The sequence below is a fragment of the Trachypithecus francoisi genome, unplaced genomic scaffold, assembly GCF_009764315.1.
Source record: "Trachypithecus francoisi isolate TF-2019V2 unplaced genomic scaffold, Tfra_2.0 Lachesis_group20, whole genome shotgun sequence".
In the NCBI taxonomy this organism is placed as follows: domain Eukaryota; kingdom Metazoa; phylum Chordata; class Mammalia; order Primates; family Cercopithecidae; genus Trachypithecus; species Trachypithecus francoisi.
Genome location: NW_022681466.1, coordinates 5,155,709 through 5,227,797, shown reverse-complemented (window position 1 = coordinate 5,227,797; position 72,089 = coordinate 5,155,709).

The following is a 72,089-nucleotide window of genomic DNA, read 5'->3' as shown; positions in this document are numbered from 1 at the left end:
CTCCTTGACCGCCACCCTCAGCTTCTCAGAGACAGGAGCCTCTCACTTCTGTCTCTCCCAGACACCAGCCCACCAACTCTTCCAGCCTCCACTTGGGGCTTGTGAGCCTGCAGGATAAAGGGAGCCGCTTCCCAACAAGCACAATGAGACCCCGGGTGGGTCAGTGGTGATGCAGGCAGCATGGGCGCCCTATAAGCACATCGATAATCATAAAAGGAGGTAAAGTTTATTGTCTTGGCTATTTTGGGTACCAGAGGAAAAAAAACAACGTATGAATTGCAATGATGAAAGATTTACTGCATCTGTCAGCGCAGATAGAGGGGTTGGCTGGAATTATTGCAGCCAGGAAGAATTGTGTTTTAGGATCTGCCCCAGGTATTAATTTGTGGCAGGCTTATCCTGTCAGGAACATACACTGCTCATGGTGTCGAGAAGTAATACTTTAAAGGGCCTTAATGCCAGTTGGATGGGAGCTGGGAGTTGGAGCCTGGGAGGCAGCTGATCCCCTTAGCGAGCTTTTCCAATAAGTTCCAGATGAAAAGCGTGAGGCTGCTGAGTAATATCATCTTTGGAGACTCTCAAACTAGATCTGTCTCCATTTATTGTGCCGGCTCGTGCATCATTCTCCTCCCTGATGCCCAAGGTGACGTCGTCTCGCCTTCCAACCAGGGGTTGGACAGACCATAGGGCGCCGGGGATCCTGGTCGATGGCCTGGACTCCAGAGTCCCTCGTGCAGGGCAGGTGTGGTAGGCTCCGCCGGGCACCTTGAGACTCAGAGTCTTGCAGCCCCCAAAGACTGGCTGAAGGCCATGGCAGACTTTCAGGAAAGGGCATTCTGTGACCCTCAGTTCCCACCCTCTGTCATGGGGCCTGGGTGCCTCCTCTCTGTGACCTGGAGACAGGCTATTCTGGCCCTATGATTTTGCCAAAAAACCAGTGAACCCAAACCCAATCCTCCTCCTCTGTTTCTCCATCTCGAGGATGTCTGGTCCGACCTGATTTTTGCCAAATGCCACAGGTAAAGATGGAGAATGGTTCAGAGAACATTCGGCTTGCATTTCCTCCTTGGAGACCTTTCCGGGTTTGAATATCATCAGGATCCCGAAGGTTTTCACACCTCAGCGGCTTATGTGCCTTGCTTCCTTTGTATTTACCCACCTCCTTTGGTCCGGACCTTTCTGATGCTGGAGTAGATGGTGGGGATTGGAGCCAGGTGGGAAGAGAGATGAGAAGACTAGAGTCCTGGAGCTCTCTGGGAGTGCCAGCCCCACAACCACCTACCAGCCCCAGCCACAACAGCGAGGGGAGGCAGCCAGAGGCAGAAGAACACAGCTTCGGGAGGAACCATGTGGAAAAGGAGCTCCCGTCTATGCCAGCTCCTGTGGGTCTTACAAAGGGAAGTTGTAAAGGGGCTGCCTCCAGTTTTCTCCATTTGCAAAATGGGACTGTGACACTGGCCCTACCTGTTCCACAGAGCTATGGGAGGACAGGATGCTGTCAGTGATTAAAAAAAAAAAAGAAAAAAGAAAAATTCAGGGCTGGTCCAGGTGCTCAGAACACTTCCAGGGTAGTCTGAGTGGTCTGGTGTCTACACACCCCCTGAGGACCCAGGCGGCTGTAGGCTGTGGGCCTCCCCGGCTGAGAGAGAAGAGGTGCCTGGAGCAGCCCCCTCGTGGTGCTGAGCCAGGAGAGGGCCTGCTGGGCATGGGGGCGGCTCCAGCTCCCGGGATGGACGAATTGTTCCTGTGGACTCAGGAGTTGCTCTGGAGGTCAGTCTGTCCCTCTGCCCTTCACCCCTGGCCGGCCCTCTCCTCCCCTGGGGCACAGGGTCGGAGGACCTACTGAGAGCAAGGCATTGGGAGGAATTAGGGCAATACTGCCCATGTGCCCAGCATTTGGAAATGGGGCAGGGTAAGTTGTCACAGTGCAGAGGGGGTACTGCTGGCATTTAGAGCATGGAGACAAAGCATGACCAGGGAGAGAAGTCTGCTCTTCCACCTGGAGCCCTGGGAGCGGCTTGTGGGGGCAATTGGCTCCTGGTCAGTGCCCCAAGGGTTTCCCCAACATACCCTGGGCAGCTCAGCCTGGGATCTGAACCTGAACTCACCTGGCACCTTGAGGGGCTTCCTTCCTGTCTGGGGATAGCATCCACCTGGGGAGAATGGGCCGGGCTGGAGTGAGGTACACAGGGAGAGGGAGAGTCAGTGGGGGTGTAGTGGCTAGAAGATGGTACAGATCCTGCCTGGGATGCGTGGTGGACAGTCGTGTATTGGAAGCTACAGTTGGAGCAAGGCTGGGTCAGCTTCCAGAGCCTCCAGCTCCGACTCCAGCTTTGGAAGTTGACCCAGCCTTGCTCCAACTGTAGCCAGGGTTCCTCTGTGGATGGGAGGTTCGAGGAAGGGGTCGCTTGCCTTCTTTATGAAGTAAGGCCCTCTTTCAAACAGCCATGAAGGGGGCCAGGGATGTCTCACTCCAATCTCAGGCAAGCTCACCAGGGCCGAGCAGTTGAAAGTGGCTGGTTTCTCGCTCTCTCTGGAGTAGTGAGGCCTCGCTCTCCACCAACAGCTCCATGGCAGGTGTCACCTCTTCCCAGGTGAGTTCCCAAACACTACAGCCCCTTGCTGTTGCCCGGAAAGAAGCAGAAAGAACTGCAAGGGAGAGGAAGGCAGGCTAGTTCTTCCCTTGACCTTGACTAAGGTCAGAAGAGGCAGTTCTGGCCTGGACATCTGGGAACTGCCAACAAATCTGTCCTCCAATGGTTTGGAGCCAAACACAGAACAACTGAAAAAGGTGCATGGGGTGCAGATGTCCTCATGGCCAAGAGCAATTTTAAAATGAAAGAACAATTTTCTCACATCGATCAGGTGTATCAAAGGCCTGTTTTTAGCCTTCCCTTCCCCCATCGTCCTTAGACCAAAGGAAAAGGAATCTTTTTCCAGTTCAGGTGCTGGGGCTTCACGGCTGCACCCAAGATGCCCTGGGTCTCTACAGAAACCTGACCTCCAATGCACAAGGGAAGCAGCAGGGCAGAGAAGGTTGTAATGAAGATACACAAAAGTGTTTCCAGTGCTCATGTTGGAGACAGGGGTGGGAATGCCCATTTCCTGGAAATGCCCTGGATGGGTTTTGCTGGTTGGCTTTGCAGGCTCTGGGCCCAGACCCTCCTACCCTCCCCAGCAGGATCTGTTAGGCTTTGAGCACTGGTGATCAGTCACAATGGTGATCCTTTCTCTGAGTTTGGAGCCAGATGAGAGATGGACTCAGGTGTCAAACTCCTTTGGACCCAGGAGTTCAAAGATTACAGCCTTATTACCATAAAAGCTGGATTGGCACAGCTGTGGGGCCACAGGGGGCTGCTGCGTCCTCCCTGCCGTATTGAAAATATTCCCCAGAATGGCAGCCAGCACCTGGCAGGGCAAGACATCTACAAGGATGGAAATCTTTCCATAGCTCACAAAGAGTGCAAGAGGCCAGAAGGGCTGAGCCAGGTATGTGTGATTAGGTCATGCTCCCTGATAGCCTGGAGTGAGTGGGGGTAGGAGGGGGCTAGGAGGCCTTCCACTTCATATTTATCAGCAGGGCACCTTGGGGGTTGGGGGGTGGCGAATGGCCACCCTGTGGGTCTGTGCAGGGCACTGCACAGGGCTGGTCATGTTGGTGTCCATGCTTCAAATGCCAGCAGCACCCCCTGGCCATTGTGACAACTGCCCCTGCCCCATTTCCAAATGCCTGGTAGATGGGCAGTATTGCCCCAGTTGATAGCCACTGAGTCATGGAGTTCTAAGAGGAGGGGGATGGTGACTCCCCACCTACACCACCATTTGTGGGCAAGGCACAGGTTGGAAAGTCCTTGGAGTAACTTCCTTGAATGGATAGAGAGGCAGGTCTAGCCCGGGGTTTGGGGTTTAGGAGGGTGGGTCAAGAGAGGCTCCGATGACAGAGGGGACAGAAGACCAATGAGATGACCATCACATGAAGGAAGGCATGCACAGAGGACTTGGAAACCCAGAGTGAGGAGGAGCACAGGATGCGGATGGCACTGGGGAGCCACAGGAGAGGGAAGCAGGGATGCAGCTTTCCTAAGTTGCAGGTGAGACAGAAAGGGTCCTGCCCCCTATAAGAGCCACCTGTCCTCCTCAGGTCCCAAGCACCTCAAAATGAGACCCTTCCTCTGTGGCATTCTTGGGGCCTGCCTGGACCCTTTAGTCCACTCTGCTGAGGATGACCTTTGATTGTGCAGAAGGTCACTTCCTCAGTGGACTCTGGGGATTCCCTCTGCTAGGGAGTTGTGTAATTCAGTGCTTTGCACGCAGTAGAAACCAAGTAAGTGACAGTTGAAAAAACAAATGAATGAATGAATGAATGAATGAACTAACGTTACAGCTTTTGTTGCTGCTCCACCCTGACTTCCTACCCTCCAGTCCAACTCAGAGTTGTACCTGTTTGCCCCCAAGGCTACTGGAGAAGCAGGTCCTCTTCTGCTTTGAGCCCAGATCTCTCCAGTTTGGCATCTGCCTGAAGCATCTGCCCAGCAGCCACCTTTCCCATTAACCGTCTGGAGCCCTCTGGCCTTCATCCGCCCCTAGGAATGCTAATGGCTTCATCTTTACTTTCTCTTGCCCTTCCTTCTGGCCTTTCTCCTCATCAGATCTGCTCTGCCACAAATTATCCAGCTTCCCCTGACCTCCTTCCTCTCTGAAATCATCATTTCCTAAATAGCTCTTCCTGGATCAGACCACCCTTCCTCCCTGCCCCTTGTCAAACCCCTCAGCTAGACTCAACCCTTGCACTGCACACATTCATTTCATTAAAGCAATCCTGGTCTCTCTCTGGGAAGTCACCACCATAATCCACCACCACAATGAACTTTTCAGAAGGTTCCCTATTTGTATATAAGCACAAATGCCAGTCCTGCCTAGGGAGATTCCTTTAATCCACAATTATTTCAGTGGGGTGGGAGAGGCACAGTGGGATCTAGAGATGAGTTTAGTGTTGTTTGAATGAGATTGCAGAACCTCCTAAGGGGTTCAGCTGTCTGCAAACAACATGAGTTGGAGTGAGCTGCCCATGCCTGGGTGTATGCAAGAATCAGGTGGCCTCTGAGAACCCTTATGAGTTAATGGGGGTGCGTTGAAAATAAAAATGGCAATGCAGATTGAAAATCTTTGGGACAGAGGGGAAAAGCAAACCCACATGCTTCTGTGAGACTCAGTTGGTTGAAAGGAGGCTGGGGAGGCTGGGGCCAGAGAGGACCTTGAGAAGGCTTCTGTGCCTGGGAGGCAGGAGCCCAGGTGGGGATATGGAAAAGGAAGATGATGGAAGGCTTTGGGTCATGCTCAGCAGGAGGGGCAAATGGGGAACCACGGCTCTGCTCCGTGGCAGGCTATAAACACAGAATTTCTCTCCTGCCCTCCTGTGGACTTAGGGGCAGGGGATGCTGCACACATGATACAGCAAGACCCCAGAGTCAGCCAGACCCCAGGTTGTCACACTCACACTGATGTGATCCTTGCACTGACCTTGCTGGGGTCAGGGTGGAGATGGACACCTGTGTTTGTACAGAGGTGGCTGCTTCTGAGGGAAAGGCCTGCAGGCAGGGACTCCCCAGCCACGCATCAACCCATCAACTTGTTTTTGTCTGCTTCTCCCTAGGGTGACTCAGCAGCTGCTGTGTACTTTTCTTCAAACTCCCCAAGAGAGGACACAGGAGATCCCCTAGTGCAGTGTCTGGTACATAACAGGCACTCAAAAATATTTTTCTTAAAATAAATGAATTTGAGTAGATTGCCGAGGCCCTGCTTAGGCACAGATTACTGGGGCAAAGATGGCCCCAGTAATATCTCCTGTTCCATATCTGTATTAGGCCATTCTCACGCTGCTGATAAAAACATACCTGAGACTGGGTAATTTATAAAGAAAAGGAGGTTTAATGGACTCACAGTTCCACATGGCTGGGGAGGCCTCACAATCACAGTGGAAGGTGAAGGAGGAGCAAAGGCACATGTTACATGGCACAGGCAAGAGAGCATGTGCAGGGGAACTGCCCTTCATAAAACCATCAGCTTCTGTGAGACTTACTCACTGTCACAAGAGCAGCACGGGAAAAACCTGCCCCCACGATTCAATGACCACATGTCATGGGGTCCCTCTCACAACACGTGGGGATTAGGGGAGCTACAATTCAAGACAAGATTTGGGTGGGGACACAGCCAAACCATATCAATGTACATCTGACCTTGACATTATTCTCCCTCAGTCCTGGAAGGAGCTCTATGATTACCTTGACCAATAGAATATATGGAAGTGACATGAAGTGACTTCTAAGGCTAGATTATAAAAATGCCACGCAATCCCACCTAGCTCTCCTGGAGACTCTCATTCTTGGAACCCAGCGGCCATGACAGTGGGAAGCCCAAACTAGCCCACTTAGAGAGACACTGTGGAGGTGTTCTGGTTGAAAGTCCAGCTGAGGTCCCAGATAATAATGGGCATCAACCACCTGACTTGTGAGTGAAGATGCCTCAAGATGATTTCAGCCTCAAACTGTTGAGTTGTTCCCAGCTTCTCAACTTCCCAGCCAAGGTCCCAGACGTCAGAGAACAGAGATAAGTTTCCACTGTAGCCTGTTCAAATTCCTGACCCACAGAAATCATGAGAGATAATAAAGTGATTATTGTTTTAATCTGCTAAGTTTTGGGATGACTTGTTACCCAGTAATAGATAACCGATACAGTCAGCATCCACATGGAACACCCTGGCTGGCGTCCCTTGTGTCTGGCTTACCCAAAACTACCTTTGGCTGGATTGCAGTCTCCCCTGCCCAGCATGGTTGCCAGGGTAACCAGGTCCCCTGGCACAAGAGGTGGGAGCAGATTTTTCAAGGAAGCTCCTGGGGCTGCTTTCCTTAGAAAAGAATACTTGCATTTTCAAGGCCTGGCCAGTGCAGAAGAATCTAAAGCTCTTCCTTCTAGTTCTTACTCTGACACCAATTCTCTCGGGACTTTAGACACAGCCTCATCTGTCTGCAGCTTTCAATTTCCCCCCTCTACATAAGGAGCAGGTTGGACAAGGTGAACTTAGGCCCCTCTCAGCTCCAGGCTTCTATCAGTTGGTTTCTCTTCTTTTCTTATTTGTTTTTCTTTTTTTCTTTCTTTCTTTTCTTTTCTTTTTTTTTTTTTTGTTGTTGTTGTTGAGACAGAGCCTCACTCTGTCACTTACGTTGGAGTGCATTGGTGCAACTACAGCTCACTGATGCCTTGATCTCCTGGGCTCAAGTCATTCTCTCACGTCTCAGCCTCCCGAGTAGCTGGAACTACAGGCATGTGCCGCCACACCCGGCTAATTTTTATATTTTTGTAGAAATGAGATCTCACTATGTTGTTCTAGTTGGTCTTGAACTTCTGGGCTCAAGTGATCCATCCGCCTTAGCCTGGGATTACAGGCATGAGCCACTGAGCTCGACCCCTATCAATTGACATCTTGACCCGGCTTTGCATGGGGCTCTGCATCTGATCTTGGGGGTTTCACTACCTGGTGCAAAGAGGAGGGAGAGGCCTGAGACTCCACGGAGGAAGTTGGTGGGGGGGTCTCTCCTTCCTTCAGCAATTTATTGAACATTAACAATGTGCTAGGCCTTGGATGTAAGTAATTAATAACACTCTGAACACATTGGCTTTCTTTGTTATTTTCTTGTCCCCACTGAGGGTCATTTGCAGATGATTAATCTAAATCATTATTTAGATTCTGTCTAATCACTTTTTTAGACCAGCATTGATAACCACAGCTGTCTCTAATCTATCTGAGAAGTGATCATTTTCCATGAAAGGGGCTGGTTTATTGGTGTTTATCCTCCTAAGGGGAGGGGTGATCCCTAAAGTCAGGAGACTTGGATTGACCATTGCCTCAGTTTCCTCACCTGTGAAGTTTCCCACCAGGGGCCCCAAAGGTATAGAAACTGGTCTCCCACTCATTTGCTAGTCACGTGACTTAGAATATCTCATCTTTTCTGAGCTTCAGTTCCTTGGAAAATATTGTCCCCTCTGCCGGAAAACACTCTGCCTTTGTACCTCACTCCTCCCTCAATTTCAGCCTGTCAGCTTCTACGCATCCCTCAGGCCTTGGCTTCCATAACTCCAGGAAGGCCACCCTCAACACTTCCTTGCTGCTGCAGGCTCAGGTGCAGCAGGCATGCGGCCCATCATAGCTCCAATGGATGTGTCTCCATTCCCTGCCAGAATAGAGCTGCTTTCAAGAGAAGCCACCAAATCTGTTGTGTCCCCCGATCTGTTCCCAGGTCCTCACACAGCCTCAGGCTCGTAGTAGGTGCTCAATAAATAGTTGCTGAAGAAATGATTGATAGAGAGAATGCCAACGCCTCTGCTTCCTAGGATCTGGTGGCATGATGGATGTGCGAGCCATCCTGCAGAGGGGGACCCAGGTGAGGCATTATTAGTATCAATAATGATGACAAGCAGCCGATGCTGCTCCTCGGCTGAAGGACACACCCACATCCAAAGGAAATCCACTTCCTATCCAGGTCTGCACACCGAGAATGCCTTGGATGAAAATGCCGTTCCCTCACAAGCACAGCCAGGCTTCTAGAGATGGAAGGGGCTCTATCAAGACTCCTAGGTGCAGTGGAAAATCTTCCCAAAGCAGATAGGAGGGAGAAGCAATGGGCCATTCCATCTAGCCTTGGCAGCTCATCCGTCTCTTCCTCCCTCGGCTCTTTCTTTTCACCTCCTCAAGGAAGAGGATGCAAAACGCTGCAGGGAACACGTGGCATTGGGTCTGGGGGTGGGAGGGAGTTCTGTTCCCCCATCTGGGGCCGCCAGTCAAAGGATAGTTATAAGTAGTTTTTCAGCAGATAAGGGAGAAACAAGTGGTCACGTTTTGTGGTCTCAAGGAGGCACACTTCTCCAGGTGCACTGGACTTCCCAGGGCTTCTAGATACCTGGGAGGCTGGGCAGAGCCCTTGGTCTTATCCTGGGAAGAACCCGAAGCCATCTTCTCCAAGAGGCAAGCAGCCCCTCCCCCCAGCCCATATTAGGCTCCAACTCCAGAAACTCTGCAAGTAAGACCCCAGGGCATAATCGGGTATGAAAGGGAGAATAGAGTGTGGGTATTACACTGTGAAAACCCCTAACTGCCTGGCCTGGCAAATGAATTAACTTATTAAACAAAATACATACATCTGCATACATTTGAATACATGAATAGGATCAACTCAGACCCTGCCCAGGTCCAACTTATCCTCTAGGGAGGAAGAGGAGGAGAGGAGAGGAGAGGAGAGCAGGATCTGGGCAAAAGAGGGTTGGACCGTTTTCGAGGCTGCACCTTAAAGAACCCATAGCTTGGCATGCTATATTTATAAATTAAATGCAAAAGCATCTCCCTGCTGCATTAAAAACTACCCATCAAGGCTGAGGACTCCAAGGAGCAGTAAAATCAATCTCATTGCATAAAGACAACAGCAAGCAATTGGCATGACATTTTAAGTAAATGCTACAGCCATTTGTAAATGTTCATTTTCTGGGAGACCCCATCTATTATATGACAGCTATTTTCTTAGCATCCCAGTGTGAATTCAGTCGGTTTACAGATAAGCCCGTTGAGGAGAATGGATATCAAGATGTAAAGTGCTATAATACGGACAATTTGTTACCGCCGCACCAAGTCGCTCTGTCATTATCTATCTGCCTCTTGCAGGGCTTGGAAATCATTTGGCTATTTTTGCAGGTTGGAGTTAATAAGTGACGGGGTATGAAGAGGGTGGAGAAGAAGTAGGTGGGGACGAAGGAGACAGCAATGGTTTAGAGGTAGATGGAAGACAGCAGACTCAGAGGCAAAGGGAACCTCCTCCATAAAGTCTTCAGGGTTGAGATTTGCCCTTTTCCCTTGCTCCTTCCCCAAAGAGACCCAGGTGGGAGAAACAGTTTCCTCCCAGAGCAGCAGAGAAGGGTAGGCCCAGGACCTCTCTGGTTACCAGCAAGGCCCCAGTTCCAAGAGGAGAGGGTTTGTCAGAGGCCAGAAACATTCATTACAAGGCTGACCACTTCATTTATCAGGTGCCTGTGCAAAGACAGGCTCGTTGGACTTGACTCAAGGAAGAACTCTCTTTCTTAAGGTTTCATTCCCAGCACCCTGTACCTCCTGGAGGAGCAGAGGAGGCAAATTGGGACTGAGAAATGCCAGAGGAGCTGCAGGGAAACCTGTTCAGGAGCTGCCCAGGTTGAAATATGTCCCAAGAGAAACCGAGGGCTCTCCAGCCTCATAACTCACCACTAACGCTGATGACTGAGATGTTTCCAGGGAAGAAATAGATGACTCCCGGTATGAACCCAGAGTTGTGCAGAGGAGTTGCAGGGTAAGGTGGGTGACAGATCCAACCAGGTTCCCTGGGGGGATGAGTTCACGAGAAGGGACTTGGCTCTCAGGTGTCAAGAGGCCCAAATGCTTGGAAATTAAAGTTCATTTTTGAAAAGGGTTGACATCTAAAGAGATTGACCACACTGCGGGTCACTTAGAGCACAAACCTCAGGGCACCTATTTACCCATCAAGCAAACCCCCTTCCAGAATTTACAGGTCTCTATGCCTGCAGTGGCTTCTCTTTTGCCATGCATTCATTCAGCAAACATTCGGGGACCGATCAGGTCTTTCCCCAGGCAATCCTGACTTCCTTGGGCTTTGCTTGCAGTCAGGCTGAGCATAGGGCAGCCATTTCACCTGTTAGCCCTTCTAGCGTGCAAACTATATCTCCCATGCCTAGTGGTGTTCGGCACATGGCAGGACACAAATAGCTGTTGAATAAATGAATGAGCGAGCAAACGAGTGGACGAATAAACAAATCAGTGAGTGCACAAAGGCATGCTTGCATCTCCCCATCAAGTGCTAGTTCTCCAGGTGGCTGGTGCCTCAGCAGGGCCTCCCTGGGGGCATGTGACTCCTTCCTTTCCCTGTGGTTGGTTTGTACACAATCCCTCAACAGCAAGTCCCACGGCCTGAGTTTTAATCCCAGGTGTGGCATGAGCCAGCTCTGAGTACCAGCAAGTGGAGCTGCTCCTTTGTGAAATGAGACCACGTGGTCTGTAAGAGGCCTTCCATCCATTAGATCCTGCCACTCCAGCAGAGATCAGGATAGGTAAGGAGAGGCTTCAGGGAGGTGTGCACACTCAGTACTGAGTGGGGTGAGGGATGCCTCTAAAGAGCTGTGCAGGTTCTGGCCCGAGGCTCGTCCCCAGGAACAGCAGCTGCTGTTTTCCTTCCTCAGGGTGGAGGGTACAGAAGCGGCTGCCACTCACTGGGGAGTTGTGGGCCTTTCCAAGAAATGTCCATCTGTCCTCAGAACAGGCTTCTAGAAGTCGTTTGCTCAGATCGGCTCTTTCCTGGTCCCCTTTGACTCCAGCTCACAGAGAGAAGGAGGATCCACTCAGCCTCCTCCCAGGAAGCTGCTCAAGGGGTCCCAAAGTCCGGAGTCTTCCCCAAACTGCTCAGGGGTGGCCTCCCCTGAGCATGGCCCTCGTGGTTTCAGGCCGACCACACTCCAAGGTGGACATGGTTCTGTGGAAGGGGCAGGTGAACACGCCACGCGTGGGTGGCCGCCAGCAGAGGGGAGTGAGCTGGGCGGAAGGTAGAGGGCTGTCCTGAGTGATGAAAGATCACATCTGTAGGGGGCTGAGTCCAGGCTGGCCTGAACTGCGAAGTGTTTGGAGTTTATGAGCAAGGGTATAGGTGCAAAGATCAGCTCTTCTTTTAAGATAAACAAATGAGGCCGGACGCACTGGCTCACACCTGTCATCACAGCACTTTGGGAGGCTGAGGCGGGCGGATCGCCTGAAGTCAAGAGTTCAAGACCAGCCTGGCCAACATGCTGAAATCCCGCCTCTACTAAAAATACAAAAATTAGCTGAGTGTGGTGGCGCACACCTGTAATCCCAGCTACTCAAGAGACTGAGGCAGGAGAATCGCTTGAACCTGGGAGGCAGAGGTTGCAGTGAGCTATCACACCACTGTTCTCCAGGCTGGGTGATAGAGCAAGACTCCGCCTAAAAAAAATAAATAAAATAAAAAACAAACTATAGATCACATGGGAAGAAAAACCAAGGGGGACATTATTCTTTCTGGGCAAACTGAGGCAGAACAGAGTAATGATTAAGCGATGCATTGTTAATGACGATGCGATGCACTGTCAGAGATAATAGTGAGTTATAAAACGTCCCAGGCCTCGTCGTAGAGGTGGAGAGTAGCATGGTGATTGCCAGGGGCCGGGGGAGCTCAAAATTTTCATTCGGATGAATGAGTTCTGGGGACCTAGCATGCAGTGTGGTGGCTAGAGTTAGTAATAGCATGTACCATACTTGAAAGTTGTTGAAAATTGCTAAGAGAGTAGATCTTCAATATTCTTGCCACTAAAAAAGAATGTGCCTGGGACAGAACAGACATTTAAAAAGTGTCTACGGAACATTAAAACAGCTACGGAAATGTGGGGTGACTTGGCTCGAGCCACACTGTGGGTCAGCGTGGGGACTGAGGTCTGAAACTTCAGTCTCTCCATGCTCAGTCCAATGGTTTCCATAGCAACAAATTCCAACTTGGCAGTGAGTACGCTTGGTTTTGTGACACCCCACAGTATATAAAAGTATCTGAAGGCCGTCACACAGTCGTTGCCTCGCGTGCTCAACTGTGCTCCCTCTTGGTGAGCATGTCATAAAGATTTGACAACAGTGACAGGATGTCAGTTTGGCTCCTAAGGACTCAGACATCTCCGGTTCAGCCCGTGGAGATGATTTTTGCCTTTAACTCTGACATGTGAAAAGTTGGAGTTGGATTCAATTGTTTGGGCCCTTCTCGTTAGCCTCCGGGTACTCAGCTCCAATGGCCCCAGCTCCTTTATCCCTAAATGTCCCACTCATTTCTCTATCAGCCCAGAGCTCCAGGCCATAGCTCCCACCCTCAAAAGCTCTTTCCTAACCCCTGCCCTGCCGGACCTGAACCCAGCGGCCAAAACACCAAAGCCATGCTCCTTAAACATTAATGGGTGAGGGAAGCCTCTGGGACACTTGTGAAAATGCTGAATCGGATTCAGCAGGTCTTGAGAAAGCGGAAGATCCTGCGTTTCTAAGAAGCTCCCAGGTGATGCTACCTGCTCTCCCTTTGAGTTGCAAGGCAGTTAAGCAGCAATTCTCCAACGCTGGCATCAGAATCACCTCTCGAGCTTGTTAAAACAAATTGCTGGGTTGTACCTCTAGAGTTTCTAATTCAGTAGGCCTGAAGTGGAGCCTCAGAATCTGAATTTCTAACAGCTTCCCGGGTGCTGCTGCTGCTGCTGCTCCAGGGAACCATTGCACTAAAGGCGGGGGCGTTGCCAGGTGATGCAGAGAGCCTCCCCGCCCTTGCCCCTGATCCTCCCACCTGTGCGCTGACCAGGTGTCTCTCCTCTGGGCCTCCTGTTCCTTCCCTCCTTCCGTCTCTCCCTGGATGTTTTTCTATGTGAGATTCTCTCTCATCCCAGGGCAGAACCAGCCCTCCGCCCCTGGATGGAGTGTATATATACACAGAGCTAGATGGAAAGAGACTAATTTTGCAAAATCTGCACAAAAATCGGCTGAATTTATGTTTCCCCTGCAAGAGAAATGCTGCTGAATGGAAATAAAATGCAGGATTCCTGGGCATTTCTATTACCTCTTCATGTCACTGGCAGTGACTGATGGCAAAAAGTAAGATTGCAAACGGAATCGTTTTCGCTTTGCCCAGAACAAACTCCGTCCGGCGACGGAGCCTCCTTCAAATCAGCAGTTCTCCCTAGTGTCACCAACAGCAGCCGAGAAAGAAGCTGGGAGAGCAGCCAGCCTGGAGGAGAGAGCGTTCACTCAGCCCAGGCCCCAGGGGCCCGTCCTTCACCTCAAAGCAGGGGCCCCTGCAGGCAAAAGGAAATCCAGTTTGATTTAATATGGTTCATTTTTCTTCCTTGTTTTAATCACGGAGTAAAAATAATAATAAACTCGCCTTTATATAGTGTCTTTCATTGCCAGTGTATCACCAAACACTTTACAGATTTAATAATAGAGTTTCAGAAATAAATAATGGGGAATAATAATAGGAAGGATAAATAACGTATTTATGGAATTGTATTGTGGTTTATGGTGGTAAACAATTCCTCATACAGCCAGCGGCAGGAAATTAAGATGTTTGGAAGGGAAGAGGGAGAAGAAGAGAGGGATGCCTTCAGGTAAGATTTGAGCTGAGGGGTGTCAGGAGTAGAAACAGTGACGATGAAGGGGTCCTGCATGGGGCGTTCCTGCAGAGGGTGGGGCTGGGAGGGCAGCAGAGTGGGCACCTGTGCTGGACGGAGGTGGCTGTCCTAGGTTGGGTTCTGCAGATAGCAACAGGCTGGGCGCGGTGGCTGATACCTGTAATCCCAGCACTTTGAGAGGCCAGGGCAGGCGGATCACCTGAGGTCAGGAGATCGACACCATCCTAGCTAACATGGTGAAACCCTGTCTCTACTAAAAATACAAAAATTAGCTGGGTGTGATGGTGGGCACCTGTAATCCCAGCTACCCGGGAGGCTGAGGCAGGAAAATTGCTTGACCCTGAGAGACGGTGGTTGCTGTGAGCAGAGATCTTGCCCCTGCACTCCAGCCTGGGTGACACAGCAAGACTCTGTCTCAAAAAAAGAAAGAAAGAAACACCCAAGGGACAGGTGTATGATATTTATGGGGACTCAACCTCGTGTAGGAAGGGGAAGGATACAGGATTAGACAGAGGTAGAAGTTGGGCCCAAACAGCCAAGCCTTTAGCCCCCCCGCCGTGACCTGGTTCAGTCATGAAATGCAGGGCTGCCCAAGAGGGCTGTGACCTCAGGTCAGGCCACTCTCTACATAGGCAGGGGGAGATGTCCTGGATCCAATCCACTCTGGAACGATGCCCTTGAAAAGAAAGGCAAGTAGTGGTGCAGAAATTTCTCTGAGCATATTGAATATTTCTCATTGAGCCTTTAGCTGGTGCCAGGCTGGAGGGATCAGTGGGGTCAGAGGTGCAAAGAAAGGAGACAGGAAGAAAGAACAAGGACCTGGCCCCTCTGCCAGGCTGAACAGAAACAAGGCTTTCTTCTTGCTTTATAATACCCGTCCCTCTTCCCTGGCCGATGGTGCTGAGACTGGAGAATTCATCCCTGAGAATATCAGCAGACTGGCTTCCTTGCTTGATTGTTATTGGCCTGGCAGTTTTCTTAGAGCTTTACATATATTGTCTCTTTTGTAGAGGAGTACACTGTGACTTGGAGGCTGAATAACTTGCCCAGGGACAGCAGGGAAGGCGTGGTTAAGTCAAGACTTGACCCCAGACTCATGCAAAGTTTGTTTCCCTCTGCAGACTTGAGGTTTTAGTGGAAGACAAGATGATGCCAACATCAAATGCTGAGGATCAGTCAGTCCCCCGAGCCTGTTTCCAGAGGCTAAAGACCTCTGAGAGATGCCAGCTTCCATCTGTAAATGAAGTGCCAGGTGCAGCAGCTGACTCTACGGGACCTGGAGACTGGAGGCAGGAGCCGCTGGGGGCAGCTTGTCACCCAGGCCTTGGCCTGCTGCTGGCCGGCTCTGCAGCTCTGTGCTCTGGCAGATAACCCCATACGGGGAGACCTGCTCTAGCCATGTGCCCTGTTTTGGCATTAGCCACTGCCCGGCAGGGAGCTACCTGGAGTTGTTCTGGCCCATCAGAAGCTCCCACTGGGTGGCTCATGTTTTCGTCGGAAAATGCTAGACCCATGCAGGCTTGTACACAAGTAATGTTCACCTCGCTGCTGCCTTATGTGGGCTTTAAATTCATTAGCCCTTTTTATTGTCTTGTAGGAGGCAGATCGCTCACTCACAAAGCACCCGTCCATCTCCCCAGAGCATCTCCGGTGTCTGGATGCGGAGCAGATGTAACTCTGTACCTGGCTGGGGGTGCAGGAGGGAAGAGGGGACGAGTGCTGGGCTGTGGGATTCAACCAACTCTCCCTTCTCAGCCCCCAGTTACCACCTGTTCCTGAGATGCATGTTTTTTGAGCACCTACTATGTGTCAGCGCTGGGCAATGCCCTCTGGATAGAACCATGAATAAGTCAGACAAAACCATGGCTCGCGCCTGTAAGCCCAGAACTTTGGGAGGCTAAGGTGGAATGATTGTTTGAGACCCGGAGTTCAATACCAGCCTGGGCAACAAGGTGAGACCCCATGTCTATAAAAATTAAAATATGAAATATAATAAAATAAAACAGAACCCCAGCCCCTCAAGTGATTCTAGAACTAACTCTAGGTTTGCAATCCTGTTAAGGAGATCCAAGCGCTGGGTAGATGCTTGTACTAATGACATTGACAGAGCATCAGTTTCCACATCTGTAAAGTGGCAGGGATCCCTAGTGGTCAGTGACTTGGAAACTTGCAGGGAAACACAGTAGCCAGTGTGTGGCCCAGGCCCCCACTCTTGCCTGCGAACGCTGTGATGTGATTGTCGTGGAGATGGCATTTGTTACTGCTTCCTCCTTGTCAGCACTGGCAGGTTGCGCAGGGATCTCCTGCTGGGCACGGTGTTTGGCATTGGAGTCAGACAACCAATTTGCACTTTCTTCTTTTGAAAAACACAAAGCCTCCCTCACTGCTTCCATTCCTGGAGGTAGGTGCTCTCTACCAGGCATGATGGGCAGAGACCAAGGTCACCTTGGGTCTCTTGGGTTGTCCGCTCCCAAGGTTTGGTGAACTCTGGGTGACAGCGCTCCTGTACTCACCTTCCATCACTGGTCAGCCAGGTCCAGGCCGTGTGGGGCAGGTTGTGGTCACTGCCAAGGTGTCCCTAACCTCAAGGAGTATAGAACAGTGCTCAGAAGAGAGCACAAATAGAAGAAAGCCTGTTCACACAGCAGCAGACCATCAAGTCCTGGTGAAAGCAGAGAGCTAGAGGGAGCCTAGGAGGGAATCAGGTCCCCATGCCCAGCCAGGCAGCCCTCACCCAAATGCTGCCAGCAAGGGGACACCCTCTTTGGCTGCAGCCCCTCTGAATGACTCATGTCGTTGAGACTGACTTTCTCATTACAAATCCCACTGGCAGCATGAATGGGGGGTCTGGAGTCCCCTATAGGTGGCTGTCAGAGGTGTTTGAACAAGAGCAACTCCATCTTGAATAGGGGTTGGGTATCTAAGTCTTACTAGGCTGCATTCCCCCAGTTATGGTGAAGGCATTCTAAGTCACAGGATGAGACAGGAGGTCAGCACAAGATACAGGTCATAAAGACCTTGTGGATAAAACAGGTTGCAGTAAAGAAGCCAGCTGAAACCCAGCAAAACCAAGATGGCAATGAAAGTGACCTCTGGTCGTCCTCACTGCTCATTATATGCTAATTATAATGCATTAGTATGCTAAAAGACACTCCCACCAGCACCAAGACAGTTTACAGATGCCGTGGCAACATCATGAAGTTACCATATGTGGTCTACACGGTGAAACCCCGTCTCTACTAAAAATACAAAAACTAGCTGGGCGAGGTGGTGGGCGCCTGTAGTCCCAGCTACTAGGGAGGCTGAGGCAGGAGAATGGCATAAACCCAGGAGGCGGAGCTTGCAGTGAGCTGAGATCCGGCCACTGCACTCCAGTCCAGGCGACAGAGCGAGACTCTGCCTCAAAAAAAAAAAAAAAAGAAAAAAGAAAGGGGAGGAATCCTCACGTCAGGGGATTGCCCACCCCTTTCCTGGAAAACTGATGAATAATCCACCCCTTGTTTAGCATATAATCAAGAAATAACCGTAAACATGGGCAGCCAGTGGCGCTCAGGGCTGCTCTGCCTATGGAGTAGCCATTTTTTATTCCTTTACTTTCTGAATCAACTTGCTTTCACTTTATGGACTCGCCCCAAATTATTTTCTTGTGCGGGATCCAAGAACCCTCTCTTGGGGGTCTGGATCAGGGCCCCTTCTGGTAATGTGGCTAACACAAATGTCACCACCAGTATGAATCCAGGGCAAGGTCCTGAGCCTGAGTCTCTACTTTCTCATCTGTAAAATGGGGATGATGACAGGATGGACCCCAGGGCGCTTTTGGAAGATCTACCAGGTTAATGGGTGATCCTCAAGGTTCCAGTTGACAATGGGGAGTGTCTCATGTGTCCATGTGAAGAGACCCCCAAATAGGCTTTGTGTGAGCAACAAGGCTGTTTATTTCACCTGAGTGCAGGCAGACTGAGTCTGAAAAGAGAGTCAGCAAAGGGTGGTGGATTATCATTAGTTCTTATAGGTTTGGAGATAGGCGGTGGAGTTAAGAGCAATGTTTTGGGGGCCGGGGGCAGATCTCACCAAGTACATTCTCAAGGGTGGGGAGAATTACAAAGAACCTTCTTAAGGGTGAGGGAGGGAGATTACAAAGTACATTGATCAGTTAGGGTGAGGTAGAAATAAATCACAATGGTGGAATGTCATCAGTTAAGGCTATTTTCACTTTTTTTGTGGATCTTCAGTTGCTTCAGACCATCTGGATTTTTAAATTCAGGTCACTGGGGATGTGATGGCTTAGCTTGGGCTCAGAGGCCTGACGGGGAGCATTGATCTTTCACCCACCTTGCCCTCTGAACTCATGGAGCCAAATGCCTGTCAGAGTCTTGGAAGCCCAGTAACTCTCAAACGGATTGGCAAACTCTGGCCCACAGGTCAAATCCAGCCCTGCTGTGGCCTGTTTTTATAAATAAGGCTTTATTAGAACATGGCCACTCTCGTTCATTTACATGTTGTTTGTGGCTGCTTTTGCATGACAATGGCATTGAGTGGTTGCAACAGAGACTGTTTGGGGCACAAAGCCCAAAGTATTTACTATCTAAACCTTTATGAAAACATTTGCAGACCCCTGCTCTACTGGGCAGGGTCCCCTGAAAATGCTGGAGTGGAAAATGTTCATAGAGGCAAAGTCAGAGTCTTCTACCTAGTTCTTTCTCAAACCCAGACATTAAAGTCAGCCCGGAGGAGACCGGGGCCCGCCAGGCAGGCTCTGGACTCACCACCTCGCCCATCGGTTCCCCAGAGGGTTACTGCCTGCCTTGCAGACCCCGTCATGTGTGGAATGGAGAGCTGGCACCAGGAGAAGAGGGTGGTGGGTGGTGGCCTCCAGGCTAGCCTGACTCGGCCATGAATGTGTTTATCAGGCTGGGACATGGCCCAGTTGAGATCAGGTCTCTCCCAACTAGGCCCTGATTCTCCTCCTTTAGGAGGGAGTGAGGGCTCTCCCCACACACTCTGGGTCACACAGGAGGTCCTAGAAGACTCTCACCTGTAGACCAAGGTGGAATCTTAGGGGTAGGAGGAAGAGGGCCCCGCATGTCTGAGACGTTGCTCACCGAGGCCAGTAATTGTGCGCCATTACGGTTAGTAAGGGTTAGAAAGCCAAATTTCTCCCCATTGTTTCTGCCTTCTGGTCCTAACACAACCTTCAAACAATTCAGAATAAATCAATTCCATTTTAAACAGGACAACTTTAAAAAATATTTGAAGATCCCAGCCTCGAGTCACCAAGGGGAAAAGTGGCAACCGGGTCCAGTCAAGTTCTAGCAGTTTCCATCACATGGAGTTACCTCCTGGCAAATGATACATTTCATTTTCTCAGAGTTGAGCCTATTTACCGTCTAAAAATGTGCCAATAAACCTAAAGCTTATGTAGGAACCCTGTCAGCCACTGTGTTTCATTAGAATGTGTTCCCGGACTTTCTGTGTTCATTGATCCTGACACACCCGGAGGAATGTCTGAGTTCTCAGCTGGTCTTGGGCACATTGGGTGTGGTGTGGGGTGAAGGAGGAAGTAGATCAGAATTAGTAAGAGAGTAACTTGTTTAATTGGAGTCGTTGCCTCTTTTTTTTTTTTGAGATGGACTCTCACTCTGTCGCCCAGGCTGGAGTGCAGTGGCGCCATCTCGGCTCACTGCAAGCTCCACCTCCCGTGTTCACGCCATTCTCCTGCCTCAGCCTCCAGAGTAGCTGGGACTACAGGCTCCTGCCACTATGCCCAGCTGATTTTTGCTGTATTTTTTTTAGTAGAGATGGGGTTTCACCATGTTAGCCAGGATGGTCTCAATCTCCTGACCTTGTGATCTGCCCGCCTCGGCCTCCTGAAGTGCTGGGATTATAGGTGTGAGCCACCACGCCCGGCCCATTGCCTCTTTTTGACTGTACTTATATATACACTTATAGGACTTAAGGGAGTCCCTTGCATCCCCCAGCCTCAGACGTAAAATGGAAATCCCCTCACCCACGTGTGGGATTATAGGGACCGTCTGTAAACACATTCCCAGCCTTCTGACCACGCAGGGTAGAAACGGTGCACGCCGGGCGAGGCTGCATCTGGGTTTGCAGACACACACCTGTCTGCACTTCAGTCCAGGTACTGCTTTCTGGGTATCTTTGATAAATGGCTGTGCTTTTATATTCTAATTGGTGACAGAGACAATACCTCAGAGGCTCAGGGGAAGCCCCAAGTCCCAGCTCAAAGGGGAGATGAAAGTGTTTCCAATGAAAGAGACCGATGCAGAAGAAAAATGCAGGAGGCAGTTGGGAAAATGCTCAGGAAGTGGGGACCAGGGGAAGTTTGTTCTCACAGAGGGGAGAGTGGGCTTGTCTGGGTGTAGAGATAAGATCCAGCCAGCTGCCTCCACGAGCGGGAGGGGAGGGGGCCCAGGGATTTGGAAGCAGGGGAACTTCTCAAGTGGGGAGTCAACATTCTCAAATAGCCAGAGAGAAGGCTGGGATGTGGCTAGACACAGGTGTCATCCTGCCCTGGAGGTCAGCAAGTAAAACATCTGGTAAGCTGGACCAAACTGGCCCAGATGAACTCTGCACCTGCCCCCAGTGCTCTGGGTTCCTTAGAGCCTCTACTTGCCCATCCCCCTCCATTCACCCCAACACCTCCCACCCTTCAGGAACGCAGCACTCGTCCTGAAGAACTGTCACTTTAATGCACCCTGAATCCCCAGGGCCTTTAATATGAAAGTGCAGATGCCAATTTCATATTCCAGGGTGGAGCTGGGATTCTGTGACTCTGTGACTCTAACAAGCTTCCAGGCAAGCTTCCGATACTGGGGTGCATGGACCACTCGGGGGGCGACCAGGGTGACAGTGGGGCCCCTGCTACTAAAAGGATGGCCTTTGGAGCCAGTCGAGGGTTGGAGTCCTGGGTGTCCTGCTTATTTACCAGCTCTGTGACCTTGCGGAAGTTACTTAACCTTTCCAAAACTTGGTTTCTCCATTAGTCAAATGGGAATAGAACATCGTCATGGGATGGCCGAGAAGATTTGGTGATGTGAGTTCAGCAGACTGGGCTCTGCTAAAAGGTAATAAATAAGGGGGCTTGCGTTATTACTAATAATACATCACATCCAGGCCAAAGCTTAACTCAGGAGATCAGGGCAAGAGGGGAAAAGCGTGTTCTCCAAGCTGCTGCCTCCACATGTCACCCCAAGCTCTGAGTGGTGACCCCAAAGGCAGGGAGCCTGCTCTCAGGGTAGCTCCACTATGAGGCCTCCTGCAGTTGTGCCCAGGAGGGATGGAGCCTGGCATCAGGGCGGAAGATGGCACAAACAGCCTCACACCCCTCAGACCTGCCACCTAAAGAAGCCTGGTACGGAATGAAGCCAGTGGGCAGCAAGGGGGCCCTGAGGGAGGAGGGAGGGCTAGGTCAGGTGCCTGGGACTCCCCAGCAACCCTCCCCACACCCCTGCTTATAAAGTGAATTTCCTGGGATTAAATAAGAGATGGGGCCTGCAGGGGTGAGAGGGGAGGAGTACTTCATGTATTTGTTTACTGCCTACCCACTAAATTCCACACCCAGTGTAGCCTGTCTTCACAAGAACCTGAAAGGTGAACAGCACTATTGCTGTGAGCACGTGAGACCCCCAGAGGAAATATCCTGCCCCAGCCAACCCTCAACTCTGTCAGGACCCCTCTGAGGCCACATCATTTGGGGGGTATGTGCATGGAGGACCTGGGTAGGTCGTGAATGTGCTAGTCTGAGGATCGAATGTAGATGGGGATAAAGCCAGGTGACTCCACCCAGGGGCAGGTCAGCCTGGTCTCAGTAAAGCCCCTGCAAAGAACTGACTTCCTTTCCATAGAGTGGGGTTTCTCAAGCTGGGCTCTGCTGACATCTGGGGAGGGATAAATCATGCTGTGGGGGCTGTCCCAGGCACTATAGGTTGTTTAGCAACATCCCAGACTCTGCTCACTCAATGCCAGCAGCATCCCCCAACCCCAGTCGTGACCATCAGGAAAGATCTCCAGATATTGCCAAATGTCCCCTAGGTGTCAAGTCACCCCCAGGGAGAACCACTGCTGTAGAATCCCGATACTTCCACTCCTTGGACTCAGACACCTGTGGAGGCGATGAGGGCTGAAGACCTATGAACTTGGCAGTGCGCAAGGGGTTCAACAGGCAGATGATCTCCATTTCCTCCCTGCAAGCTTCCAGGAGTCTGCGGCTGCCAGCATCTCAGAAGCCTTCTGGATGGACTATTTAGTGCTCAACCGTCAGCTCCCCAGCTTCCTGGCCTCCTCCCGCTTTGGTCAGAGAAAGGAGCAAATGGAGGAAGCTTTGGTGGGAGGAGGGCTCCGCAGGCAGCAGCTCCCACCCCACGCCCACCCCTGCATCTTCAGGGGCCTGGAGGTTCCTGGGAAAAACGTTCCTGGGAAAAACATCTTTGGAAAGGGCAGGGCTGGAGTTGGCGCCGAGAGTTCTTGTTGGAGAAGTCAAGGGATGCGGAGGCTGAGTGGGGGAAGTGAATGTTATCACAGAAACCTGATTTTTCTACACACTCTATCAGCTCCCCATCTGTTCCTTGATTAAATGTATCGCTGCACTCCCTCCCCACATGCCCGCTGCCAGGACGTCTCCGGAGCCCTGATTACATCTGTGGAGAGAGCCTCAAGCCTCACAGATGAGCAGGCTTATCGATCAGCCTGGCAGCTGACGTTTGTTTTAAAATTTAGAGGAGGGCGAGCGACAGAGCCGGCCAGGGTAGGGTTGTCAGAGGAGGGTCGTCAGGGGAACCTCATGCCCCAAAGGGAACGTCCTCCATTCTCCTTCTGGCCTCTGCAAGCCAGGGCGGCCACTTAGATTAGTGTCAAATATTGATTTCTAGCTCTGTGACCTTGGGTGAGCCACCTCCTCCTCTTGGCCTCAGTTTCCTTCTCTTTAGCATGAGGGTGTTGCAGCAGGTGATTTTAGAGTTGTCTCCAGAGTCAGCGCCCTTGTGACTCTGGGGCTGGGTCATGGGCCAGCAGCCCACTCGTCCCTGGGGAGGACCTGTTAGAAATACAGGCTCTCAGGCCCTGCCCAGTTCCGCTGAATGAATCAGAAGAATCAGAATCTGCCTTTTAACAAGATCCCCTGGTGCTTCACACGCACATTACAGTGTAAGAAGCGCGTCTATGCTTCTGTTCATTTGGCTACTTCAGAGATGAACATGTATAAGAAATCTCTCAAAGGGAATGACTCACCATCTTCTCCGGCCTCAGAAAACTTCTATGGAGATTAACTTCCTGCCTGAGAACCTTAGTCCTGCGAAGGAGCTAGCTCGATATCCCAGCCACCTCTTGCGGTTTGAACCTCGCAGTGAAAATCTTCATTCGATGAACCACGTAACAAGCCTGGGGATAAAGTGACAAGCAGGACCCACTCCCTGTCCTCAGGGGACTGCCTCTCTCACAGAAACAGGCAGACTCTCTCCCTCGAGGCTGAAAAGATGCCAGAGAGAAAGGCTGGTCCCACAGGACTATTGCCAAGCATCTTGTCCTCTTGGCATGGGAATCTGATCACATTTCCAACAGCAGCACCAGCCTTTTACGACTTTCTATATTAGTTTCCAGGGTCTGCTGTAACAAATTACCAGAAACTGGGAGGCTCCAAACCACAGAAATTCATTCTCTCACAGTTCTGGGGACCAGAAGTCTGAAATCCAAGTGTTGGCAGGAGCATGTGCCCTCCAGAGGCTCTAGGGAAGAATCCTCCTCTGCCCTTTCCAGCTTCTGGGGCCTACCAGTAACCCTTGGCTTGTGGCAGCACCACTCCCATGTCTACCCCTGCAGTCACAGTGCCTCCTTCTCTTTGGGTGTTGAACGCCTTCTGCCTTCTTATAAGGACACTCGTGCTGGCATTCAGGGTCCACTCAGATAATCCGGGATAATCCCATCCCAAGATCCTTCATTATGTCTACAAAGAACCTTTTTCCAAATGAAGTCCTTTCAAAAGTCCCAGGGATTCAATGTGGCTATCTTTTGCAGAGGGAGCTATTTTTCAGCCTACCACACTCTCCAATCAAGATGTGGCCTCAGTGTGGGATCCTGGGTGAGTTACTTAACCTGGCTAAGCCTCAGTGTCCTCCCCTGTACATTGGGACAATTCCCCTAGGGTGGTTTTGTGCTTGAATGATCATCAGTATCACCTTGTTGAATGCAGCTGGCGGGGCCCACCCCCCGTCTCTAAATTAGTGACTCTGGGGAGAGCCTTAAGACTGTGTATTTCTTGGCTGGATGCAGTGGCTCACACCTGTAATCTCAGCACTTTGAGAGGCCAAGACGGGCGGATCACCTGAGGTGATCATCTGAGGTGAGAACAGCCTGACCAACATGGAGAAACCCTGTCTCTACTGAAAATACAAAATTAGCCAGGCATGGTGGTGCATGCCTGTAATCCCAGCTACTCAGGAGGCTAAAGCAGGAGAATCACTTGAACGTGGGAGGCAGAGGTTGTGGTGAACTGAGACCGCGCCACTGCACTCTAGCCTGGGCAACGAGAGCGAAATTCCGTCTCAAAAAGCCAAAACAAAAAAAGCAAGACTGTGCATTTCTAACAACTTCCCAGGTGACACTGAGAACCACTGGATTAAATAAAGTGATGGATCTAAAATGCCTAACAAAGTCCCCACGCAAAATAAGTACTGAGTAAATAAATGTTTAATTTTATTTTTTTTAGAGACAGGGTCTTGCTCTGTTGCCCAGGCCAGAGTGCAGTGGTGCAATCACAGCTCACTTGCAGCATCAAATTCCTGGGCTCAAGTGATCCTTCTCTCTCAGCCTCCCAAGCAGCTAGGATTACAGGCAGGCACCACCATGCCTGGTCTCACTATGTTGCCCAAGTTGGTCTCAAATTCCTGGCCTCAAATGATCGTCCTGTCTTGGCTTCTCAAAGTGTTGGGATCACAGGCATGAGCCACTGTACCTAGCCAGTACTGAATAGATAAATGTTGGTCAACAGCTGACAAAAATGTCACTCACCATGGCTACTTGGTTAATTGGAAGGCAACACAGCAAAAGGGCCAGTGTCCCATTAGAAGGTAAGCCTCTTGAGGGCAGGGGTGTGTCTATTCAGTTCCTCAGTCTCAAGTGTGCTGCTTGGGGTTCAACATGGTTATCGGCCTTGATCTAGGCACTGTGCTGTGACTGGGCCTTGCCTCTATTTGCCCTCAGATATGTCAAGGGTTTTCCATGTGTTAGTTTTCATGCTGTTGATAAAGACATACATGAGAATGGGTAATTTATAAAGAAGGAGAGGTTTAATGGACTAACAGTTCCATGTGGCTGGGGAGGCCTCACAATCATGGCAGAAGGTGAAAGGCATGTCTTACATGGTGGCAGGCAAGAGAGAATGAGAGCCAAGTGAAAGGGGAAAACCCTTATAAAACAATCAGATCTCATGAGACTTACTCACTACCATGAGAACAGTATAGGGGAAACTGCCCCCATGATTCAGTGATCTCCACTGGGTCCCTCCCACAACACATGGGAATTATGGGAGTTATAATTCAAGATGAGATTTGGGTGGGGACACAGCCAAACCATATTACCACGTAAGTTAACAGTGACCACGTATGTGAGAACCAAAGGTATCGGAAGGTACAGAAATCATACTGAGGAGATGGGGATGATCCCTCCTGAAGGAGGCCCTGTGAAAGTGGGGATGCCTGGCAGGGTGCTGGGAGGAAAGCCAACTTGTCAGCAGTTCCAGGGAGAGGGAACAGCATACGCTGGCCTATGAAACATCAGTGTGGCAAAGTGCCAGGGAGTTAGGGAGATGGGCCAGAGACCTCAGCAGCAGCCAGGAAGAGGCCAGCTTTTCATGCCTTGCTTCAGAGTGACGACCTGTTGCTTGTAGGTAATGGGAAGCACATTACAGGGTTTCTTTGGGAGAATGACTTGTTTAGCTTCATGTTGGGGGAAGATTGCCCTGGTGGCCCCATGGGGGGTAGGCTGGATGAGGAAGAGACTGGACACAGGAAGATCATTTAGGCAACTGGTAAAGTGATTCAGGCAACAGATGATGAGGGCCTGGACTGAAATGCACGCCTGGCATTCATCTGGCTTGATGGATGAAGGTGTGAGTGAACAAATGAACAAATCATCAGTTAAGCCAGTTTCATCCCGTCTCAGAAGAGATGGACTCAGAGAGCAGTGGCAGTGATGCCCTGGCATCCTTGGACAATTTAGAGTAGGGACACTGCTTTACCCTGCTGTGCGTTCCCTCCATCCTTGAGGGGAAATGGCGCCTCCTTTGTAATTACCCAGTGCAGGTTTTGCTAGGCATCTCCCAAATGTTAAACTGGCTAATTTCTGTAGGGATTTTTCTTTAAGCCAGCATGACACAGGCTTTAAATCAATTTGAAATCCGTTGTCTACAGATCCACACAGAGAGGGTCCTTGGAGGACGGGTACCAATTATTCTCATCAGTCAATGAGGACAGAAAGACTGTGATAGGTCTGGGCGGCAGTGGGGAGACTCAGCTTTAGACGGTGGGAAACAAGTTAGGGGCCCAAGGCTGGGCCAGGAAGGTGCGATGCTGAGGACACATGGATGTCGTCCAGGCTGCAGGGAAAGGCCCCCAGTGTGACTTCGAATGAGAGGTAGAAAGATGGGAGACTTGGGTAAAAAGGTTGGTTGAGGTCTAGGGATGCCAAGGTCCCCCAAAAGTTCAGGGACTTTGGGCTTTGCTCTTCATCCGTTAATAAATGAAGTGATAGAGGAGAGAAGAAAGGGGCAGGGTCTGGGCAGGGCGATGGTGGTGGTTGGTAGAGAGAAGGTCAAGGGGACTCATTAGAAGCTATTTGCAGCCTGCTTGGAGCTCAAGGTCACTGAGAATATTTATGAATAAAATCCATCTTGCCCCCGATGCAGGAAGACAAGCCAAATTTACCAGCTCCATATTCCTGTCCAAATGGCTCTCTTCTCCTTCAGAATATTGCTTTGAATAGAGCCCATCCTCCCATGCTTCCTCCCCCACGGGAGGTTTCCAACTTGTCTACTGTAAGTTGAGGACATGGGAAGTTGCCAATATGGCACTGCCCTGGTGGGACCCACAGGCAAACTGGGGAGGAGGCAAGGAAAAAAACTTCAAGGACAGCAGCAGACTTTTGTACATCTGGGGTTGCCCCCATTGTAGGCAACGTAGCAAGGCACAGTTCCCCAGGACCTGCTGCTCAGCCCAAGGGAGAGACCTTCCTCTCCTTACTCTGAGAGCCTGGGTCAGTCAGGTGACCTGTCTTGACCAATCCCAATAGTCAGGACCCAGTCAGGTGACCAATGTGACCAATCCTGACAGCCACAGTTGAGTGAGGTGACAGGATTGGCCAATCCGAACAGCCAGGGTCCAGTCAGGTGACCCATTATGGTCAATCCTGACAGAGTTCAGTCAGGTAACTGGTTTGGTCAATCCCAACAGCCAATAATGTCAGGTGACCTGTTGTGGCCAATCCTGACAGAGTCTAGTCAGGTAACTGGTTTGGCTAATCCCAACAGCCAATAATGTCAGGTGACCCATTGTGGCCAGTCCTGACAGTCCAGTCAGGTAACTGGTTTGGCCAGTCCCAACAACCAATTCCCAGTCAGGTGACTCATTGTGGCCAATCCTGACAGGTAGAGTCCAGTCAGGTGACTGGTTTGGCCAATCCCAACAGTCAATACCCAGTCAGATAACTCATTTTGGCCAATCCTGACAGTCACAGTCCAGTCAGGTGAGCAGGCTTAGCCAATCATACATTCTGGCTTTGACTTTGGCTGAGTAGTGAAAAGACATAGGAACAGTTAGAATTTGCTTGTAGTAGCCTCTTGAGGTAGCAGCTATGTGTGGAGACCATGGAAGCAGATTCTACTGCCCAGCTTCCAGAAGCCTCTTACTCCCTACTTTCCAAGCCTTCTTTGTTTCCTCCCATCAACATTGTGTGCCCCCATATCCTTCCAAAACATTCCTTCAGCATCAGTTTCCATTGCTTGCAACCAGAACACTGATAGATTCAGGAGGAAGTTCTTCAAAGACTGCGAAAGGCGGACAAAAATACACTCATGTGCCGGGTGGAATGCAGTGTCCTTGGCCTGCTCAGAGGCTGGGATGAGGCACTGGATTCCTCTCCCTCTCCCTCCTGAATTTTCCACTGCAATGACTCCTTTCTGGAGGTGAATCACAGAAAGCTGACCAATTCTCCTTTTTTTTCCCCTAAAGAACTTGAAGCCTTTTATGCCCACCTCCTCCCTGTGGTCATGGTGTTGCTAAGATATAGGAAGAAGTTGAGAGCCCTGCCCATGTCACACAGCAAGTCAGAGGTGGCACAAAGATTAATGAAGTATTCTCTCCTAATCCTGAGAGCAGCAACCTGGCCTTGTTTGTGGCAGGGGTAGCCTCAAGAGGTCGGTAGGGACGAATCATGACCCCTAATGCTTTCAGGGCTGTCTATGCCTGGGGATTATTCCAGACACTTTGCAGTCCATGGTGTTACTATTCCCATTTTACCGTTGAGAAAACTGAGGCATAAAGAGGTTAAACAACCTGCTCAAGGTAACCCAGAGAGTACACAGTGGGATTTGGATCTGAGCATCTGGCTCCAGAGTCCACGAGTTTGCAGAAAAGCCACAGAGGAAAGAAAGGGAGGAGGCGGCCTCATGAGCCACGTAGTGTGCAGCTCCTGGAGAGGGTGGAGTGGGGCACGGGTCCCTGAGCCCTTTCCACTGGTCCTCCTCCTACTGGAAGTTAAACCAGGTGCCCAGGGCAGCCTGCCTCCCTGCTGACCAGAGCCCAGCCTTCCTTGAGTAATCCAAGAAGTTTAATGATTTATCAGTTCCTATTCTGGAAGTGGCTGTGCGGTTGGCATTGTCATCCTCTGTTAGTGGGAGCCGTAACAGGTTTTCCTCTAAGGCCTGTGCTGCCTGCTCGCATGTGGCTCTGGCCTGGGAAGCTGGAAGGGGACTGAGGAGTCATGAACCCCAGGCAGCTGGTTCTCTGAGGATGTGGCCTTGAGGGTCAGTCCTCCACCCTTTCCCTTCCTGGCCTGCTTCAAGGGTAGAGTGGGTCTCTCTAGAAGGGCATTCCAGCCTGTGCCTGCGACCTTTGCACTGACTTTCAGGATGGAAGTGGGAATGAATTGACATCTGGAAGCTCACCAGAGGCCAGATGGATTAGACATAACCAGATGTCAGATGGAGCCTCCCTGTCTCTTGAAATCTAGAGCAAGGTGCCTGTGCCCCTTTCATACCCCAGGGAGGTCACAGCTATGTCCTCGTGCCCCCCTCCAGCTCCAGAACCCTGCTTCTGTGGATTTGATTTCATTTCTGAACTGAACACCCACCCCCTATCCCATGCGGGCTGTCTCTGTCTTGGGCCTTGAGACAATCAAGTCCTTTCTTGATTTTCAACAAAAAAAAGGGGAAGACTCCCTCCTGTCCCTCCTCCAGCTTTGGGGTTTGGAGGGAGATGGAGAAACTCTGCACACAGGTCTGTGAACTTCCTAGACATCAAATTCTTTGGTGGCATCACGGTGTCGACTTCCACTGGTCACTTATCCCCAGGATGGTCTCCGCCACCCTCCTCATCTTGCTGCCCCCTCGCCTTTTTTTTTTTTTTTTTTGAGATGGAATCTCGCTTTGTTGCCCAGGCTGGAGTGCAGTGGCACAATCTCTGCTCACTGAAAGCTCCGCCTCCCGGGTTCACGCCATTCTCCTGCCTCAGCCTCCCAAGTAGCTGGGACTACAGGCGCCCGCCATCATGCTCGGCTAACTTTTTGTATTTTTAGTAGAGACGGCGTTTCACCGTGTTAGCCAGGATGGTCTCGATCTCCTGACCTCGTGATCTGCCTGCCTTGGCCTCCCAAAGTGCACCGTGCCCAGGCCCATGTTGTTATTCGCCCGGCACCCGTTTCTTCTTCATCCTCCCATCTCTTCCTGTTCCCTCTCCTGCCTCCCACCTCAGAGCTGTGAATTTTCCTCTGTTGTTTGTTTTCCCTCCATTGTGCAAAGAAGTTCATTCAGCTTTCCCAGGCATTCACACTCACCCCAGGCACATCTCTGTGTCTCCAGACTCATCAAAGTACTCAGAACACAGAAGCCTCCAGGGAATGAGTCCACGCTTTAGGAATCAGTTGTGGTTATACATGGGGTGGGGAGGGAAATAATCTCGCCCCTGAATGCAGTTTCATTCAACCTCATCACAACTCTGCAAGGAGGGTCCCTCACTGCGCTACACTGCACACGAGGCAGAGCCTCAGGGTTTAAATGACTTGCCCAGGGCTCACCACTGCAAGGCAGTAGAGACCAAATGCATGCTCAGGCCAGGTTCCAAAGGTCGCGCTGCACTGATTGGCTGCCAGGAGGCAGGGGAGGAGGCCAGGCTGCAGGACATGCTCAGGGGGTGCTGGGTGGCAGCTGAGTCCCGAGAGCAGACCTGGGTGGTCTCCCGTGTCCAGAGAGGAGACACCTGATGGAAAGACAATAATGAGCTGCAGGCAATGGCAGTGAGGAGGCTGAGAGGTCAGAAGTAAGGGGCTGAGTGACATGGTGGGTGACAAGCACTGAGCAGGGAGGAGACACAGGTGGGTGGAGAGGAGAGGGACGGAAGGGAGGCCTTGCCAGGGGGCCAGGTCCAGGTCTGGAAGCCCATGCCTAGAACACCAAGTGCATTTGGAAGCACTGACCTCAGTCCTTTAGCACCAACCTCAATCCTTTAGTCCCAGCCATGTGTAGCCAGATACGAACCTCCAGCTTCCCAGCTCCTGTGCCTCCCAGAGGCTCCAGGTATCTGGACAACTAACAAACCTGGAGTCTGGCTGCCCCTTCTGTGCCCACATGGGCTCCCGAGCAGGGCCCACTGTGTCCACTTCTGCCCATCCACAGACTGGCTGACTCGGGTCCTCTTCATGCCGTGTTGGGGGAGACCTCCCAGATTCATCTTGCACGTTCTCCTTTGCTCCAGGCTGCTCCTGGGAAATGAAAAACCCATGAATCAATGCCAGAAAAATGACCATCTCCACTCACCCTCGCCAGGAAATCAGCTTTCAAGTCTCCCACCTTGGGCACAAGAGGTGCAGTGGGGCTTAAATTCCTTAAGTTCCATCTTCTCTTGGGGTGTGCTTCCTATGGCTCAGGGCCAACTCATTAGTTTATCTGTCACAAGCACTGAGGCAGCCACGAAATATTGATGTGGCCATTAGGGCATGAGGGTGGACGGTAAAGTGTGGTGGGGGAGCCCAGACCGTGTGCCCCTGGCCGTTGATTTGGGGTGCACGCCCAGCTCCCGAGCACGAATCTGGCGCTGCATCAGGCAGATCATCACATGCTGCCCGAGTTAGGATTAATGTCCAGGCATTCTGCAGCTTTTCATCTCCTGCTTGTGAATATATATGAGCGCTGTGTTCTCGCCACAGCTGGAGTTAAAGAGCTGCCGCCACCTCACTGAAGACTGGGAGAGAAACATTCAGCTCAGAAGCAATTTGGCTCCCAGGCTGGTCCCTGCGTGGTGGGTGGGCTTGTTTCTGCTTTTCCCTTGCTGATTGGTATAATTAAAGCAGTAGGGGAAAGAATCCAGGCAGAAAAGGAGTTGGGGATCATAGTGGCTGAGGATTCCATGTCTTTGAAGTCAGTAAGACCTGGGTTTGCATCCTAGCTCCACCAAAAGCTCTGTGATCTGGGAAAAAATTGCTCAACCTCTCTGAGCCTCAGTTTTGCTGAGATAAAGCCACCTTCCTCAAGGCCTGGGTGGGGCTAAAGGAGATGATATGGGTAGACTGTGGAGTTCCTAGCCCAGAGTTGGCTGCCACAATTAGGGTTCTAGATCCAAAGCAACAGAAACTGATTCTGGCTAATTGAAGCAGCAGAGAAATTTGGTGAAAGGCTATCAGGAGGTTGCAGAATTTCTGGGAGGGCATGTGTCTTAGTCTGCTTTCACACTGCTATAAAGACATACCTGAGGCTGGGTGAGGTGGCTCACGCCTGTAATCCCAGCACTTTGGGAGACTGAGGTGGGCTGGATCACTTGAGGTCAGGAGTTCGAGACCAGCCTGGTCAACATAGTGAAATCCCCATCTCTACTAAAAATACAAAACTTAGCCAGGCCCGGTGGTGCATGCCTGTAGTCCCAACTACTCGGGAGGCTGAGGCAGGAGAATTGCTTGAACCTGGGAGGCAGAGGTTGCAGTGAGCCAAGATCATGCCACTGCATGCCAGCCAGGGCAACAGAGTGAGACTCTGTCTCAAAAAAAAAAAAAAAAAAAGACATATGTGAGACTGGGTAATTTACAAAGGAAAAATATTTAATTGACTCACAGTTCAGCATGTCTGGGAAAGACTGAGAAAACTTAGTCATGGCAGAAGTTGAAGGGGAAGCATAGCACCTTTTTCAGAAGGCAGCAGGAAGGAGAATGAACGCAGGAGGAACTACCAAACACTTATAAAACCATCACATCTCGTGAGAACTCACTATCACAGGAACAGCATGGTGGAAACTAGCCCCATGATCCAATCACCTACACCTGGTCTCTCCCTTCACACGTGGGGATTATGGGAATTATAATTCAGGATGAGATTTGAGTGCAGACACAAAGCCTAACCATATCAGCTTGGCTTTGTGACAATGTACACAGGACCACAGCCAAAGTCACAGCCTGGGGATGGTCTGGTGAGGACCCTCCACCACCTCCATGGAGCACCAGGGGCCCCAGTTTGAGGGTCCTGGATACAGGATGCCACTACAGCCACTACGAGGACACTGTCCCCTGGGAACTGGATGGGGGCTGTTAGTAACCACGACCACAGGTTCTCCACTCGTCCTGCATCTGTGTATCCTGCATCTGTGTGGCCAGCTCCAGATAAAAGGTCCAGGGAGGGCACATCCGGTTGTCAAGCCTGGTCACAAGCAATGGAGGCTGGCAGAGTGCGTCACTGGCATGCTTAGATTCTATATTGGGGACTTTTTCCAAACATACGGAGGGGAGTTGGATCCTGGATGGCCCAAAATAGCCATCTCCTTTGTGTTCTAGTATTGTCACTGGAGTTGGGACACATGCAAGGCAGTTTTCACCTGGCATTTATGTCCAGAGCCAGTTCCGATGGGTTCATGCCTGTGCCAATTGCTAAATGACGCCCAGTGGAGCTTCCACTGCTCTTTCCTGCTACATAGGCGGGTCTCCACCAGCAGCATCCCCACTATTGGCTGGAACAACAGCAGTGCCCCCAATGAAGTGGAGAACTTTGGTGCCCATGAAGCAAGTCCACAGCCTCACTGAGTCAGGGTTCTCCAGAGAAACAGAACCACAGGAGATCTTACATCATGTAAAATTTTATATGCGCGTGTGTGTGTGTGTAAAAATAGATTTATTATGAAGAGCTGGCTCTCTTGATTATGGAGCCTGAGAATTCCCAAGATCTAGAGTCAGCAAGCGAGAGACTGGAGACCCAGAAGAGCCAATAGCATAGTTACAGTCTGAGTCCAAAGGCCTGAGAGCCAGGAGAGCCAGTGGTGCAAATTCTAATCTGAAAGCCAGGCGGCTTAGGACCTAGGCTGAGTCTAGGCAGAACAGATCAATTTCTGAGCCCAAGCAGTCAGGCAGGAGGAATTCACTCTACTCAGCCTTCTTGTTCTATTCAGGCCTTTAACTGATTAGACAAGGCCCACCCACATCAGGGAGGCCATCTATCTGCTTTACTCTGTCTCCAAATTCAAATGTGAATCTCATCCAGAAACAGCCTCACAGATTCAGCCAGAATAATGCTTGGCAAATGTCTGGGCACCTTGTAGGACAGTCAAATTGACCATAGAATTAACCATCATACCCACCCAGTGAAAAACACCAAGATCTTTTTGTTTGCTTGTTTTTGAAAGAGTCTCACTCCGTCACCCAGGCTGGAGTGCATGGGCACGATCTTGGCTTACTGCAACCTGTGCCTCCCAGGTTCACGTGATTCTTGTGCCTCGGCCTCCCTAGTAGCTGGAATTACAGGTGCCCACCACCTCACTCACTAATTTTTGTATTTTCAGTAAAGATGGGATTTTACCATGTTGGCCAGGCTGGTCTTGAACTCCTGACCGCAAGTGATCCACCCACCTCGGCCTCCCAAAGTGCAGGGATGACAGGCATGAGCCACCGCCCTGGCCAAAAACACTAAGATCTAAGCAGAGAGAACCAAGTAGAAGTGGGGAGAGACCCCCTTTCCAAGACCCACTTCCTGAGCTTTGTTCACTATCAGCTTCAAGGACATTTACACTAGTGGTTAGGAGCCCACTGTGAATCCAGAACCCCTGAGTTCAAATCTTGTCTCTGCAATGGAGTAGCTGTGTGATACTGGACAAGTCAGTGAAACAGTCTGTGTCTCCATTTTCTCATTTTCAAAGTGGGGATAACAATAACACCCTCCTCATAGAATTGCTTTAAGGGTTGAGTGAGCTAATATATGTAAAATACTCAGTCTGGGTAAACAGTAGGTACTTAATAAGTGTGAGTTACCCTCAATCCCCTTCAGGAGATAGGAAGCTGCAGGATCGGGTTACAGCTATAATGTTGAAAGTGCATGGTTAGGTGGGAATGAAGTGGCAATGAGATGGTGTGGACTTGTCAAGAGAGCTGGGACTAGGAAGCTAGCCCTGCTGCCAGCTCCAAGCCTCACGGGGGTCTTGTTGGAGACTCCAAGATGAGAAGATCCAAGGACAGGCAGATTCTGTCTGGTGGCTACCTTTGGGAAACTTAAATTCCTGCCCGGATCCTGCCTTTGCCCTGACCGAGGCATCTCCGAAAACAACAAAGACGTTCACGAGTCTGGCATGAGTCTAGTGCAAAGCCTGGCACTTTGGAGTGGCCAAAGATGCCATCTTGAGCTAGCTTGGGTCCCTTGGCCCGAGCTCATTGTCTCATCTCCTAAACTGGTCCTTCGCCAGGGGCTTGGTAACCATTTTAAGGTCTTTTGGACAGCAGTAGAAATCCGATTTCTTGTCAGCACAGGCCTGCGATTCTCTGTACCCACCCTCTGCCTCCACCTGTTAGGGCACTGTCCCGACAGTCATTCAAAGACAAAATCCCAGACTTCTGACTCCTGAGCTCACTGGATTCTGAAGTGGGACTGGTGCTGCTAGCCACAGCGCCCTGAATCCCACATTAGCGCTGATCAAGAAGGTATCTAGTGCAGAGGGACCTTCGTCTGTGGACCCACAGGATGAAGAAAGGGTGACAGCCTCCTAGGGAGAAAGACATTGTGTTTTCTGGAGTTCAGGTCCCTAAACCCCTTTCCTCAATTTTGAGAGAAGGGGCACTGTCTCTAGAGTACGTCGCAGCCAATGGGACAAGAGCCCCCGGACCATGCAAACCATTCCTTTGCCTTCAGAAAACACCCGCTCCCAACCAGAAGTTGGTGCCCACACAGCACTTGGGCCAAGCTGCAGGGGAAGGGGCCTCAAGTTTGGGTTTCCCCAAAAGCAGATCCTGAGACAAGGATTTGGGTACAGGTAGCTTATTTGGGGGCATGATAGGGAGTGGGGAGACTGAGGCAGGGAAGGCGGGAAAGCCAGTAGAGGGTGTGTAGATGAGTGGGTCACTGCTGTGGGCCCCTGGCCCATCCTGCCCCCCAAGATGAGGGCCCCTCTGCGTTCGAGACCTAGGATAGGAGGGGCTGACGACCTCCTCAACTTCCTGAAGCGCCAGTGAGATTCAGTGAGGGATTCAGGGCCCTTTGGGTACAAGCACCAGTCCTAGCTCAGAATCTGGTGGGAGATGAGTCCTATGGCCCGCAGGGGAGCCTCTGTGAGACTGTGGGGGAACATGTCTCAGGGCTGGGGTCCTTCCCACGGACTCTACTACTTTGGCTGGGGGTTGCTCCTGGAGGATGAAGATGAACCCACAGGGGTTGGCATCCTGCTCCGTGCCAAAGATTACCTTCAGGTCAAGGATGGGACCCACCTACAGGTGGCCTCTGAAGTAGACTAAGGGGCTGTGGGTGGGCACTGACTGTGTCAGCTAGGGAGAGCTTCTGGAAGCCCAGGGACCTTGCCTGACGTTCAAACAGGTGGCCAGGGGTTCATACAGGACCGTGTGGCTGCCCTGGGTGGCCCAAACACAGTGACTCCTGGGTCAAGCCCCCTTTCTCATGCTCCATCTCCCCTTCCCACCTTGCGTGGTCTCTGCACGGCCAGCCCAGGGACATTTTGCTTCCTAGAAGAAGCAGGGAAACCGGCCAATGCCAGGAATCTAGCCTCTGCAGGCCAAGGGGAAAAGAAAAACAGAAAAGGAGGAACCCTTAAAATATCCCTCAACTGTTTAAGGATTGGAGATCTGCACTAAATCTCGAGAAAAAGGAGTAATTACGCTGTCAGCAAAGGTGATATAATTTTTAAGACTCAGTTCCATAGCTGTAATTTTTCCTCATCCTCCCTGTGTCTCTTGGGGGATTCAGGGGCCAATTACCTGTCAGTTTGCTGAGAGGTGCTGTTCCCAGGCAGGAAGCCGTCACTTGCCACAGCTTTCATAGAAAACCACTTGGCTGGGAGGGACACCCAGGGCTGTGAGGGCCACACCATGGGTAGCCAGAGGGGAGGTGGGGAGGACAGAGCACTGCTGGCCTCTGACCAGCCCTCAGCCAGAGAATGCCATCTAGGCCTCTATCCTAGCAAGGCCAATCCAGACAGAGGCTTGGGGTGAAGATGTGGGGGGTTGTGCAGGGAGAAATAAGGGTCTGGGGTCCTTGGGCAGAGGGGCTCTTCTAATAGAATCTGAGCATCTCAGGGCAGACCAGGTCGTTCCAGCCCAGTGTGAGGTTGCCATAGAGAGGTGTAGCAAGGGTGGCCCTAAACACAAGGGCTCTGAAGTTGGGGACAGCCTGAAGGGAGCCCTGGTCCTATGTGATCTCAAGCAGTTTCTTAACCTCTCTGTGCCTGCAGATTCTCAGGGGAAAATGGGTTTAAAAGGAGACCCACCTTATCAGGCTGATGGTAATTACGTTTTAGCCCTACCTCCACCTAGAGCTTGATTCCTGCCAGTGGCCGCCCAGCCTCTGTTGAATACCTCGATAGACAGGGAGCTCACTAGGTGGAGAGGCGGTTCATTTGCTTTGGACCACGGGGCTGACCCGGACTGAGTCAGAATTTCTTAATGCTCCCCCATCGGTGCCACGTTAACCCATCTTAACCCTTAATTATGCGCCCAAGCTCTAGGACTCAACTATCAACACCAGCTACCCACTCCCCGCCACTCAGGAGCATCATCGTCAGTCACTCCAGCAGTCCTTGGGCTCTGAAACAGACAAAGTTTCTACTCCGCCAAGAGGGTCTGGGCACCCCTGGGCTGGGGGACTTGACCCTGGGATACCCTGTCTGCCTGTTTATCCTGGATACGTCTTTGAGGATCAGTGGAGTCATCTCGTCTTTATCTCTTTTCCTGCTCCCTCCTTGTTCTCAAGGCCCCAGAAATTCCTTGGAGCTTCTCTCTAAAACCATATGATTCTGGAGGCCTAATTAGCTTGGGCTTCCTTCTGGTTTGGGGTTCTCCCTGGGGATGTTCCCATTCTGGTCAGTAGAGGATGCTGTGCTCCATGGCATCGGTGCCACCAGGCCATGCTGGGCACTGTTGGGAGGTGGAGATTCAGGGACGGGTACCAACCACATGGTCGGGACCCACCAGGGGCTCACTTCTCCTCCAGGGACTTCTTGCTGTCCCAGGAGCATCTCATGGGAGGAATGTGGCTACTGGGCTATAGGTTAGTATGGGGTACAGTAGGAAACCAATATTCTGCTAGGAGAGCCCCCTCCTTTGCCCTTTCCCCAGGCTGGGCACAGCTTCTTCATCCAGAGACAGTATGCATAGGGGTGAAGGTCAGGCAGCCCTGCAGTCAGACCATCTAGTTTAAATCCTGCCTCCTCCATTCCCAGGCTATGTAATCATTGCTTCATGCCTCCCTTTCTGCATCTGTTCAATGATGATAATATTTGAGTTAAGTGACTTGAATGCACGTGCAGCATTTAAGAAGTTCAGGAACTTGAACTGTCAAGTTCACAGTTAGGGTGAACCCGGGGGCCCTCCCTTGTTCTGGGATCATCTTATCTTGCTGGACTGCTTTGATGTGGGTCTCATGTGCCTGGGTGAGTGTTTCCTCCAACTTCCGGACCTTAGCATCCGTGCTCTGTCTTCCCTTTGCCTCCCACCTCTGCCTGTGGCTCTCAGACAGCTCTTCTGGCTCCAGCCATTCCCCTCCACCTGGAAGAGAGAAAGAGAAAAGGGAAGGGCTGCCTGAGGGAACGTGGCCCTCCTCATGCAACCTCTTCCGCTTTGTTCCACCCTTCAGTGAGTGCTCAAGAAGAGGAAGAAGCAGCAAAGAATTGGAAAAGTTTGGGGAAGGATGAGGAGGCTAGAAAAGCCTTACAGAGCCATAGGATAACGAAAAATGTCCGTCCTAGTAACCAGGAAGGAATCTTCCCCCCATCCACTTACCTACTCACACACTGTGGACCCATAAGACACACCAGGATCTAACAGGCCACCCTTCCCTTAGCAGTCAAATCTTAGGGAGAATTTGCAAAGGGTACCACCATCAATCTACCCAAGGCTCTTCCCTCATCAGAGCCACGGAGAGCTGTGGTTGAGCATGGGGTAGTGGTTAAGGGTAGGGGCTTTGAGTCAGCGCAACCTGGGTGTCATCCAGCTCATGATCCTACAGCAGGTGCCATGACCTTAAGTTTTACGTCAGTAGAATGGAGATGAACAATATCAGGTTATGGGGAGATTTAAATGCAATAAGGCATGACAACACCAAGCACCTGGCACACAGAAAGGCTCGATAAACACGTTGTTTCTATTTTTACTGGAAAACAGAAGGAGAAGGAAGTTCACCACTCTTTCTCCACTTCTCACTTCTCACATCTCAGAGCACTTGATTTCAGGCCACTGGGGAGACATCCGGGTTTCTGGATGGGAAAGCAGGGACCCCTCACCAGTACCTGAAGGCCAACCCTGCTCCCAAGAACCACAGGAGCTACATGTATAAGCTCTGTGCATGATCTAAGCAGTTAGGAAAATCATTAAGTGCTAACTTGTCATTTTTAAAATGAAGTTCTGGAGTTAGAGATTTATAATTGCTAATGAGCCAGACTAATAATTAGTTGCTTTATAATAAGGGTGATGATCACTCAGACAGAGGTAGAGAGAGCCAGGCTCTGGCCTGATTTTTCTCCTGTAATTATGTGACATGCCCAACTGCATGGAACTCCTCTTCCCCTTCCGTTCTTTTGCTCCACTGCAGTGCCAAACTTCCCTGGCACTGTCCCCACACCCACACCCCCACCCCCACCCCAGCCTCGGGACCCTGAGTGCCCAGTGCCTCCTCCCGGGTAGCTGTTGTCCACTGCCTGGCTCCTCTGATGTCCTACGACCTGATTCCATTTACCCTTTCTCGGGATCAGGGTGGGCTGGAGGGCTGGCTCCCAGGGGATGCAGAGCCGAGCTGGGCTGGCAGCCAAGTAAAGAGGGCTGGGATTGAGCAGACTCTTGTCTGTGGGCTGCTCCCTCCAACTGTCACCTTGGAGGGAGGGTGGAGACTCCTGCTATCCTCCATGGTGGCCTACAGCCTGAGGGAGGCTGGCAGTAGAGCTGTTCCCCCAGCAGAGACAATGGGGGCCTCAAAAGGCCATGAATTAAACCACCCTGGTGATGGAGAGCAGGGGGCCAGAAGAGACAGCCAGCCCAGAGGACGAGCTGCCCATCCTCCATGACCTTCAGGGCTCTTCCCAGTTTCTTGAAGGTGGATTGGAAAGAGCTCTGGAGGGCATGCTGTGACGTGGTTTAGAGTCATGCCCACCATTATCTGGCTGTGTGACCTGGGCAAACCTCTTGATGTTCCAGGGCCCAGATTCACCTGGGTGTAAGGCGACAAAGCTGGACTAAGAATAAAGTCTTCCTGGTCACTGAGCCTCTAGAGGTTGCTCTGACATGGGGATGGCTTTAAGAAGAATCCAACAGAACACAAACATATCCCTTTCTAGCAGTGCTGAAGCCTCTAGCACCCCTTGGGACATGGGGGCTCACAGGAGGGAAGGGTCCCAGGGGAGCAAGTGAAGGAGCTGATGGAGACAGACACAGAGACATACAGGTCCTCTGTCACTGTTCGCTTGTGGCTCTGGACTTAAATATTTATGCTGTTTGGGAGTAGACCAGCTCTCCAGCGGCCTGTGACTTTAGCCTCAAGTGATTGGTATCTGTTTTGAACCAAACCGGTTAAACTATTCATTTTCCCCTGGTGAGAACGGTGATTCCCTCACTCCCACCATACACACTTCCTAGAGCCTCTTGAGGCTAAGGAAGTTCTCTGTGACTTGGGAATTATTATAGTACGAAAGCAGATACCTCTGTGCACAAAACACAAAAGATACACCAACCTAACGTGAGTTGTACCCTAGAGTCCATGACAGAATTCGGGGGGTCTGCAAGCTCGGGTGGAGAAAAATACATCCTTATTTTCACTGACCTCAAATAAAAGTTATCATTTCCTTCTATTACGAATATAGACAACAAACCACAGAACTATTAGCAACACCCGAGACTTTCGCACCAATGGAAAACACAGATATTTTCATATTACATTTTAGTTGTGGTAGATATCTCAAAATATTGTTTATGCTCATCACTACTTTGAAATTATGGTAGCCATTAGACCTGTTAGGGCTGCTGCTAAATCTTGTTATTTCACATGTTAATAAAGGAGCACACAAATGAACAGATATTCAGTTTTTAAAATACAAATTGGCCAAGTTTGGTGCCTCACTCCGGTAATCCCAGCACTCTGGGAGGCTGAGGTGGGAGGATTACTTGAGCCCCGGAATTCAAGACCAGCCCAAGCAACGTGGCACAATCTTATCTCTACACACACACACACACAATACAAAAATTAGCCAGGCATGGTGGCGTGTGCCTGTAGTCCCAGCTACTCGAGAGACTAAGGTGGGCGGATCGCTTGAACCCAGGAGGTCGAGGCTGCAGTGAGTCAAGATCATACCACTGCACTCTAGCCTCGGTGACAGAGGAAGACTCTGTCTAAAAAAACACAAAACAAAAACCACACACAAGTGACTACAGATTTGCTTTTTTGAATAGTTCGATAGCCATGTCATAATTTCTCTCCTTTGTAACTCTACATATTTTGTTCTCCCTCCTCCCTCTTCCCACTCCATATTTAAGATCCACACTTCTCCCCTCATCTCTTCCCAACACGGGGCAGGTTGGAAAATCACTGTTGACTGAGACTGACAGATCATGTTGGACATGACCCAGAGGAGGCCAGAACCCCAGGGGGAGAAGGTGTTAATGTGATCCAGGGAGAGTGTATTAGTCCATTTTCACGCTGCTGATAAAGACACACCTGGGACTGGGTAATTTATAAAGAAAAAGAGGTTTAATGGACTTACAGTTCCATGTGGCTGGGGAGGCCTCACAATCATGGCAGAAAGTAAAAGGCAAATCTTACATGGTGGCAGACAAGAGAGAATGAGAGAGCCAAGTGGAATGGGTTTCCCCTTATAAAACCATCAGATTCCTTGAGACTTATTCACTACCACAAGAACAGTATGAGGTAAACTGCTCCCACGATTCAGTGATCTCCCACTGGGTTCCTCTCACAACACGTGGAAATTATGGGAGCTACAATTCAAGATGAGATTTGGGTGGGGACACAGCCAAACTGTATCAGACAAGGAAGGAAAAGACATGAGGAAGACGGACACTGAGGGTTCTGCCCCCACCGGCTCCCATATGGCTCAGGCAATGACCACACGAGTGCCCAAAGTCTGGGTGGAGCAGTGGCTGACCAGCACACTAAACCAGCATCCACACACCAGAAGCAGGAAAGAGACAAAACATTTTCTGGAGTCCTGAGTGGGTGGGGCTGACTGTGGGGTCCAATCCACAACTACTACTGATTTCCTCCAGTCTGATGGCTAGGTATGCAGGAAGAGCTGCTGGTGGACCCAAGTGGACAGCAAGATTTCTTGGTGCTGACTCTTCTAGCCACTTCCTACCAAGGTAAAGAACATGTTCCAGGAATACACTTGTGTCCATTTTATTCAACAAGTATACTGAGCATCTCCTAACGGCATGATGTTGAACACATTAGTCAGGCACAGCCCCACTCTCAGAAGCTCAGGATAGAGCGATGGGGAGGCAGGGGGAACACCATGAGGAAAATAGCATGCCAATAATTAATGACCATTAATCGATAAATAATGACAAATAGTTGATGTTTTGGGCAGTGAGAGACTATAACAGAAAACTTGATATCACACAATAAGCTCAGCTCTTACAGGTGCCACTAGACTGCCACTGTGACACGTCTTTCACTTCTGATCTTTCATTTTTGTAGCAAACTTAAAATTCAAGATGAGATTCCCTAGACCCACCATGGTCACCATACTCCCTGGACTTTTCAGAACAGCTCTGATTTCAAGAATTCTGTTCCTTTGTTCTCATAAACCACATAAATGTCAATATTTTCAGCAACTAAACAATGTCTACTAGATTGCCTTCTCTCAAATCCACTTGCACGCAAATCTTCTGACACTCATCCCCATATTCTGTTCAGGACTTCACTTAGCAAGCCAGCAAGGCAGGGAGAGTTCAGAAGTTTGGCAGGGAAGGACGGGCAGAAGCATAAAAAAAATTAGATTAAAAGTTGGCTCCAAAACGCCTCCTCCAAGAATCCTACAAAAATTGGTATCAGGCTTGGTTTTCACCACACCTGAGAACCTTGAGCCTAACAGACCCTTTAACAAACACTTGTTGAATGAAACCTGTGACAAAATGACTGGATGAACACATACCTACTTTAACGTCGCCTTTTTAAAATCCGGCGTTGTCTCTTGATTGGGGTCCCTCACCCATCTCTTTGGCCCTGGTTCTGTCTTGTCTCTCTCCGCCCACCTCTTATCTGTCACCCTCGCTTTTCCTGCCTTCTCTCATTAGCGCTGGAAGGGAAAGGCGTCACTCCAATTCTCCGGCTGCCTCCTCACTGCTGTTGAGCTTCAGAGCACAGTATTTAAATCCTGTTAAATAACCTGTTTTCATGGGCAATCACAGCCAGGTTAGTAAATTCCCCACACGCTCACACTTTAGACAAAACCGACATCCCAGGTCCACAGAAAATTGGCCATTGTCCTTTAATGGTGAAATTGAACTGAGCAAATGGTTGCACTTTAAAAGAAAGTTGTTGCCATTCAGACAAAAAGTTCAGCCTACTGCGCTGGAAATTTCCAGTTCACGGCCCATTTCTCTCCAGGTATAAAGGAGAAAATAAATACCCTTGCAAGGCAAGTGATTAATTTCAGCCAGCATTTTTGAGGCCCCTGCTGATGGCTGGCTCTCGGGCTCTTAATCGGTGGCCCTGGCCAGGTGGGGGGTCCCATCTCTGGGATTTCAAACTGGCAGCTTCTCTGCTTCCACGTGACTGCGAGGCACAGGAGGAATATGCCTCTTGTCATGCTCCAGAAGATGGAGAGGCAGTGAGCGGAAGAAGCTAGGAATTACTCATTTTTTTTTCATGAATCTAAAGGGCTATGAACCTGGCTTCTGCCATGTTCTCCACCACCACCTCCACTCCTCTTTTAGGCACCACTGTGTGCGTGGCTGTACATTAAGGGGACTGTAGAGAGATGCCAAGAGGTGCATGAGGGTGTCTCCACTGGTGAAGGGATTCAGTAGCTTTATTATTATTATTGTTATTTTAGAGATGGAGTCTCACTCTGTCACCCAGGCTTGAGTGCATTGGCACCATCTTGGCTCACTGCAACCTCCGCCCCCTGGGTTCAAGTGATTCTCCTGTCTCAGCCTCCCAAGTAGCTGGGATTACAGGCGCCCGCCACCGTGCCCGGCTAATTTCTTGTATTTTTAGTAGAGACGGGGTTTCACCATCTTGGCCAGATTCGTCTTGAACTCCTGACGTCGTGATCCACCCACCTGGGCCTCCAAAAGTGCTGGGATTACAGATGTGAACCACTGTGCCCGGCCAGTAGCTTTATTTGATCCTGAGGGTGACTCAGAAGATGCCTAGACTTCCTGCCACTAGTAGATGGTTTAGATCCAAGTCTTTAGTTTTTAATTTAATTTAATTAATTTATTTTATTTATTTTATTTTTTTGAGATGGAGTCTCACCCTGTCACCCAGGCTGGAGTGCAATTGCACTATCTCGGCTCACTGTAACCCTCACTTGGCAGGTTCAAACTTCTTCTGACTCAGTCTCCCGAATAACTGGGATTACAGGCGCACCACCACGCCCAGCTAATTTTTGTATATTTAGTAGAGACAGGGTCTCACCATGTTGGCCAGGCTGGTCTTGAATTCCTGACCTCATGATCCTCCCACCTCAGCCTCCCAAAGTGCTGGGATTACAGGTGTGAGCCACTGCACCCCGGCAAGCCTTTGGTTTTTACATGGGCAGTGCCCAGAAATGGCACTCATTTTCTCCCATTTGCCCTAAACCAGTAACACCTTGTGAATCAGTCATCTACTGCTGTGTAACAAATAACCCCAGACTTGGTGTGGCCTCAAACAACAACCGTATACTCAGCCTTGATTCTGTGGGTTGCCAATTTACAGTGGGCTCAGCTGGTCTGAGATGTTGTACTGAGCTTCACTAGGTCGGCTGCATTCATCTGCACAACTGCTGGGTAGACTGGAGGCTGGTTGGCCGAGTTGGGCCATGGGCTAGTTCAGGCTTATTCACAGGTGGTCTCAGGGTTTCACGGTCAAGAGTGGAGGCTTCATGGCCTTCGAGTGGACACATTGTCACTTCTACTAGCTTCTATTGGCCAAAGCAAGACAAATGGCCAGTTCAGATTCAAGGGGTGGTGTAGTAGTTTGAATAGTGTCCCCCAAAAATGCATGTCCATCTGGAACCTCAGAATGTGACTTTCCTTGGAAATAGGGTCTTTGCAGATATAATTAAACTAGGGATCTCCAGGTGCAAACATCCTAGATTTAGAGTGGGCCACAAATCCAATGACTGGCATCCTTGTAAGAAGAGAAGAAGACACAGAGACAGAGAGACACAGTGAGAAAGACACACAAAGTCAGAGGCAGAGATTGGAGCGATGGAGCTGCAAGCCAAGGAAGGCCAAGGATTGACACCAGGAGAGAGACCTGGAGTGGATTCTCCCCTAGAGCCTTCAGAGAGAGCATGGCCCTGCCAAAAACTTTACTTTGGACTTATTCTGTTGTTTCAGCCACCTGCTTTATGGCAATTTGCTACAGCAGCCCTAGGAAGCTAGTACGGGAGGGAAATAGATTCCAGCTCTTGATGGGGGAAGATGCAAAGTCACTTTGCAAAGGATGAGAATACAGGAAGGCAGGGGGAAGTAGAGCCTCTTTTGCAATCTTGCACCTTGGTTTACCAGTCCCCACTTTGTTCCTGGCAGGTGTCTTAAAAACCGAAGAGCACCACAGAATGCCAGACACCAGACACTCACCACACGCGGTGGGTGCTATTTCTGCACCAGGCTCCAGAGAGTGCGTTCCTGGGTGCTGACGCTCCTACAGCTGCCTCCTCTGCAACAGCCTCTCTTCCCTGTACAGATTCCTCACCACATCCAGCCAAATCGCCTTCATCCCAGCAGAGGCTGCAGAAGGCAGACAGCCAGGAGACTGGGGCCGTCAATGCACTGGGTACAGCAGTAATCCTCTAGGGTCTTCAACGCCTTAGGTCCTAGTGGCCTGGGATGACCTGACCCCAGACACCCTCCCCAGAAGCAAGTCCATCCCCAATGTGCAGGAAGGAATATACCTTTGGGTTGACTAAAACGTCATGCTGGAAAGGAAGTTTGACAGAGGAAGGTCATTCTCATTCCACAGGCACCTCAAAGACAGGTTTCTCTCTTGGGGGTCGGGCTATAGCTTCCATAAAGTTTTCAGCAGGTTTCTGAATACCCACCTGGCATCGATGCTTGGAGGTGCAAAGTGGGTTGGATAACTGAATCCTGCCCTTGAGAGGTGACACTGTCACCAAAGTTGTTGAGATGGGCTGGAGTCGCCCACTGAGCACTCAGTGACTGGTACGCCAAAGGCCAAGGCCTCACAGTGGGCACCATGATGAAAACAACATACAGTTAGATGGCAGGAAAATATTCTGCTCTTCTCTGGCACAGAAGGGTGGCTATTTTTAATACTAATGTATGGCATATTTCAAAATAGCTGGAAGAGAGGACTTGGAATGTGCTCACCACAAAGACATGACAAGTATTGGAGGTGATGAATTTGCTAATTACCCTGATTTGATCCTTACACAAGCTATACATGTGTGGACACATCAGACTCTACCCCATAAATATGTACAATTATATGTTCATTTTAAAAGATGGAAATGATGCAAATGTCCATCAGCTGGCGAATGGATAAACAGAGTGTGTGTGTCTGTATAATGGGATTGCATTTGTCCGTGTAAAGGAAGGAAGTGCTGATACATGCCACAGCATGTGTTGGTGGACTGCTCGGGTCCCCTGCACACCTTGTGTCCAGGCTTCTTGCAGGACCAGGATCTTCCCTGCTCCTTCTACATTCCTGAAGAGTCACCCTGCGTCAGGCAGTGGATCACAGTGGCAGAGTGATGAGCTTGATAGACAAGAAGCAGCCTTCAGGGAGCTTTCACACAGTAGGGGAAATGGATGAATAACCAAAAACAACACCTACTTACAGCTTGTGAAGGTGCCAAAAAGAAACTAGAAAGTTGCCCTGGGAGAAGGGGAGCTGGGGTGGGGATAGTGGTTGAGAAGGAATTGAAATCTGAGCTGGGACATAAGAAATTGTGCTATACTGAATAGTGTCACCCTCCCATTCATGTTTTCTCCAGGAACCTCAGAATATGGTTTGGTTTTTGTTTTGTTTTAAGAATCAGGGTCTTAGTGTGTTGCCCAGGCTGGTCTTGAATCCTGGCCTCAAGCAATCTTCCCATCTTAACCTCCCAAAGTGCAAGGATTACAGGCATGTGCCACTATGCCCTGTCAGAATATGATCTTATGTGCAAATAGGATCATTGCAGATGTAGTTAGTTAATGTGAGGTCATACTAGAGTAGGGTGGGCCCTTAACCCAATATGATTTGTGTCCTCATATGAAGGGGAAAAGAGACACAGCCATGCACAGAGGGAAGACAGTGAAAGCACAGACATACAGAGGGAGATGGCCATGTGACAACAGTAGCAGAGGCTGCAGCAATGCAGCTACAAGCCAGGGAACCCGGAGGATTGGTGGTAACCACCTGCAGCTGGAAGAGGCAAGGAGGATGCTCTCCCACTGCCTTCAGAGGGAGTGGGCCCCTGGCAAGACCTTGACTTCAGAGTTGGGGCTCCACAATGATGAGAGAAGCCATTTCTGTTGTTTGAAGGCACCCAGTTGATGGCATTGGTTACAGCGTCCACAGGAGGCTGATGCAAGAGCAAAGAGTGTTACAGTAGAGGGAGGAGGCAGTGCAGATGCCTTCACAAGAAAGTTGCTAAGACTACTGGAGCAGCGACCAGGATGCCCAAAGGAGTGGGAGCCCCACAGGCAGGCGGGGATGATCCCAGAAGGGGTTGGTGCCCAGCCACAGTGTCTTGTAGGCCATGGTGTTGACATTCATTTTATTCTAAGAACATTGGGAAGTCATTGAAGGATTTTACAAGAAAGATGAAACACGATTTGAAGTTCATTTTTGAAAGATGGCATCAGCTGCTCTGTGAAGAGGAGTTTTGAAAGAGGCAAGAGAAGAGGCAGGACAGCCACTGTGGCCGGCAGGTCCTCAAACGATTACAGAGTCCCCGCGTGATCCACAGTTCCACTCCTGTGTGTAGACCCACGAGAAACGAAAACATATGTTCATACAGAAACCTGTACAAAATGTTTAAAGCAGCATTATTTGTAATAGCCCAAAGATAGAAACTACATAAATGTCCACCAATGAATCCATACAATGAGGTAGTATTTGACCATAAAAAGGAATGAACTGCCGATAGGACAGCATGAGTGAACCCTGGAACCATCATGATAAGTGAAGGAAGTCATTCACCAAAGACCACGGATTGTATGGTTCCATTTAGACAAAATGCCCAGAGGAGGCAAATCTCTAGAGACAGAAAGTAGATTACTAGTTGCTTATGGCTGCAGGGGTGAGCATTGGGGAGGGGAGATAGCTGAAGGGGACGGAGCTTCTTTTTGAGGTGATAACAAATGCTGTAAAATGGACCATGGTGACGACTGCATCTACATGGAATATACTAGCAACCATTGAATTGGATACTTTTTTCTTTTTCTTTTTTTTTTTTTTTTGAGATGGAGTCTCGCTCTGTCGCCCAGGCGGGAGGGCAGTGGCCGGATCTCAGCTCACTGCAAGCTCCGCCCCCCGGGTTTACACCATTCTCCTGCCTCAGCCTCCCAAGTAGCTGGGAACTACAGGCGCCCGCCACCACGCCCGGCTCGTTTTTTGTATTTTTTAGTAGAGACGGGGTTTCACCGTGTTAGCCAGGATGGTCTCGATCTCCTGACCTTGTGATCTGCCCATCTCGGCCTCCCAAAGTGCTGGGATTACAAGCTTGAGCCACTGCGCCCGGCCTGGGTACTTTCTTTTAAAGTGAAAGCAAGCTTATTAGAGAAGTAAAGAAACAAAAGAATGGCCACTTCATAGAGCAGCCTGAATTGTACACTTTAAGTGGCAGAATTATATAATACATGAATTACATTTCAATAATGCTGTTTAAAAGAATAAAAAAGGAGTGAAGGCTCAGAGGAGGCCACTGAGCATTCTGGTGGAAGAAAATGGTGACTTAGGCCAGGGCCACAGGAAAGACAGTAAGAAGGGATGAAAACAGTGGGTTGTGGAGGCCGAATAGACAATGGATGAATAGGTCAACACCTGCTGTGCATCCGTACAAGGGAATATTATTCAGCCATAAAAAGAAATGAAATGAACCTTGCTGCAACATGATGTTAAGTGAAATAAGCCAGACATAAAGGCCACATATGGAATGATGTCACTTACACGATGTTTCTACAATAGGCAAATTCATAGAGACAGAAAGAATGGAGGTTACCAGGAACTGGGAGGACAAAAGAATGGGACATTATTATCTCACAGTTCCAGAATTTGTTTGGGATGATTTAAAAAAAAAAAAAAAAAAAAAGCCCTGGAAATAGATCGTCAGGATGGTTGCACAATGTTTTGAATGTAAATGCCACTGAATTGTACACCTTAAAAGGGCTCACATGGTAAACATGCTATGTATATTTTACCATGATGAAAATGAATGTACAAAAGTGAGAGAGGCAGTGAGTGTACGCCACCCTTTTAAGAAGTGATGCCATGAAGGAGAGCCGAGAAAGAGAGATGGAAGTTAGGAAGTGGTTTTTCAAAGAGCAGGCGCACAGGAAAAGATTCATTCGTGCAGGAGAGAAAGGATGAATGAGGAGCAGGGTCCCTTGAAAGTCCACAGGCAGAAGACCCAGGGCAGAAGGGGAGGAGGTTGTTTTTGTGGGGAACAGAGGAGCTGTGAATAGGCAGAGAAACAAGGGCGTGCCTTCTGTTTACTCAGTACAGGAAGAAGCAAGGCCATTGAGACCGACAAAGACGAGGAAGAACAGGCTCCTTTTTGAAATGCACAAGCCTGTTCTTACCTAAACACCCTTGAATAAGACAAACAAGAGTGCTACCCAAATAACAAAGGTGACTTTCGTCAGGAATGCCTGCCACCCTCTAAAGGGTTCTGTCTCCCCTACCCTAGCCTAGACTGAAGACCTCGACCTCCAGCTTCTTTCTCAGCCCCTTTCTTGGCTGGATGAGGTTACTCACCCCTTTTGAAAGCTCCACTGGCATTTCTGGCCCAAGTTCCCTCACTCTTTTAAATGGTTCTCTAACGGCTTCATTTGCATAACCTTGCTCTCCTGGGCATCTGAACAGCTCCCAGGGCAGGGCCTGATTGCAGAGCCAGCTTCCCTTATGCCAAGGCCCTCGTGCCTGCATCCCTCCTAGCCTTCAGCAATGAGGTTGCCTGGCCCGCAGTGGGGGTTGCCTGGATCTTGAGGATGTTTTCTCCCCCCACCCACCTGGCCCCACCAGTGAAGGGCCCCAGCTGACACTATCTCTCTTGTTTCCTCTTTTCCTGGATCAGACCCAGCTGGAGGTCCGTAAATTCTGAAGCAGTTCTCAACCCTGGGTGCACATTTTAATCATATTTTACAAAATACGAATGCCTGATGCCCAGCCCAGACACTGGTCTGCTTGGTGAGGTCCTGGAATGGATGCGTTTAGATATCCCATGAGACTCTGATGTGCAACAGGGTACTTCACTCTAAAGCAGGTGAGATTCCCCTGGGGACTTCATTAGAATCAGTGCCCAATTGCCCCACCCCCCCAGAGATTTCGCTTCTGGAAGTCCAGGTCCAAGAATCTGCATTTTAACAATACAGCCCCCCAGGGAGCCTGATGCAGGTCCCTTGGGAAGTTCAGGGCATGGGGCAGGGGCTCTCTCTCTCCTTCCCTCTCATCCGCATCAGCTCCCCAGGGAGGTGGTACTTTCTCTGGACAGGTCTGGAGTCAGGGCTGCAGGGCTTGTTTATGCCTCAAGGTAGGGGCGTGATGTGAGGTATGCATAGAGAGAAGCCCCTGTGAGGAACCGGGACCACTCCTGCTCACCCACATCACTGACAGCCCAGCCTGGGGCTGGCCCTGGAAGGCCAAAGAGTGAGCAAGTCTGGGGACTGGTGCTGGGTTGAGTTCAAGAGCATGGGGCTGGGGTCTCCATTCCAGATTCTTCCTCCCCTCTGTCACTTCAAGTACCATCAGAGCTACCCAGGGATTCTGTCCTGAGTCACTCTGAGGAAGAGCAGGAGAGGCTGTGCTGGGCCAGGAACACGGGGCCTGAGCCCCCCCCGACTCCTCCCCATTCCCCCAGCTGCCCAGCTTCAAGGACTTGTCTAAACTACACGAGGCCAGGCCGGCGCTCCCAGCTTGGGCTGTCACTGCAGGTTCCATATAGAAGGTGGAGAAGGGTGAGGATGGAAGTTTGGGGCAGGTGGTCCAGGAGAGGACAGTCCTGGGCAGAGTCTGGATCTTGGGTGCTCTAGGCAGCTCATCACCTTGAGTGTCCAGACTGTCAAGTCCGAGAGAGACAGGCAAAACCCTTAAGTGGATAAGAGTTGGCAGGAACCAGGGCAATGATTAAATCCACTTCAGATCATTTCTATGGCTGTCTTGTCACCCAGCCCTGGCTGTGTGATTCAATAACAACTGACAGCAGGTGCAGTGAGCCGGGCTGGAAACTGCCGCATCCATCCACCCTGCTCCGGGGCAGCTGCTCCCCCATCCACAATTCCCTTGTCCCAGAGGCCAGGACTGGGGCCAGGACACTGATTAGACACCCAGGCCTCCTGGCCTCTAAGAGCCACTCCTGGTAGTCATCCATGACATCTGGGGAACCTCCTTGACTTCAGAGGAGGATATTGGAGCCCAAGCTAATTGATGGGTAAGCCAGGACCTGAACAGTCCTCTGACCCCAACACCTGTGTGCACCTCTGTGTTCAAGCTGCATCCTCCCCCCAGAAGGGGACACAGTCCTAGAGAAAGTCACACTGCTTGGATTTGAATCCAGGCTCTGCTTCAGGCCAGCTGTGTGACTCTGGACCTGCTTCTCAACCTCTCTGTGCTCTAAGTGTCCTCTCTATTAATGTGCGTGATAATAGTATCTACCTCTTAGGGTTACCATGGGGATTAAATCTGGTAATTTAATTTTTTTCTTTCTTATGAGTCAGAGTCTCACTCTGTTGCCCAGGATGGAGTGCAGTGGTGTGATAGCTCACCGCAACCTCTGCCTCCCAGGTTTAAGCAATTCTCCTGCCTCAGCCTCCTGAGTAGCAGGGATTACAAGTGTGCACCATCATGCCCAGCCAAATTTTTTTCTATTTTTAGTAGAGATGGGGTTTCTCCATGTTGGCCAGGCAGATTTTGAACTCCTGACCTCAAGTGATCCGCCCATCTCAGTCTCCCAAAGTGCTAGGATTACAGGCGTGATTTTTTTTTACACCTATTTACATTAGTGCTTACCACATGTCAGATACTTTTCTAAGCACTTTATAAAAATTAAGCTATTGATAGTGACCTTGATGAGGTAGGTCCCACATTTTATACACAAGGAAACTAAGTCACAGAGAGATTAAGGATATACAGCCAGTAAGTGGCAGAGTTGGAATTCAAGCTGGAGTCTGGTTCAAGGGTCCACCCATGCTCTTTGCTGCTTACCGTGCTGATGCCCATATGCGTACCAGAAAGCAGTAGGTGCTGAAATGTTTACAGCACCGGTGATCACTATTAGACCTGAGCTGCAGAAATTGTGGCTGATGATGGCTGGTCTGTGATCATCATCTGGTGAGTGGGTTGCCCCCACCCCCAGGCCTTCCTCTTGCTTTTTTTCCCCTCCACTCTTGCAAGGGAAGCTGAAGCTGTGGAAGTCTACAGCTATCTGCTGTGGGGCTGCCTGAGCAGGTGGCAGGGCCGTTCTCTCCTCTTCTACAGAGGATCTGATTCACGGTGGGCCCCTCATGGCTACTCCTGTCCTCCTTGGCTACCACGCACACCCCTGCAGCCCTACCCCGGATCTTCTCAAAGGCATGTGAGATGGTTTGCAAAAACACCCTCAACCCCAAAGAATAATCTAACTGTAAAATGTTTAAGGCTGGGCACAGTGGCTCACACCTGTAATCCCAGCATTTTGGGAGGCCGAGGCAGGCAGATCACTTGAAGCCAGAAGTTCAAGACCAGCCTGGCCAACATGGCAAAACCCTGTCTCTACTAAAATACAAAAATTATCCGGGTGTGGTGGCAGGTGCCTGTAATCTCAGCTACTCCAAAGGCTGAGGCAGGAGAATTGCTTGAACCTGGGAGGCAGAGTTGCAGTGAGCCAAAATCGCACCACTGCACTCCAGCCTGGGTGACAGAGCAAGACTCCCTCTCAAAAATAAAAATAAAAATAAAAAGCTTAAGAAAAATGAAACAAAAGCAATATTGAAATAAATGGCAGGAGGCTGCTTATTGAGGGGGTGTGGGAGAGTCGGGGTGAGAACTGGAGCTGGAGAGAGAGAAAGTCATCTCCAGGATCTGTTCCTCAGATGGAGCCCCGTGTGCACACCTCTTTCCCACAGCAGCCCTCTGCAGATGAAGTGTCACAGAAAGCAGAAAACCACAGATTCAGCCCTGGGGGCTACCAGCCTGGGGACTCAAGCTTCCTGCTCCTTCTCTTAATTACTGTGTGCTTGAAAAACCTCCTGGCATATTGACCCTCCCAAGAAGCAGTAGGTCGGGGAAGGACTCAGGGCCTCCCAGACAGTCCACTGAGCCCTTCTCCTTTATTCCCTGATGGTCAAAAGTGAGGTTTTTTTTTTTCCTCCATGAAGGAAAGGTGAGCCTGCCTCTTCAGATTCTCAGCAGACACTGCCCTCTCAGTGTTCTGGCCTGAACGCTCTTGGAGGAGCCGTGTATATCAGAGTGACTGCAAGCCCGAGTACCGAGGACAGGGCACCCACGGGACCCCAGGGACCAGCAGAGAGCTCTTTCCAGCTTCCTGGGTGGGCATCCCGGCCAGTCCCACAGGCCCTTGTTTAATGGTCTGCTGTTGCTGTCTTGAAATTTTAAATCATTTTTCACAAGAAATGCAACATTTTCATTCTGTGCTGCCCTGCCAAGTGAGGTGGCTGCTTCTGCCTGGGGGTGTCAGTGTCCCATGGTCATAAGGCACTGAAATTAAGGGGCTCCTTTCTCCTCCCTCCTGGCATTTTTCACAGCAGGTTTCTCAACCACAGCAGTGGTGACACTTTGAGCTGGATTATTCTTTGTGGCGGGGGCAGCCTTGCCGGATGTTTAGTAGCACTCCTGGCATCTACCCACTAGACGTCATTAGCACCCACCCTCCCAGATGTGACAATCAGAAATGTGTCCAGACAGATCCAGATGTCCCTTACGAGGAAGGCAGAATCGCCCGGGCTTTACAGACTCCAGCTGCAACCCCTGCTGCAAGGGATGGAGGAGGTGAGCTTTTCTTCCAGACTGACATAGAAAATTCCTTGGCAGGCCTTGTCCTGGGTTCACTTGGACACCACCAAAATAAGGAAATAGCTGAAGAAGAAGGCCAGAGCTTCTGAATGAAGAGAAAACCTACCAAATTTGGGTGGGGGAGACTCTGAGGTATATTCCATAAGGTTGGGAGGGAGGTGGAAGGTGGATCTCAGACACCTGGACTCCTTGATGGAGCCAAGTCTAACTCCCCTTCGCAGCTTCTGAGCATGCCTCCTGGCCTCCTCTTTGGACTCCTCCAGCAGGAGGGCAGATGGGAAACCACCAGGCTTGGGGTCAGAAGACCCAGATTTAAATTTCACCCACCCACTATATGACCCTGAGCCAGTTTCATCACCTTTCTGAGCCTGTTTTCTCATCCACAAAATAAAGCTAACCATACCTACCTCAGGAGTCACAAGATGAAAGAAAAAGTGTGTAAAGCCCCTGGCAGGTGCTCAGTATCAGCAGCTATTACGTTTTTTTTCTAACCAACTCTGAGCAAATCCCTGACCCCCCTGGAACCCTCATTTATCCTCACCTGGGCCACAGAAAAAATAGCTGACTGGCTTCTTTCCCCCACCCAAGGAGATAGAGCCTGGAGATAAGACTGAAGTGAAGAGCCAGGTGCAGTGGCTCACGCCTATAATCCCAGCACTTTGGGAGGCCGAGGTGGGCAGATCACCTGAGGTCGGGAGTTCAAGACAAGCCTGGCTAAGATAGCAAAACCCTGTCTCCACTAAAAATACAAAATTAGCAGGGCATGGTGGCAGGTGCCTATAATCCCAGCTACTAGGGAGGCTGAGGCAGGAGAATCACTTTAACCTGGGAGGTGGAGATTGCAGTGAGCTGGGATCGCACCACTGCACTCCAGCCTGGATGACAGAGTGACTCCATCTCAAAGAAAAAAAAAAAAAGATTGAAGTGAAGAGCAAGTAGTGCGCCTGAGAAGAGGCGACCATCTCATGCTTTCGTGAGTAATTAGAAATGGTATTTGGTCTCCGGTGATACCGCCGTGAAAGAACCTTGACAAAATGAGCTTCAAAGGTGCCGTGTTCCCCAGATGTTTTCTCCCAAGTCCCACATCCTAGCATCTCAATCCCCATTAAGGAGCATCTCCAGCTGTGGGCAAGGCCAGGCCCGCTCTCTCCTTGAAAGAGATCAAATCCTCTCTCAGAAATTTGATTTTAATTGCAACTGTTCTTATTCATCTTGAAATTCATTTGAGGCTGTAAATCCACTCATCCTGCCTCACTCTCTTCATTCTATTTGGTTTAAAGTGATGGAGAAAAAAAAATCATACTACGCTATAGGTAAGAGGAATTGAGGTTTGAAACCTGGGCAAGGGTTGGTTCGTGCAGGGGAGGGGCCTGAGACTTGTGCGTTAAGGGAATTGCATGTCCAAGTTTGAAACCTGGACAAGAGTTGGTTCATGCAGGGCAGGGGCCTGGGAGTTGTGTGTTAAGGGCTCCAGCACTGTATTAAAGTTCTCTTATGATCTCATTGTCTCCTTCTGATACTGCTGGGAATCTAAGAGGCATAGCTATGCCCTTGAGGAGGTGACAATCTTTTTAGGGGACAGATGCTGACCAGTTCTCCAACTCCATATAGAGCTGAGCAGGAGAGAATCTTCCAGACAGGTACGCTGGACTGAAGAAGCTTTGCTCCTATACATTTTAGAGCTAGCAGAACTCTTCTGCCTGAAATATCCTTCCCCACAGCCACTCACCCCTTTGTTTGTAAAAATAACTCTTTTTTATTCTTCAAAACCCTGAGGATGAGCCACCTCCTCTGGGAAGACTTCCTGGAATATTCCCAAGGGCTGAGTGAATCTTCTCCTTCTATTGACTCACTCACTGTACTACATTTACTTATCTATGTGTCTTGTGACTATTGCTCTATTCATCTTTGAGTTCCTAGGGGACAGGGGCTTTGCCTCCCTTGTACCTTTGATTTTTATCTGGTCATTGGATTTAGCTATCAAGCCACTTAGAGATGGGGACCTGGACCAATGGCTTCTGGAGTTCCTTGCTTTCTCTTGGAGTTTCAGAATTCCTCTTTTGCCCCAAGATGAATACTTTGTCCATTTAGTAGGGAAAGTGGAAAGATAATTTCCTGACCTTAATATGCAAGCTGAGATATTCTCAGCCCTTAATGATCAAAGGGCTGCCCTGGCCTCCCTAGACACAGGAGTCTCAGGGAGGACTTCTGTAGCTCCCAGGCTTAGTAAATGGCTTTAAACCTTGCGATAGCCCAGGCCTCCGTAATTAAATTTTACACGTTAATCTGAACGGGAGCTCTGCGAAGCGCTTCCTTTGAGCCCTGCAGGGCTAATACAGCCAAGCAGCAGTTAGGACGCTGCCACGGTGTAAATGGAAATAGAATGGCCGCCACCTGCAGGCTGGGCATTGAAAACGGCCATATGCTAATGAGGGTACCCTGCTGACTTAAGGGGCATTGTGGAAACATCCCATGTCCCAAAATGGGTTCCTGGCCCACGTGGGGTTTCACTGGATCAGTCCCTCTGTTTCCAGGACCATGTGCGGTGATTTCAGCAGGGATCTTAACGGTTCAGTCTTAATTGGTTCAGGCGGATTTGATGACTCACCACAACCCTAATATCAAAATGAGTGGGTGTAATGCTGGTGAGCTCCAGCATCCCCGGGTCTTCAAAAGTATGAACTGCATTAAGAAACAGTGGAGGAAGGCTGTCCACGGCACCCACCATGATGAGGTTAAACCTGTCTCTATGTGGTTGAAGCCCATAATTCTTAGAACTTTCCTTGATTATAATCTCACCCTACAACTCCTTCCAGAGTCCCTAAAGACCTAAGCAGGTTATTCCTTCCTGAAAAAGCAGTTGTTTTACAAGCTGTCAGCTAGGGAGTAGGCAGAAAGAGTTATTATTTGAGCACCAAGCCACGCTTTCTCAGACTCTCACATACTAAGGGGTCACCTGGGCACCTTGTTAGATGCAGATTCTGAATCAGTACATCTGTGATAGCCTGGGTTTTGCAATTGTTGTTTTATTTTTATTTTTTAGCAAGAGTCTTGCTCTGTCACCCAGGCTGGAGTGCAGTGGCGCAATCATGGCTCACTGCAGCCTCAACCTCCTGGGCTCCCAAGTAGCTGTGACTACAGATGTGTGCCACCGTGCCCACCTAACTTTGTGTATATTTTTGTAGAGATGGGGGCTCAAGTGATCTGCCCCCTTTGACCTCCCAAAGTCCTAGTGACAGCAGCAGCGGCAGGCTGTCTGGTGCACCTGCTAGCTGCCATCACACTGGCCACTGCAGGGAGGATACAGGGAGGAGGGAAACCTGCCACCCTGGGACCTCTGCAATGGGGCCAGGCCCGGTTGTGGGCTGGGTGAGGGAGAGCTCCAGGCTGCCCCTGAGTGTCAGGGCCACAGGGGGCATTCGCAGCAACGTCACCCCTGCCTGGATGATGACCTAGACCCAGTGAGGACCTGGAGCCCCCAGCCCAGGCTGTGAGGGGGCACAGCCCAGTGCTGTGCTCCACAGAGCTCGTGGGAGCTGGGCACAAGTGGGACCCCTGCCCCTTCCAAGTTGGTGGGGCAGTAGCTCCCAAGGTGCAAACTGCAGCCACCCAAGCCACAGCTGCAACTCAGGCACCCCTGTGCTCTTGGGAGCTGGGAGTAGGCAGAAGCCCCACCCTCCTGGGCAGGGCTGCAGCTGCCCAAGTCATGGTTGTGGATCTGGGCCTCAAACTCCATGGAGCAGGCAGGAGCCCCACGTGCCTGAGCATAGCTGCAGTCATCCAAACCAGGGTTGCAGACCCAGGCATCCTTGCACTCTTGGAGAGCCTGGGAAGGCCCCCCTTGCCCTTACAGGCTTGGAGGTTCCTGCTCCCACTACCTGGGTCTCCCCACTCCAGGTTCCTGTTCTGATCTTGGAGCAGGGTTTGGGGCCAAGCCTGGGCATTGTCACAGCCTGGCTGGGTATACACAGGCTTGGGGCAGTGCTGACATGCCAGACCCCTGCTGCGTCGGCCCCCTCCAAACTTTGGGCACAGAGGAGCGTGGGGGTGGGGGAAGTTGAAGGGGGTGGCTGGGTGCTGGCCTGCAGTTGCCCCTTGGTGCCAACAGCCTGGGCACCATGGATGGTCATGGGAGGCAGACAGACTTCTGGGTGGAAAGGATTGGGTCCCAAAGCAGGCCTGAAGCCTGGGGGCCGGGCTGCCAGTCCTGCTGAACAGAGGGGGAATTACAGTGCTTTTTTCTGGGCCTGCCCATGGACCAATCCACGTGCACTTCACCCCTCTGAGGCCCATACAAGACCTGGGCTCAGCCAGAGCAGCCAGAGGACAGAGAGACAATGCGATGACCAGCTGCAGAGAGGAGCTACCCTTTCTACTGAGAGCTGCAGACACTGGGACAACCAGTTGCAGAGAGGAGCTACCCTCTCCAGGGCCTCCTCTCTGCTGAGAGCTGAACACTCAACAGGACACCCTGCTGACAGAGAAGAGCTACCCACTGCCAGTCTCCTCGGAGCTGTTGTAACACACAATAAAGCTCCTCTTCATCTTGCTCACCTTCCACTTGTCTGTGTACCTCATTCTTCCTGGACACAGGACAATAACTCAGGCAAAGGCACCACCAGCCACAGAGGTTTCCGGCCAGAAAAGTGATACCTTAAAGATCCCATAATACTAGGATTACAGGCATGAGACTCTGCGCCCAGCAGGTTTTGCATTTTTAACAGTCTCCTTAGTCAAATGCCATTCTTGAATGGTAAGAATCTACCAGCATCACCCCATCCGACCCTCACTGCAATGCTATGAGGAGGGAAGGGGACTAGCTTTTCAGGAGCACCTGTTACCTGGCAAGTAGAGTGGTCAACAACCATGCAGAATGTACCTGCTTAGGACTTTGGACAAGAAGGTCATAGATCAAAACCTGGTGTTTATCACCTTTTAGCAATTGGAGGCTACAAAGGTTAAGGGGAGGGAGGCCCAAGGGAGGAGAGGGTCGATCGTGGGGTGATATGTGATAGGAGTGGCCTCAAAAAGATACAACAGCCTTTCAGTAGCTCTGTGTTTGGAGGATGGGCCCTCTTATTTGATTCTTCCTACTGTTCAGAAATGAAGCATTATAGGTGACCTTTGATTCTGGGGCCTTAGGGGAGGTGCCCAGCTATGGTGTCTGTGTAGACTTTTAGGCTGGTGGTGAGGAAGCTACTCTTGCTCCAGTTAAAAACATTTTTCAAGCCCACATTTAGTGTGTATAGGAATCAGTTTAGGGCGGTAGTTCACGTTCAGATTTCCAGGCTCCACTCCCAGGAACTCTGAGTTGGTGGGTCTGGAGTGGGTCTGAGGACCATCTGAATGTCAAGCAAAGCAGCTTCATTCTGATATTCAGGTGATCCTGATGTAGGGGACACATGGGTCTCTCTTGGAGAAAACTCTGCCCCACGTGTTTAGATTAAGAAAGACATATCTAATGCAACCACAAGGACCAGAGCAACCTCAGAAACCCTCATCATCAGAAAGTAGAGCCTTTATTGAGTTTTTACTTATAATGAACGTTATGCAACTGAGACATTCTCTTTGTCCTCCAAAACACGTGGCCATTAGCTCATATTTGGGGAATATAACAGAATAAAATTATTACAACCATTTGGGTAAAGAAGAAGTAAGTTTTCTTAAGCATCATACCATGTGGAAGACTAACTAGGTACCAGTATGTGGAATCTCATTTATTCCTCTTTCAGCCCAAATCGTTCAACATTATTATTATTCTCATTTTCGAGTTGAAAAAACACAAGCTTAGTGAGGTTGATCAATTTGTCCACAGTGGCACATGTAGGGTGCAGCAGGGACTGAAATCTTCTAACTTATGTTCTTGCCACAATGTCTTCTGGCTGCATTTAACCACTGTATAGACCCACTGTCCACACTTGGACCCATTTGCCCAGACTGTTTAAATCTAGCCTCCGGCAGGAAGGCCCATGAGGGCAATGAAAGGCCACATTGTTCTGTGGTCTCTTGCTTGCGTGCATTCATTTGCCCACTCAACAAATATTAATACCAAGCACCTCGTGAGACATTGGGGGCATCCCAGGAAAGAGGACAAAGCAGGGCCCTCTCCTCCTCTCCCCTGGTTCCCCTCTTTGGCTGTGCCTAGTTTGAACTGTGAATTCCTGGCCGGGCACAGTGGCTCACGCCTATAATCTCAGCACTTTGGGAGGCTGACATGGGCACATCACTTGAGGTCAGGAGTTTGAGACCAGCCTGGCCAACATGGTGAAACCCTGTCTCTACCAAAAATACAAAAAATTAGCCAGGTGTGGTGGTGCATGCCTGTAATCCCAGCTATTTGGGAGGCTGAGGCAGGAGAATTACTTTAAAAAAAAAAAAAGAACTATGAACTCTTGCATGGCACAAGGGCCTTGCCAAAATTATGCTAAGAAACTTGATTGTCTTTAGCTTGGCTTCCATCTGCACTAGGGCATGTCCTTAAAGGTGACCCCAGCCCCTGATTTTTAACAAGTGTCATTTAACAAGTATCTGGTACCTTTTTTTTTTCCTTTTTTTTTTTTTTTTGAGACATGATCTTACTCTGTCACCCAGGCTGGAGTGCAGTGGTGCAATCCTCGCCTCAACCTCCCAGGCTCCAGTAATTCTCCCACCTCAGCCTCCTGAGTAGCTGGGACCACAGGTGCTATGCCATCATGCCCAGTTAATTTGTAATTTTTTTTTTTTTTTGTAGAGACTGGGTTTCTATGCTGCCCTTGTGTTGCCCAGGCTGGTCTTAAACTCCTAGGCTCAAGTGGTGTTCCTGACTCAGTCTCCCAAAGGTCTGGGATTACAGGCCTGAGCTACTGTGTCTGGCCTGATGCTGTTTTTCTTTGATGCTGGCATCCTTCAGAACGCAGAGATGAGATTAGAAAGGACTTCTGGAAAGTAGATATGGTTTGGACTCCATGGTAAGGAGTTAGGACTTTATCCTCTTGCCAGTTAGGGAATAATTCTGCCTGTGAAGCCAGGTGGAATGAGATAACCCAGTAACTCTCTGCATAGGAACAAGAGCCAGCAGGCTCTGCCTTTTGTTCTCTTCTGGGTTAAACACCCTGGTTTCCAATAATTCTCCAGACTGAGCCCCTCTCCATTCTGGTTGCCTTCTCTGGATTGAATGTGCTAAAATGATTGATGAAAATATTCATTGTCTTGTTAAAATGTACTTCTTGAATGTTACTTTTATGTGTTGATATTAAAACTATCCTCTGATTCATTCAACCCTTATAAAGAGGGGCGTCTGTATCAGACAACATATGTATTGCCGTTCTTGTGAATAGCCACTGCACTCCAGCCTGGGCAACATAGTGAGACCCCATCCCTAAAAAAGAAAGGAAAAGAAAACACATATATTGACCCAAATATGAAAAGTGGATCACTGCTGGTCATGGACCTCACTCCCTGGCTCTAGGATCGGAGTGACCTCAAACTGGCTCTTTATCCAAGAGGCCCAGCTGAGCTGTCAGAAGGCTTTTCTGAGTTTTCCCATACGGAGGCTTGTGCGAAACAGCTTCTTTTCTTTTGGGTCTTCTGGAACGTGAGGTGATCCTCACGGCCATATTCCCCAGCAAGTGAAAAGAGCTCATTTGCAAGAGAAGAACAGGAAGCCGAGAGGCAAACAAAGCTGAACTGAGAGATGGGGAATAATCCTGATTTAGTTTTTAAAAAGCCAATTTATTTTATCTTTTTAATTGACAAGTAATTGGACATATTCATGGGGTACACAGTGATGTGTCTATACAGATAATGTATGGTGATCAGATCAAGGTAATTAGCATATCCATCATCTCAAACGTTTATTATGTTTGTGTTGGGAACATTCAATATTCTCCTTCTAGCTATTTGAAACTATATATTATTGTTAACTGTAGTCATCCTATGGTGCTATAGAACAGGGGTCCCGGTGGTCCATGGCCTGTTAGGACCAGGCCGCCCACAGGAGATGGGTGGTGGACAAGCGAGCGTTACCGCCTGAGCTCTGCCTCCTGTCAGATCAGCAGCGGTATTAGATTCTCATAGGAGCACAAACCCTACTGTGAACTGCGCATGCGAAGGATCTAGTTTGCGCGCTCCTTAGAAGAATCTAATGGTAAATGTAATGCACTTGAATCATCCCCAAACCATCCCCATCCCCACTCCAGTCTGTGGAAAAATTATCTTCCATGAAACCCGTCCCTGGTGCCAAAAAGGCTGGGGACCGCTGCTCTAGAACACTAGAACTCACTCCTCCTATCTACTTGTAATTTTGTATCCTTTGTCAAATCGCTCTCTATCCCTTGCTTCCCCTTCCCAAATCTTGTTTGAAACAGTAACAGGGCTTTTCACCTAAGCCATACCAACGCCTTCTGACGCCCACCGATTTGGGTGGGTGGTGGAGAGAGCATGTTACCAAGGTGGACTGTGAAAAACCTTCTTCAGAGAACGAAAAGATGAAGTCTGCACTGGGAAGGATGTTCACCAGGGCTTTCTGCTCTTGATGATAGCCACTGTTGTCCCTGGATGGAGACTACGAGGAAGGGGTGAGTTTTTCTTTACTGAGATGAAAAGTTTAGCAGGAAAGTGACCATTTCCGAAATCTCAAGGTAGTAGAGATAAGAACCTACTCCCAAAGGGTGGTAAAAGGTTTGCATGAGTTACAGACGTGTTCTGTATATATCTGAGTCCCTTAACCCTGTCTGCACATTCGAGCCACCTGGGAAGCTTTTTTTTTGAGCCCCTTGGCTTACCAGGCAGACATAATTGGTTTGGGGTGGGGCCTCAGCATTGAACAGTTTAAAAGCTCCCCAGGTGATTCTCACGTGTAGTCAAGGTTAAGATTAAACCAGCAGTTCTCCGACTTCAGCATGAATCAAATTCACCTGGAGGGCTTGTTAGAGCAACTGCTGGGCTCCACCCTAGAGTGTCTGAAGAGGCGGCAGGTTTCTGGAGGGGCCCGAGAATTTGCATTTCTGACACGTTCTGGGTTGACTGCCTTTCTGAGAACCGCTAGCTTTAACTATGATTGATGAGTCAAGCATTCATTTAAAAAGTACACAGATATCTTTATTTCTTTAAATATTGCTTTAATTAACTACCACTAGTGACAGTAATTCATAATTCTAGAATCTTTTTTGCTTTAATAAAATGTTATAAAATGTTATATCTTCTACTTTGTAAGAAAGGATAGCTGGTGGGGGTGGGGGGGTTGGGGGGTGGCACACAGGATTAATTTTTCTGTTAGCCCTGCTTATGGACTGACTTGGCTCCTTAGCCCACTGAGCCTAAGGGAGTCTCTGCTTGCCCAAATTTCAGACAAAATACCAAACAGAAAACCTTTCTTTCTTTGTTTATAAATGTAGGGGGTACAAGTGCAGTCTTGTTACACGAATATATTGTTTAGTGGTAAAGTCTGTGCTTTTAGTGTAACCATCGTCCTGAATACTATACGTCGGACCCATTAAATAATTTCTCATCCCTCACCCCCTTCGCCCTCTGAGCTTCTAGTGTCTATTATTCCACAGTATATGTCCGTGTGCACACGTTATTTTGCTCAAACAGGAAACATTTCTGAGTGTTGGTCTTACAAATCAACCTCTAGTATTGAAAAGATGAGCATTCATAAAAACACATTCAGTGAACATTTGCTGTTGTTTATCTGTCCAGTACGTGTCTAGTCCCTTCCTAAGTCGCCAGGTTTTCCCATTGTGATGCCTGGTGAACGGCAGAAGGAAGGTGCTTATAGGGGCCCAACATTCCCATTCTGCCCCCACAAATAGGTTGAGACACACGGCTGGGCCAATCAATTCAACACTCTGAGCCAGCCTTGAGTATGGAAGGAGTGACACAGTTATGGGGTGAGCTGGGCGAGTCGCTGCCACAGCATGGCTGAGAGTCTTGGAGCTCAGATGGGAGCAGGGCCCACCAGCAGTCGCACCCTGGCCACTTTATTTTCATTGCAAGACTTCCTTTGGTTCCTGTTCATTTTCCCAGATTGGTTCACCACCCGCCCTGTCCATTCTGTGAGCACCCCTGCTTTCTTTCTGAAGCAATCTCTGCACAAGTTAGCCAAGTTTGGCTTTTGTGGCTTGATACTTTACTGTGACTTGCTACCCATTTATACACCAAAAAGGTTCCTGATGGGTGAATGCCCATCAGGAACTTTCAGATGACCATGGCATGGGGGAACAGAGGCAAGGGGTAAGGAAGAAACTGAAGGATACTTGCCATTGCTGTGGAGGAAAGCCAGATGCGGGAAGTCAAGAGGTGGATGGAAGAGCCTGGCCGAAGAGCAGGGACCAGCATTGGCCATGCAGGGAGGAGGTAGCACAGCAGCAAGTGGGCAGAGGGTGGTATCCAAAGAGCTACTCGTGGCTGGGCCTTCCACAAAGTGACAGCTGTGCCAGGTGGAACATTTTATTGTTAGGTTATCAACAATGATGGTTTAATTAAATCATTCCTGCTTTTTCTTTCTCCCTAGGCTGGTAGGAGGATTAGCTCTTTCCCTGTTTATGATATTGGTTAAATACTGACAAGAATTCACAAGAAGGCTAAGAGAGAGAGATGCTATCACCATATTTCATAGAATCTAAGACACCACCAACTGCAAGGTGCACCACTATTTTATATACCAAGAAAGAAAAAAACCTGCCAAATAAATTATGACATTGATTGTAAAATGTGTCCAATTTCTGGAATACTAAAACAGGAAAACACTGTCTTAGAATCAATAAAATATGGTAATAATAACAACAATAATAATAAAATATGAATCTCAGCTCTTGCTTATTAAACCCTATGCCAAACTCTTTACCTCTGTTTTCTCATTGAATCTCTCAAGAACCCTTATGTGACAGGTGCTATTATGAATCAGAAAAAGTGAAGCTTAAAAATATGAGTAAATTGGTCCCACAGCTGATAAGTGATGGGTGTTGAACTTTGGGCTTTCTGGATCCTTTAGAGTGAGCTGAAGGAAGACTCAGAGCAGAGACAGGAAGAATCTTGTCTCATCGTATGTTGCTAGAAACTCAGATCCTCAATAAATACTTGAATGAAATGGTTGGTCCAAACAGGTAAAAGACTTTCAATTGAGGTTTCACAGTGAAATAGACTCTGTTTACATCTGTTGTGTACTCGTTTCAAAAATCTACGTACAAGGCAATACATGAACACCATTGTCCTTTTGAAAAATTAAAGCACTGTAATTAAGGCTAAAGGCCCATTAGCCCCTTACCTTTCTCTGAGTTCTCTTCCTCATCTCTATCCAGAGGCAAATAATAGTCATTTTAATTTCTATCCTTCTGGATGTTTCTATGCACTCACACACATATATGGGAATGCACGTATTTTCATGCATTTGGAAAGCATATGGTATTGTACTATAGGGTGGACCCATTTTTAAAAAACTAAACTTATTGAGATACAATTTACATATAACAAAATGTACTCAGTTTGATCAATTTTGACAAATATATACATTCATCTAACTGCAGTGCCAATAAAGATACAGAACCACACAAAGTGTCCTCATGACTATTTATAGCCAATCCCCACTCCCATCAGCAGCCCTGGCAACCTTTGATCTGCTGTCCATCAGCACAGATAGTTTTGCCTTTTCTAGAATGTCATATAAATGGAATCATACAGTACGTACTCTCCGGTGTCTGGTATCTTTCACTCAGCATAATATTTTTGAGGTTCATGTCATTTTTGCACATATCAGTAATTCATCCTCTTTTATTGCTGATTGGAGTTCCACTGTATGAGTATGCCATAATTTGTTTATCCATTCTCCTGTTGATAGACATCTGGGTTCCTAGCTTTTAAAAATAAAATTCTTATGAACATTAGCATATAAGTCCTTGAACACACATTTTCACTTCTCTTAGGTAAATATATAGAAGTAGAATTATTGGGTCATACGTGAAGTATATACTTAGCTTTATAAGAAACTCCCAGATTGTTTCCCAAAGTGATTGGACCACTTTACATTGCCACCATCCATACATGAGAGTTCAAGTTGCCCCTTCTTCTCACCAACTCTCAGTATGGATAGTATTTTAAATTTTATGCTAATAGGTATGTAATGTGATACCTTGTTGTGGTTTTGATTTACATTTCCCCTGATGCTATAGACTGAATATTTGTGAATTCATACGGTGAAACCTAATCACCAAGATCGTACTAGGAGGTGGAGCCTTTGCGAGGTGATTTGGGTGGGTAGTGCCCTCATGAATAAGATTAGTGCCCTTGTTCCTACCACCATATGAAGACACAGCTAGAAGATGGCCCTCTAGGAACCAGGAAGTGAGCCCTCAACAAACACCAAACCTGCCAGTGCTTTGATCTTAGACTTCACAACCTCTAGAACTATGAGAAATATATTTATATTTTTTTACAAGCCATCCAGTCTATGGAATTCTCTTATAGCAGCCCGTATGAACTAAGGCATCTAATGACTAATAATGTTGAAAATCTTGTCATATGTTTCTTTCTTTTTTTTTTTTTTTTTGGTTAAGTGTTTTTTAAAATATTTTCTTTTTTCTTCCCATTGAATTATTTGTCTTATTAAATTGTAAGAATTCTTTATATGTTCTGGATACAATTATTTGGTGAGATAGGCATGTTATAAATATTTTCTCCCAATTTGTGACTTGCCTTTTCATTTTATTATGTGTTTTTGAATAGCAGAATTTCTACATTTCTGTAAAGTATAACTTATCAAATTTTTTCATGTTTTTTGTGTCCTAAGAAATTTTTGCCTATCCTAAGTTTACAAAATGTTCTTGTATGTTTTATTCCAGGAGTTTTATGGTTTTAGATTTTATGTCTGATCCATTGTAAGTTACAATGGACATAAAAAGATGACAGATTCTGACTCTGTCTGCAAGGAGTACATGGCTTAGTGTGGGAAATACACAAGCTGATTGATAATTATAATATGGTGTGAAAAGCACTAGACAGAGATGTGCATACATGCACCACTTCCTTTAATTTAATCACATAAATGCAAGTGATTGCTAACATTACAAGACACGATCTTCTTGGTGCCAATTTCACAGTGTATGGTGTGAGGTAAGGGTCAGAGTTTGTTTGATTAGGGCTGTTGCATTTCACTTTCCAGCCGCTCCTACTGGTTTCTAAATTTGCCATCCAAACCAGGGCCATCCATGTTGACAAATGGGGCTGCCACTTTTCAATTCTCATTTGATCTCTCTGCAGAACTCTACCTCATGTATCACTCTCTCCTGGACCATCTCTCTCTTCACCTGCAGGGCAGTATGTTCCTTTGTCTTTCCTCCCACCTCCTTCTCTTTGGCTGGCATCTGCCCCCACCAGAGTGCAACCTATGTGCACCTCATCTCTTTCTCTGTTTCTCTCTCTCCAGGTATTCTCCTCCTATCTTATGATCTTATATCCCATCCAGATGCCAAGGACACCCAAGTATATCCCATCACTAGTCTATATTGTTCTTGAACTCCAAAATTGTTGTCAAAATCCATCCAGCTCCATGTTGTTACCTAGCAGTCATCTCAAGCTTGACATTTGTAAGGAAGAACCCTTAATTCCACCCTTCCCATATTTGTGGCTCCCCCACATCCTGCATCTCAGTACATGAGACACATCTCCTGGTTGATCAGGACTCTTTGGCTGAAGAACATGAGTCAGGCAGGTTAATTCTGAGCATGCACAAGTCCAAGGAAAGGGGATGAGGTCTCCCTGAATCTGCCCACTCCCCTACATTTATCACAATCTGTTATGATGATGCCCTGTGTGCGGTGAGGAAAAAGACTCCTAGACCTTAGTATCGGGAGAACCTGCTCCTGATGGTTACGTGAGTTCTTTTCTATTTTCTAAGTGTCTTGGCTGGGTTAAGAAATAAAGGGAAAGAGCACAAGAGAGAGAAATTTAAAGCTGGGTGTCTGGGGGAGACATCACATGTCGGCAGAGTCCATGATGTTCTCCGAGCCATAAAACCAGCAAGTTTTTATTAGCGATTTTCAAAAGTGGAGGGAGTGCACGAATAGAGTGTGGGTCACAGAGATCACCTACTTCACAAGGTAATAAAATATCACAAGGCAAATGGAAGCAGGGCGAGATCATAGGACCACCGGATGAGGTGAAATTAAAATTGCTAATGAAGTTTTGGGCATACTTTGTCATTGATAACATCTTATCAGGAAACAGGGTTTGACAGCAGACAACCTGTCTGACCAAAATTTATTAGGTGGGAATTTCCTCATCCTAATAAGCCTGGGAGCGCTACAGGAGACCGGGGCTTATTTCATCCCTTTGGCTTCACCCATAAAAGATGGCACACCTTGAGGGGGCTGTTCATAGGCCTACCTTCAGGACACATTCTCTTTCTCAGGGATGTTCCTTGCTGACAAAAAGAATTCAGTGATATTTCTCCTATTTGCTTTTGAAAGAGGAGAAATATGGCTCTGTTCCATCCGGCTCACCAGTGAGCAGAAGTCTTATCTCTGGTGTTCGCTGAACATTGCTGTTATCCTGTTCTTTTTTCAAGATGCCCAGATTTCATATTGTTCAAACACACATGCTCTGCAAACAGTTTGTGCAGTTGACACGATCATCACAGGGTCCTGAGGCAACATTCATCCTCCTCAGTTTATGAAGAAGATGATGGGATTAAGAGATTAAAGTAAAGACAGGCATAGGAAATCACAAAGGTATTGATTGGGGAAGTGATAAGTGTCCATGAAATCTTCACAATTTATGTTCAGAGATTGCAGTAAATACAGGCATAAGAAATTATAAAAGTATTAATTTGGGGAACTAATAAATGTCCATGAAATCTTCACAATTTATGTTCTTCTGCCACGGTTTCAGCTGATCCCTGCATTCAGGGTCCCTGACTTCCCGCAACACCTTAGGCCCTCATCATTGTTCTGGGACATCTTGAATGCCCAGCATAGGGGCCTACATGTTCATTACACTGCTCTAACTTCATCACGACAATGACAACCTTAATACTCTTGGATGGAGATAAGGAGGGGTCAATATTTTAGATGCAGACCCTCTAGTTGGATGCAAAAAAGAAACTTTGCTCTTTTGTTTCGCTGCCTTTTGAATTCTTACCTATCCATCAGAGCTGCCTTTTTAGTGAACCCATCATTGACCACCGTGTGCAATGGTGAGCTCTCCCACCAAGGAACAACTCTATTTTTGCTATCTGTGCTGCTCAATTGGCACTGAGCAGACTGCACCTTATAGCATTAGCTTTTTATGTGCACTCAAATTTATGTGATTAAATTAAAGGAGGTAATGTGTGTGGGGACACCTCTATCTAGCACTTTCAACTCAGTATTATAATTGTCGGTTGGCTTGTGTGTCTTCCCACTAAGCTGTGAGCTCCTTGCAGACAAACATCATCTGTCATCTCTGTCTCCAGCAACTGGCACCCAGTAGGTGCTCAACAACACTGGAACACACAAATGTCTGAAGGCACTCTGTGAAATGTAAAGCACTGAATACACTTAGAGCATGGTAATGATGAGTTTGAATGATGATGCTGTTTACAAGTCATCTCCCCAGCAAGGGCTGCATTTTCTTCCCCCAGGAGCACATCCGAATACTCAGCCCATGTACATGGTGGGAAATACCTATATCTGGGGCTGAATTTTAAGGAGCCTCCAGTTACCTCCTGCTCTGTCGCTTAAGAGCTGGGTAATCTGGGCAACTTCCTGTCTTCGCTGAGTCTACTTTCTTATCTAAAGAATGGAAGGCTGGGCAGCTTGATTCCAAGGTGCCCTGGAAGACCTTAGGTCTCAGCATGGGGGCTGTGTCACCAGCAGAGACCAGGGAGGGCTTGGGTGTCATTTGATGTACACAAGTGCCACCTCTTCCACAAGAAGACTGCAGGGCAGGAGAGAAGGGCTGGGGGATCAGTAATCAACAACAACACAGCTGCGACCGGGAGGAAGCTCAGAGCAGAACCAATCTCCCTTTAACATTCCAGGCCAGCGGTGTGTGCCTTGGATAAAGTTCAGGTAATTGTGCCTTCAGCCTGCCTCCTCCCCTCCCCTACCTCTCCCCTGCTCTGCACTGACAGAGTTATAATAATTGGGTGCCGCTGCTTAAACTCATCAGCTCCAGCTTCCTGAAAGGAACGTTGCAATTAGCAGTCCTCACCCTGTAATAAAGCCTTTAATATCCACTTTCATGGTTCATATTACAGTCATTCAGGCCTGTCCCCTTGCACACAGCCTGTCAGGCAGCGGGGCTGTGTGCCCATGAGGGAGCTGCCCGCTGAATGGCTCGGCAAACAATTGTTCCAAAGGCCCAGCAATCCGGGCCAGGCAGCTGGGGAATGGTGCCGGGAAATGAGAAGGGATATTTCTGCACTCCATGGCTCCAGAGGGCCAATGGGGGATGGGAGAGAGAAAGGAGGGGATTTCCTCTCCCTTTGCCTCCCACCGACCTTCCAAACTTTCCCACACTCTTCCCTCTCCATGGAGCCACCTTTTATTCCACTGCTGGAAATTTTAAAACAGGAGCAAGAAGGTGGAGGTGGTATTGGGGAGAACCAAAGAGCTTCACCTGTGCACACCTGCCAGCAGGTAACAGATCTTACATGGGAGAGGTGTCCTGAATGGCAGCAGTGAGGGCCAGGTATGTTCTGGTTGAGGAGTGGCTTCAGCCAGGGCTTCTGCCCACCCTTGCGTGAGTGGTGGCCATCCTGGGAAGTCACTGCCTGCTCTGGAAAGAACATTCCTTGCTATGGGTTAGCAGGTCATACTCAGTCTCTCACTTCCTCAGTGAGTAATTTGCAAGCAATTGATGAGAATCAACTATGTGCCAAGCACAAAGATAAGTAAAAGATAACCCATGCCTATCAATGAACTAAACTAAAAAATAAATCACAATGGCACATGTGGTGGGGAATACTAGCAAGAGGCACACGAGTAGCCTGGAGGAGGAAGAGGGACATCCAAGGACTTCCTGGAGGAGTGGCTGTCATAGGTGGCAGACTATATTTTCCCTCAGTGGCTGCAACAATATTTCCATCCCACATGCTCTCTTCAGAACCTTGCCATTCTCTCATCAAGAAGCGAAGTGTCCCCTTCCTTTGAACCTGGGCAGGCCCTTGTGACAACCTTGATGAGTAGACTAGCAGCAGTGATGCTGCAGGACTTCCAAAGTTAGATGAGAAAAGGTCAAGAAGCGTCTGCTGATCTTCCTCTCTCAGTATGCTTGTTCTAACAACATGGCCACCATGTTGGGAGGAAGCCCAAGCCACATGAAGAGGCTCTGTGTAGGTGGTGCCCACTGACCCAGTCAGACATGTGAGTGAGAAAGTCCTCAAGGTGACTCCAGCCCAGTCACTGTCTGACTGCAACCATATGAGAGACCGTGAACAAGAACGGAGCCCAGTTCTGAGCCCAGTCAAGCGCAGAACTATAAGATACAGTAATAAAATGATTATTGTTTTAAGCCACTAAGTTTGGGGTTATTCATTACATAGTGATAGATCACCAGAATAGTGATTCTTAGAGTACAATAGAGGTTGACCAGATGGTGGATGAACGATGCTCCAGGCAACAGGGCCAACACATGCAAGGCACAAAAGCATGAGATGGGGCCTTTGAATAGAGACACAGGAGCTGATATTGCCATGGGTGCTTGCTGGAGATGGTGTTGGAGGGTGTACAAGCCGTGTAAGATTAGGCAGCAAGGGGTGAAACTATCCTGGAAGTCACGGCATGTTATGGAGGTTTTCAAGCAA